Source organism: Peromyscus maniculatus, chromosome X, assembly GCF_049852395.1.
Source record: "Peromyscus maniculatus bairdii isolate BWxNUB_F1_BW_parent chromosome X, HU_Pman_BW_mat_3.1, whole genome shotgun sequence".
Classification (NCBI taxonomy): domain Eukaryota; kingdom Metazoa; phylum Chordata; class Mammalia; order Rodentia; family Cricetidae; genus Peromyscus; species Peromyscus maniculatus.
In genome coordinates, this window is record NC_134875.1 from 42,760,463 (window position 1) to 42,832,551 (window position 72,089).

Sequence of the window (72,089 nt, forward strand, 5' to 3'; positions counted from 1 at the left end):
CTCAAGGTTTTGGGGACCAGGGGCTGAGCGTCGCCCCCTAGCAGCCAAACCAGGGTATTCTCACAGCTGCATCCCTGCCCTAGAATGGCCCTCACCCCTAACACACACACACACACACACACACACACACACACACACACACACACACACAAACACACTGCAACTTTCAGAGATCCAGCAGCTGTCTAAAAGACTCCACCCAACTCAATGGCACCCTAGGCCCAGCACGGGCTTCCCACCTGGCAGAAGGCCGCTCTGGGATGGACACAAGGGAAAAGGGCAGGCAGCTGTGTGCACTGGTCAGGACTCCAGGGTCGGGGGCCTGAGTCCCATGTTCCATGGTCCCATGGTCTGATATTGAGATGGGAGAGGAGAAGGGCTTCCTTCCAAAACCTTGGCCTCCTTGGTGAACTGCATTCAGGTGGATGCTGCCCCACATCACCCAAAGCAGGGATCACTAGGGGCCGGGGACATCCACAACCTCCCCTCAACAGGCAGGCCGTCCAGGTCCCTGAGCTAGAGACAAGCACAGATCAAAAGAAGAAACATTGCACCTACCTGCCCTCTAGTCTACCAACACCTGGCCGCAGACCCCACCTTACCCGTCTCCTAGGCAACACCAGGCAATCATTCTGACCTACCTCCTGCTCTGTCATAATCCCTCCCCTCTGCAAAGTCCTCCATCTCCCACCCCTCATCTCCTCCTACCCGACCCTACCCTATACCAATTATCAGACACCATGGGAAACGTCTCTTTCCATTCTCTAACATCCTCAAGACCCTGTAAGGCATGGAACTCTCTGTATCCTCTGTGGACACCCACCTACCTGTGGCAGGGCTAGGCACACACAGGACTCACTCAGCTCTTCAAGAGATTCAAGTGGACCTAGGACAGGCAACATAGAAGCTGAGGGACTCTTAACACAAACACCAGGATTCCTGCAGCACACAACCACCCCTATTCCAGGCGTCCTCACACAAAATTCCCTCCAGGGGCACAGATCCATGGAAGAGAAACAAGTGTCCACAGACAGAATGGGTCTGGCCACCAGCCTGCATAGAAAAACACTAACAAACTCGAAAACACCCCACATCCCACATGCAGATTCTCAATTTCTCTGCTACCCTCTGGCTCTCTGTCCCCGCAACCATTTTTGTATTGTCCTCTACCTCCAATTCCACCTCTATCTCTGTCTTTCTCTATCCCTCCTTCATATGTACACTCTAATCCTGGTCTCCAGGGTAGCCAGGCCTTGTTCAGTCGGGAAATGCTTTGCAATCCCCAACAGGAAGCCTTGCTTCAATGAGCACTGAAAGCCTACAGAGGCCCACCTCCACACTGCTGACATCTTCCATGATGGAGCCTAGAAGAAAATCACTCTCCCTGCCACCTGGAGACAAGCCTGTCTATGCTCTTCCAAATCTTCCTCTCTACAAAGCTTCCTGGAGACATTTGCTGAGGCTAACAAGGGAGCTTCCTAGTGCTTGGGTTGGGGGTGGAGGCCGTGACCTCCTAGACTTGCCTGGCAGGCCACTTCAAAGGACAGTCCTGCCACCTTCCCGATGGTTCCTACACAATGCTCTCATCCACCATGGCCCGGCTCGGCCCTGAGCCCCAAAACACACACAGGTTGCAACACTCCAAAACTTGTGCTTACCTGAGCTGGAGCTGAACAATGGAGCACTGTAAGGCTTCCCCTACATGCCAACCTGTCCTTCCTTTTCAACCTGGACTCATGATCATAAACCCTTATATACTCTGCCTCTTAGGCACTGCTTATGGGCCCTCACAGGACTAAGACACAATAAACCTAGGCACACACAAACACATAACCAACACATACACACACACACACACACACACACACACACACACACACACAAGTGCACCTGCGTGCTCCACAGTTCTTGGACTCTAGATAGAGCCTTCTGTTAATTTCAGAGCCTTCTCTATGTAATCTTCCTGCTGAGATGATGTCTGGACAGGGGAGTGCAGGACAAGGGGGTCTTCTACTTTTGACCCTGGGAGTTCTCCCTGGATTTAAGGCAAGGTGAGCTAGGCAGGAGAACACAGCAGTATGCGGACTGCATGTGTGTCCTGAATCCTAGAGAAGACTTGTCAGGGGAGGCAGGGATCAGGAATCCTGGGCCCCATGGTACCAAAGTCCTGCCTGGTCTCTTTGTGAGCACCCCTGAGCCCAAACCCTGCTCTGGATGCTTCTACTGGGATTCACCTTCAGCCACCACACTGCCTTGTGCTTAGGGCCCACTGGGTACATACAACCAGATTGCTTAGGATGGTGATGGGGTGCTTCTCAGAGTCCTTGTAGGGTTCTTGGCATGTGGCTCTGGAGCGGGAACCTTTTCTGACAGACCCCAGTCTCTAAATTTCACCTGTAGTACAGCTCAAGGGGAAAGCCATTTGTAAAAGAAATAAAAGACAAGCCAGAGAGAAGGCCTGGCAGCCAGAGAGGAGAGGGAATGGCAGGGAGGGTGTTAAATGCATGATAGACTTCTGTCCTCACTTGCTACATGGCCCTGAGCAGCCTTGAACCTCTCCCACATACTTGGCAGTATGTGTGTGGTTTGCAGAAGTTTTTTCCTGTTTCTGGGACAGCTTCACCTATAATTCCTGGGTCAACATATGGACTTTTTCACATGGTGAGGTAGGCTAGAAGAAATTCCCTACATCAAACCAGATGCAGCCTAGAGGGTCTGGATTCTCCATGGTACAGCGACAGCAATTCTTCTGAGAGAATATTTCAGTTTACATACATGTTTTTTATATACAGCACTGATATATATCATATATTTTATTTTTAATGTATATATATATATATATATATATATATCATATGAGTTGGTTAATTATGCTATCCTGAACCATATATTGTCAAATGACATTTGAACCCTACTCCATATCTTTGCTTATAATGGATATAAACAAGGAGTAATTTCCTTGATTTAAAAATGTACTTAAAATAGTTGTCGACTTATAAAAAGTATAACATTCATGGAAGAAGAATTGTAAGATCACAGAGGTGTCTCAGGTAAAAGCATTTCCTTCAGTGAGCCTGAAAACCTGTGTCTAGATCCTCTGCAAACCATAGCGTCCTTGTCGGTCTACCTTTGTTTAGGTATATAGAAATTAAAGAAGCGAGCAGAATAAAGCCAAAAATTCTAGGTCCACTACTGTGTGCGTTGAGAACACAAAAATAAGGGAGTCCCTGTTTCAGACAAGGTTAAAAATGAAAACTAACTGTTAATATTTGTTCTGACCACCGTGTATACTGTGCCTCATGCACTACACATACAAACTTTTTATACACACACATACACAGTCATACACACAAATAAATTTAAAAGATAAAGTAAACTTCAAAAATAATTCTGCCGTGCTGAATGTGTTACAAGAGTCCTCTTATCTTAGCATTGGGTGATGATAGCAGGAGGAAGTCGTGGACAAGACAGTTTGAAAAATAGTAGAGGAAGAGATCCTAAATCTATTCCGGTATCAAATCACCTTGGAGTATGCACAAACTTGAGAAAGAGCGATGGCTACGTACAGGAAGTTCCTAGTTCCATGCCTGGTTCACCGAATAAACCTTGATAAACCTTGTAGGGATGCAGAAACTCAATGGAGCGGTAACTTCTTTTGTATTGTTTTGTGTATTTTGTCATTCATTATCATTCTAGACGATAGAGGAGGAAGCGGAAGTATACCTACATCTGAGTAAAAACACAGCAAAGAAAAAAATACGTATGGCTATATGTGAACAGCCTTGAACAGGGCGGCCACACTTTAGCGATTACTTAGCTCAAACCACCACAATACCCGCGCCTAACTGGCTGTGCACAGGCAGAGAGTGTGTGTGTGTGGAGGGGGGGCTGCTTAGTGCTAAGTCCCTGAGCCCTCTCTGGCCTCCCACAGCCTCCTCTACACCAGGGACGTGATTTCGGGTCCCCCACGAAGCCGTTCCACCAGGCTTTGCAGATGCTGCCCAGTGCACAAACTCAAGGGTCCCTAAACGCATGAAAAAGGCCATCCCACGTGGTGTCTCCTCCACCTGCCCCAGGATCCCAGCAAGCGCTAATTCCCAAAGCTCCCAGGTTCAGGGTCACACACTCAGTCAAGGGAGAGGCCCTGGCTTCAGAGAGATCGCTCAAGAGACCAGGAAGGTGGGAATAATGCAAGAATCTTACGTGATCTAGGCCGGGCCGTCCTGTGGTCGGATCTCAGCCATCTGTGGGGACTGCAACCTCCAGCAGCATGCACTGGGCGCCTCCTTCCCACTCTCCCAGCTCTTAGTTGAGGGTAAGTAGGAAAGGAAGAAAGAAACTCCTGTCCCTCTGAGTGCTGGCCCCGCCCAGCGGATAACTGCTCTCTCCTAGATTCGCCCCAGAGTCTCAGAGGGGCGGGAGCTGTGGACCTGGGAAAGCCTCCAGGGTTTCTTTTCTACTTCCTGAGAAAATGTTTAGCTCCATTATGTGAGTCAAAGGGTGACTGAAGGAACCATGTAATGGGAAATTAGCATTTACGGGAAAAACAAGCTTAAATAAGTTTTAATAAGGATTAAAGTGTTGTGGCACCTCACCCCTTTGGGTGTTTTTCCTGCATGTATGTGTGTGTACCACAAGCATTCCTTGTGCCCACAGAGGACAGAAGAGGAACTGAGAGGGCACTGGAGTCCTTGGAACTGGAGTTTTAGATACAGATGGCTGTGAACTGCCACAGAAGTGCTGGGAACTGTGCCTGGGTCCTTTGGAAGAGCAGTGGTTGCTTGCTCTTCTGGAGGGTCATGTCCTCAAGTTCTGGCAGGCAACCAGACCAATGGCAACAGCTTATATTGTCTGAGGAAATCTCTTGGACCATCAAACCACAAAACTCAAAGGAGGTTTCACACACCTGTCACCAGATTTTTTCTCCTAATGTCTGTGCTTCCAGGGGAGGGCATTGTTCCCCAGAATGGGATATTTCCAATTAACTACATGTACATATTTTGTATATGCATTTTTAAGAAAGCCTATGAGAAATAGATCTGCCTATGGATTCTTTCAAACACCAAAGAAGTCATTATCCATTCACTCTCCTGCTGGCTTTCCCACCCTATACATTACCACCCCACCCCATCATTGACCTCCCCACTTATGTTTCCCCCCATTTCCCCTTCCTGTCTTCATGGCACCTGTGCTCTACTACAGAGCCAAGAAACCAAAAGAAATAATTCTTTCTTATGTGTGCTCTGTGCTTGTTAAAGGTTTTTGTTGTTGTTATTGTTTTATTTTTTTAGAGACAGGGTTTCTCTGTGTACCCCTGGCTGTCCTGGACCTCGCTCTGTAGAATCAGACTGGCCTCAAACCCAGAGATCTACCTGCATCTGCCTAAGTATTGGAACTAAATATGTGTGCTACCACCTCCCAGTGTTAATTTTTTTAATTAGCAGACTAAATGTTGCCTTTCATTATTGATGAAATGACATTTTTACAGATGTGTCTCATTTTACTTTGTTTATTCCCCCTCCCCCCACTGTACCCTGTACCCCTGATTTCTTCTTTCTATCTGATCGTCCTGTACCTCCACTCAAATAGTCCTTCTCCTCTTTGGTTGAAAGCAGCCCATTCTACTAAAAATTCCTCCCATGAATGTTCCTGATTCCATTTTTCACATGACTTCCGTTTATCTGAGGATCAGAGGAAAAAGCCAGCCACTATAGTAAACATAGAAGTCAGGCAGTGGTAGCACAAGCCTTTAATTCTATCACTTGGAAGGCAGAGATCCGTCTGGATCTCTGTGAGTTCAAGGCCACATTGCAAACAGAGCCTGGCATGGTGGTGTATACCTTTAATCCCAGCACTAACCCTAAAGGTCTGCAGGTCTGTACAGACAGACAGGAAGTGACAGAGCTGGCCAGAGAATGTGATGTAGCCTGGCAGAGAACAGAATGACATGGCAGAACCTAAAGGCCTATAGGCATGGGTATAGAGGAAGTAGTATTCGTTGGCAGAGGATCTCCAAGTGATAAGAACATGGCTCGCTTCTTTCAGCTTTTCTGATCTTTCAGCATTTTACCCCAATATCTGTCTCCGGGTTTTTATTTATTTATTTATTTATTTATTTATTTATTTATTTATTTATTTATTTATTTTATTAATAAGACCATTTAGCAATTGGTCCTACATTAGGTGGCTCTTAATGGGGTAAAGACACCCAAGATAATCTGTCTCAGGTCTTGCATGCTTCCTATTCTTCCTAACTACCAGAAGTTCCAACAAGCTAATTAGAGTCATAGATTCTTTAACATAGGTTGGTGTGTGCGCACACACACACCCCCACAGAAATACACACACACACACACACACACACAAACACACACACACACACACACACACAAACACACACACACACACACACACACACACACACACACACACCCTGCCGAAAGCTTGGAACTTCAGTTAACCGGAAACTGCAATTTGTAGTCAGTCACAATAAAAGTGTTACAAAGTGCAACTACATGGAAGTGGAGAATCTTGCTTTGATACAAATGTTTCTGGCATATACCCACCCAATTAATGCATTTACAAATGGCCCAGTTCATGTCCAGAGAATCTCATATATGGCCCTTACACAGCTGTGACTGTGTTCCCACCCTCACCTATATTAACACCTTTGCTGCATGGTGAGAGCTCCTTGTCTTACCTCTGGCCCTGAAAGTGCTGTTGGTCTTTTCCCTATGGCCTGCTTGGCATTTTGTGTTGTTTGCACAAGGAGACCTTAGTTAGCTCAGTTACTCCAGTGGTGGTAGGTCTGAATCATCTGTGCATGCATTCCTATTCTGTTTATTTGTCAGTAAGTAGCTGTCTAGGGGCTTAGTTAAACTTTTAACTAATATCATTTCGATGAATGTGTGTGAGGTAGACCTGGTGACCCACATCCATGACCCCAACACTCAGAAGGCAGAGGCAGCAGAAGTCTGCCAATGCTATGTAGCCAGATCTTGTCTCAAAACCAAAGTAAAGACACTAAATCTTCTCAAGAGGCACATGGGTAACAGGTGTAGCTAGAGTACTATATTAGCATGCAGGAGGTCCTGGGTTCCATCCCAGCACTGCCAATAAAAGGTAAACAAACAACACCATTATTTGCCTACTAAGTCTGGATGCATGTTTTCATTCCTTGTACAGAAGTGAGTAACATTAAAAACTTTTTCGGACGATTCCCCCGGCCAGAAATACAGAAGGAATAGGATTTCCCTCTTGTCTTTTCATTTGCTTAATGATTTTACTGAACTAAAAATAGCCAGCCAAGTTTGGAAGAATGCTTAGCATGTGTAAGGACCTAGGTTTGGTCCAAGCCTCCCAGTCCCAGATAAAGCCACTTTTGTTTGTTTGTTTGTTTGTTTGTTTGTTTTGTCACCTGAGACAGGGTCTCCTGTAGTTCATGCTTGTCTGGAACTCTCTGTGGAAACTAAGGTGACTTCAAAATCCTGATCTTCCTGCTTCCAAATTTAAACTGCTGGAATTACAGACACACATACTGCATTAGGGTAGTCTTTTATTTAGGGGGTACAGTGAGCCTGATAGTTCAGGAGATGACAATACTTTTTTTAAATTTTCATTTGTTTTCATTTCATGTGCATTTGTGTTCTGCCTGCATGTATATCTGTGTGGGGGTGTCAGGTTCCCACTAGGGTGGGCAGGGTGGGGTTTGATATGAAGAAGGCATGGGTTACAGGGCTGTAGAAAAGCCCCTTTGTTGTGATGTCTATAGGTAAGAAGGGGTTAGGATAGGTGCTCAGGTTAATGACTGGCTAATTTGAGTGGTTTCAGTGGGCAAGGCCAGACTTACCTAGTAACTGGCCCCAGGGAGATTAGGGTAGGGAAATTCTCCTGAGGGCTTGGGATGGAGGGTAAATTAGCTTCTGGTTTTTTACATGTGAAAGGCAGTAGCCCAAGTAGTTGTTTACTATCTCTAGGCCTTGGGCAGGGCATTGTCTCCAGCACCAGCAAAAGCCTAGGAAGTCACACCATCAAAATCACAACAGAAAGGACCTCCTGTTTGCAACAGGCTTCTCTATAATATTTCCTTAATTTGGTTTCCTTAGGGATGTCTCAATCAGGAGTATCCTTTTGAAACCAGATCCTCGGTAGAAAGTAAAAGAGTAAAGGCACTGAAATCCCAAGGCAGGAGTGGTTAAAAATGGCTTATTTTATGAGGAGCTGGGGGTGGAACCCAGGTTCTCAGACATGCCAAGGCACACCAGCAGCCCCTCAACTGACATTTAAAAGCCTCCATCAGTGTGGAGTTTTCTGCCTCCATTCCCTACAATTCCAACCCCCAGTATGCTTTCCCAGCTGAGGCTCCCCTTATGACCAAGGGCCTGCTGAGGTGCCCAGCCTTGGCTCAAAGGACCTGACTTCACAGGCTTTGTTTATCTCTCACTCATTTCCTGGCTGTTTGGGTAGAAATAGATAAATCAGAGAGGAGGGGAAGGAGAACATTGGAGCCCATGAGGATCTTTTTCTTGGACAAAAAGGTGTCTTTCTTTGCTTTCCAGGGCAGCAAGAAAACTCACAATATCCCCATTGCCTTCTCCTGGAGAGGGATGCTTGGGGGAGGGGTAAAGACTCAGGCTGCCATTACATATGTTAGGAAGTGGGAAGTGGAGGTAGCTTGTGACTCCTCCTGATGATTTTGAGTGGCACTCTTACCCAGTTCGGAAAAGTCAGGAAACACAACAGAATCCACTAACAAGAGATTTAATAAGACGAGCAGAAAAGGATAGATGTGAGCAGGCATGCTGAAAGGAATCTTGTGTGAAGGGAGAGGGGAACATGGGGCCTGTCTTTTAAAAGCCAAGTCCCATCTGTGCACACAGGCCCATGCGGCTATTCCACACATGCTCATAGATCACGTGGCTGTGCCACGTGATTACACAACTAAAGGGTCATGGGTCACGCAGTATATATGACCCGGAAATGACTAGGTGGTAGAGTCATGGAGGATCAGAGGTTTCAAATGACCCCCAGTGATTCAGAGGCTAGCCTGGCACACACAAAAGCTTGTCTAGATAATTTATTTAAAATAATGTGTGGCTGGGAAGTGGTGCTGCATGCCTTTAATCCCAGCACTCAGGAGGCAGAGGCAGACAGATCTTTGTGTTCTAGGACAGCCTGGTCTGCAGAGTGAGTCCAGAACAGCCAAGACAACACAGAGAAACTCTGTCTAAATAAACAAAAATAAATACATACATAAATAAAAACAATTGTAACGTGGTGGATGGGTGCACTCTGGGAAGATGGCGTCATGGTTAAGAGCTCTGGCGGCTCATCCAAAAGGTTGAGGTTCTATGTCCAGCATCCACATAGTGACTCTTAGCTGTCTGTAACTCTAGTCCCTGGGGATCTGACAAGGTCTTCTGGTTACTGTGGGTATCAGGCACATACACAGTGCTCTAATAAACACTCAGGTAAACCAGTCATCATATAAACATATATGTGCTAATTATTTTTTAAGTTTTCTGTATGTTTAAAACTATCTGTTTTGTTTCATGTGTTTGAATGTTTCCCCTGCAGGCACCTAATTGTAACAGAGGCATGCAGTTCACAGAGAGGCCAGAAGAGGGCATCCTATCATCTGGACTTTAGGTTTAGGCCCTTAGGAGCTGCCATTTGTGTGCTGGTAAGGGAATGCTGCTTCTCTGCAAGAGTGGAAAGGGCTATTAAGTGCTGAACCATCTCCCCAGCTGATGAAACAGGCTGCCTCCATCTTAGGCTTGAAAGCCATCTTATAGCAAAGACAAAGTAGGTTCATTCCTGTTGATGATTCAATCTGTTTCTCAATGATTGGGCTATACCCCACCTGCAAATGCCAGCATACTTGGCTGCTCTTCTAGTTAATGTAGTTTTTCTATTCACCAGATTTTCAACTTATTTTATTCTTTGAGGCAGAATCTCTCACTGACCTTCACCCTTTCTGTTCAGATTCCTAACTAGTGAATTCCAGAAACAATAAAAAATAAATAAAAGAAAAAAAAAACCTTGTCACCCATAAAGGAGATTCATCAAATGTTTCACTCTTATATTTCTATGTCTTTAGAAATTGTGCTGTATTTAGAAAGTCCTTGTCAAACTTTCAGATAGAACGTATAACTAATTTTCTTTCTTTATCTTTTTTGAGACAGGGTCTCTGTGTGTAACCCTGGCTGTCTTGGAACTCGACTAGGCAAGCTTCAAACACACAGAGATCCATGTTCCTCTACCTTCTGATTACTGGGTGTTATGTAAGGCATGGATCACAGGTGCCAAGACCCTTTCTTCTTCCTTCCTTCCTTCCTTCCTTCCTTCCTTCCTTCCTTCCTTCCTTCCTTCCTTCCTTTCTTTCCTTTCTTTCATCCTTCCTTCCTTCCTGACATGGTTTCCCCAAGCTGCTGAGGCAGTCTTAGAATTGACCATGCTTCTGCCTCAGCCTCCCAAGTGTTGTAACAACAGGTGTATGTCATCATGTTTATCCAAACTAGTTTGTAATGTTGTCATGGAACTAGATTCTAAAAGGACTGGACTTCATGTTATTAATCACGCAAAACCTTAAAAGGGCATCCTAACCCTGTGCTTGTCAGCTGTTCATTTTTTATCCCAGGGCACAATAGGCCATGATTGAGATATTTTTGCTGGACACAACCAGGAGCTTGGTTGTGTAGACAGAGGCTACATGATGCTTCTATACTCCCTGTAGTGCTCAATTCCCATAACCTACCTAGTGGCTCACAACACCATTCTTTAACTCCAGTTCCAGAAGATCTGACACCTCTTCTGATCTCCGTGGGCATGACATGCATGTAGTGTGAACACACATGCAGGCAAACACATACCTTATCAGCAAGCCATGCAGTTCTTTGGCATGTTTCCACAGTTCTTGACATTCCTACTCCAGATACTTGTTTAGTCTTGTTCATTGCCACTCTGTTCACATAGACTAGGAAAAGGAAATAACCTGAGTAGTTTTCAACTAATGAATGGGTAATGAGAATGCAGTACATATACACTGTGGAATACTATTCATCAGTAAAGAAAATGATATCTAGAGGCAAAGAGATGGAGCTAGAAAATATATTAAGTGAATTAACCCAGGCACAGAAAGTCAAATGGCACATTTGTTCTCATTCTTCTGTGATTCCTACCTCCAAAACTTCAGATGTGAATATGAAACCTGGTTGTGGTGGTACATTCCCATAGGATTTGCTAACGGAGGCAGAGGCAGGAGAATCTGGAGTTTGAGGCCGGGCTAGGAGGCTCGCTAAGGAGAAGCTTTGGCTGGGGCCAAGACACAAAAGGTGGCTGAGGGACCATGGAGGCAGTATCTGCTGCTCCAAGTAGCTGGCTGCTTCTCATCGTGTTGGTGACTGCAGTGATGGCTGCTACCTGGGATGAAAGGTTTACTGCTGCTTGTTCAGAGAAGAATTGCCAGGACCATTGTGTTACAAGAAATCATCAACAAAGGTCAGTTTGGAAAAATTTGGCAAGTCAAATGGTGGGGAGAAATGGCTGTGAAGATATTGTCTTCTAGGGTAGAACATTCATGGTTCTGAGAGACAGAAAGATCGACATTGGACTACAAACTTCTCAGGACAATTTTGAGATGGCTAGCTGAGATGATCCAGCCTGACAGACTACTTGAACAAGGACTTGAAACAAGCCCTGCACTTTCTCATTATGCAGTAACTGGACAAATGATACAGGACTTGACAATTAACCACAAAATTTCTTTTCAGGATTCCCTAAAGATGTCTTCACCCCCCAGAAAGCAGGAAGTAATTTTAAGAAAATGATGCCCACATTCCCAAGAGGTGGGATGGGAGGTTTTTGGTTGTTTAATGAGTTATGGATATTGTCATTGCTTATGATGGTTGGTTACAAGTTGTTAATTGTTAATGGTCAGGAAAAAAGCTGAACAAGGAGATTAGATTCAGAGTTTTTTTTTTTAAAAAAAAAGAAAAAAAGAGAATATAGATATGCGGTAGATCATTTAATCTACGCTGAAGAAAAAAAATAAATAATAGGATAAATGGGTAGATCATTGAATCTACTCTAAAAAGTAAAAGAGAAGATAAAAAATGACAAAAGTAGATTATTGAATCTATTATGAAAAGAAAAAAGATAGAATATGGAAATGATAAGGTATAAAGGGCAGTTACTGAATCTACTTTTAAAAAGGAACTACTTGTTTTAAATAGGATAAGTAATGAATTTTTTTTGTCTGAATTTGTCAAATATTAATGGACTGGACATTGTTATATATTAATGGAGTTTTTCATTTGAATCTGTCAAATGTTAATGGACTAGACATCGTAAATGTAATTCTTGACTGTATATATTGTATAAACTTATTGTATATAGTTTTTCTTGTATTAGTTATAAGCTTTTTTAATTTTATACAAAAAAGGGGGAAATGTGGTGGTATTGTGTTCCCTAAAATATTGTGTACCCTAATAAACTTATCTGGAGTCAGAAAGAAGAAAAGCCACTAGATGTAGAGGCCAGAAAACAATGGCACACACGCCTTTAATCCTAGCATTCCAGAGGTAGAAATCCATCTGGATCTCTGTGAGTTCAAGGCCACACTGGAAACAGCCAGGCATGGTGACTCACACCTTAATCCCAGGAAGTAATGGCAGAAAGCAGCTAAGTATATAAGGCATAAAAACCAGGAACTAGAGCTGGTTAAGGTTTTAGGATTTTCAGCTGTGCAGTTCAGCTGAGATCCATTCGGATGAGGACTCAGCGACTTCCAGTTTGAGGAAACAGGATCAGCTGAGAATTGGCAAGCTGAGGTGACTGTGGCTTCTGTTTCTCTGATCTTTCAGCATTCACCCTAATACCTAGTCCCGGGTTTGTTTTTATTAATAAGAACTTTTAAGATTCCTGCTACAATATGGGATATGGACATTGCCGTTGTCTGTCTCACAGAAGTTGCAGATAAGTCTCTCTTGCTGATAATACCATATACTTCAGACATAGGACTGAAAGGATCCAAGCTTGATCTGATCTGAAAGTCTGCACCCTGAGGACTAGTTTTCATAGCCCTGGGTGCTGTGCAAGCAGCCAAGGGAAGGAAACAACAAATACACCTACCCAGCTGTGACACCAAAGTACCACAATGAAGAACTTAGCAAAATACTGCTAAGCATGTATTGTGGAATAATTATTTTGGACACTGTAAAGATGTGTCTTTGCCAAGGCACCTTCTGATTGCTTTAATAAAGAGCCAAATGGCCAATAGCTAGGCAGAAAGAGGTTAGACAGGACTTCCAGGAAGAAAGAGAGCAAGAGAGATGAATCTAGGCGTGTGACAGACACCAGGGGACGTGGAGAGGAAACAGGAGGTGCAAGATGGAAGAGAGGTAAAAAGCCATGAGGCACAACATTGATTGATATAAATGGGTTAATTTAAGTTATAAGAGCTAGTGGGACAAGCATAAGCGATAGGCTGAGCCTATAATTAATAATATGTTCCCATGTCATTTTTAATTGTAACCTGGAGGACCAAAGGAAAAAGTGTATGCAACAGCAGCACTTACATCTTGGCTATAACCAACAGAATACTGAAGATGCTGGCACATATTTTTAATCTCAGAATAAAGGAAGCAGAGGCAGGGGGATCTCTGTGAGTTTGAGGCCAGACTACACATGGTTTTCAGTCTAGCTAGGTCTAGATGGTAAAACCCTGACTCAAATAAGAAGATAATGAAATTGGGCAGTAATTAAAACCGTGATTTTTAATGTACCTATTGTTACAAATTGTGTATTGTGGCTCAGTGCTATGCTGGGAAGGATCAAGAAGTGAGTGGAATATCCTAATTGTCTCTTCACTTGTTCACTGACTCACATACAAGGTGAGGGGAACTCAGCTGGCCTTGCTGTCTTCTGCCAGGTTTCTTTTATTATTTAAATTTTTATTTATGTTTTTTTCATTTTACATACCAATCACTGTTCTCCCTCCCTCCCCTTCTCCTGCTTCCCCCCAAGCTCCCCTCATCCTCTCCCCTGGCAATGGGACCAGAACTTATGCCATGTACATGAACTGGCTTTATTTTCTAATTTTTTAATTCATTTTACATACCAACCACAGATCACCCTCACATCCCTCCTCCATCTCCTCGCTCCTTCCCCCCAAGACTCCCCCCATCCCCTCCTCCAAAAGGGTTAGTACTTCCATTGGGGAACAGCAAACCCTCCCCCCATCCCCTCCTCCAAAAGGGTTAGTACTTCCATTCAGTTGAGGCAGGACCAAGCTTCACCCCCATGCATCAAGGGTGAGCAAACAATCCAAAGGTAAGAAATCTAGAAGCTTTTACATAATTTTTTGAACCGAGCGCTAATTCTTCTAAAAAGGGTCTCCAAAATCTGTAGTAGAATTATCATACTCCATAATGAAATGCTTGAGTTCTTCAACATGTTGCTCACCTATTTCATGCAAACTCTGCTTCATTGCAAACTGTATAGATTTTTTTAACGAACGATCCTTTTCAACCAGCCTTTCCACCACCATCCCGAAAGTTTCACAGACTTGTTGGTAAACCTTCTCAATCTCAGTGATTTTTGATGCAATCGCTTTTGAGCGAATGCTAAGCTGGCTGTCTTCACACAATTCTGGGCCAGCTGTTGTGTTTGACTTGGGTTCTTCTGTCTGGTTGATACGTAATGGTGCCTTGGATCCCATCTCAAACTCGGAAATTTCAGCCAAGTTATTTTCTTCTGACTGCTTGGGATTTTCATTAGCCCTCTTGCTTGCAGCATCAGCCTGTTCCTTCTCAGTCAGCCGGCTGGGGCTTTTTAAAACCTTGGATGAAGAACTTGAGGCCACAGTATCTCTTGATGTTTTCAAAAAACTGGATGGCACTCTCTTTACATCTATGTCGAGACTGATGGAAGGCGCGCATCCTGCTTCTACTGCTGAGACTGGATCCAAATCTGCTGTGTAGGGAGTCCTTCCCGCCCACACGTGATTCTCTCAAAAAAGGAGCGCCCCGTTTTATGGGGAGAGCGTTGTCTAGAATAATGGGAAGAATAGAAACGTTTTCTTCTAAAGCCGTTTCTCATGGCCCTGTATTGAGGCTGTTGGCTTGTGGAATACTCATCTCTTGACCATCGGTAGCCATAATGGCCTCTTTTGTAGGGTGGGGCTCTTCTTGGATCCTGAGTAAAACAGCGGCCCTTGCCCCATTCTTGGTAATCAACATGACAGTAGTATCTACTGTAGCCTCCTTCCTTGGGTTTGGCTAGCAGAGAAGATCTCTTGTCTCCCAGAGGCGGTCTCTTTGGCACAACATTAATTAATCTATGGTTGCCATCACTGGGATGGTTCCAAGGAGGCACTTGTTTTCCTCGAAGTCGCTTGTAGTCACACCATCCCTCAGACCACATTTCATCTGTTTTGGAAGCCACTGGACTTCTGCGAACAGAAATTCATACTTCCCTTCCGGTTCACTGTCAATTTCCAACCACACTCATGGCTCAGCTCAAGAATCTGTTATTGTCTAAAAATTCGTCATCGGAACTCCCCAATAGGTACGTTCCACCGATGCTGCTGAAACTGCACCAACAGCTCTCTAATTAAACTTAGGCCTACTCAACAGCACGGAAATCATGCCAGGTACTTGTAAGCTAGGAAATTACCTGGGGCTAGTGAGGACATGTGTCATACAGGAGAATGCAGTACCACCACTTGACTAAATCAGTACAATTCCTAAGTGAATTCCACTTCCTACAAAAAAGTGTAGCTCTCACACCTCACCAAAAAAAGCTTCTCTTTGCAACAGAGAGAGACCATTGCAGAAAACCACAACCACTCAACGTCAGAGAACAAGTGATTGTGGGGATTCTAGCCCCAAGATACACACTCAAAACTCCTGCGCCTAAGGCTCAGGGAGCATCCTTAAGAGGAAGAGGAAAGATTGTAGGAACCAGAAATGAAAGGGAAGCTTCACCCATGATATTTCAACAATATGACTGCCTAAACAAGACCTGAAGAAGGACAATCCAATCAATATGCTAACTTGAAGGGGGAAATCTCATAGGGTTCCAACTCTAAACAAAGAACTTCAGACTGCTAAAGAATTAGTCTTCCCCAGGGATCACCCTTTTAACTGGTTATCAATATCAAGTGGTCAGCTCTGAAATCAAATACATATACAAGCAACACAAAATAGACTGGAAACATTGTATTTATATATTTGTGTGTGTGTGTGTGTGTGTGTGTGTGTGTGTGTGTGTATGTGTGTGTGTGTGTGTGTGCATGTGATGATCAAGGAAAAGACAACATAAATTTGAGAGGCATCCAGGAGGAAAGGATATGGAAGGGAAAGAAATAGAGAAGGAAAGGATGTGATTTTTTTTCATTTCTAAAACTTTAAAAATTAAATAAAATGTAGATAAACATTTGAAACATATAAGGCAAAAAATTGAAGCACATAAAATATTTATTTAGCAGTGAACAAATTTAAAATGAATCAAAATTAATTTACACAATAGCAAAAAATCATAATATTCTAATAAATTTCACTAGTGAAAAATTAAAGTACATTAAACTACAAGCTTATAATATATTTATTTAACATATTGAAGAAATGCAAAATTTATTAAAATTAATTTATATAACAGGAAAAATCATAATGTCATAACATTTGGCCTTTTATTTTCATAAACCCTACTGTTGAAGTTACCCATACTTGAGTCATAGAACATGGCAGAACCAAGTTGGTAATGATCTAAATGTTTAATTCCTACTGGCTTCTTTTCATGTGCTGTAAGATGCTATGCAGGCTACCAAAGGAGAAAAGTCATCATCAGTCACACCTATCTATGAAACCTTTGAGCTACAACAATGATCAGCCTAACACATGGCCATTGGTGTATTAGCAGCTCAAATAGTATTGGTGTAACCAACCATTTTTGATTGGATTTAAGTTCCTCTCCACAAGAGGAAACCCATACTAGCACCATTATCAGACCAAGAACATACAGCTAGCAGTCATAGGCCCTAGGGTAGAACTTATTACTGTTATGTTATACTGTAAATGCACATAGTATTAAACTAACTTATCATTACAGCCGTAGATCAATGTATCTCTTAATCCTCATCTAAGGAGCTTTGAAATGGAGTAAATGGTGGTTAGCATAGTGGCCCACAACTGGCCAAGGTGTAGAGAATAAGAGACAGAAGTATGCTCAGCCTTAAAGGGAACCTCATCCTCCCCTCACAGGCTTCAGAGATCATTGAAGAAGAGGACAAAGAAAGAGTATAATAATCTGAGGTGGTGGAGGAATACAAGGAACTTCTGGACACAGTAGGGCAGTAGCACATATGAACTCACTCATAATGCAACACCATGAAAAAGAAAACAAACCTGTGCAAGCCCAAGGCAGACCAAATCCCAGCATGGAAGTGGGAGCTGGGCACACAATCCCCCTCTATGCCTAGGAGCTATTGACAAGTGTTATCTGCTGGGAAAGTAAGGGCAATTTCCTTTTAAGAATGTAGGTCTGGGAAGTTGACATTGCTCCAGCTGAAGAACAAACACCCAAGGATATCTGGCACTACACTTTGGTCTTAAAGAAACGTTTTGTTGTTGTTGTTTTAAGAAGACACAAAATTAAGTGGGTAGGAATGTGGGGGAATGAGATGAGAAATAGTTGGCAGGGATAAATATGATCAAACACATAGAAAGAATATCTCAAAAAACAACTAATAAAAAACAATTAAAGAAAAATCAATAAGACACTTTCTCCAGTGTTGTTAGATTATTTGTTTCAACGAGACCTGAGGTAATTACAGTTCAGAATGAATGGACTGCATCACTACAGGCTTTTCTTAGACCTCCAGTGCCCCCAACCCCAACAGGATGAGTGAAAGAAGCCTATGCAATACTACTTGAGCTAAGGCATCCCAAGTACATCAAGCCATTATCCATACTCTTGTAGTAACATGTGGCCAATATTAATGTACGTCAAACATACTTCAAGAAACATGAAACTGGTTGGATATTTGCATGTATCAATTAGTAGGAAAGAGTAATGATCATGGATGAAAGGCTCCATAGTAGCACAGTAGGACTTTGGCAGTTCAAATACCACAGCAGTTTGTGAAGTGTGGAGCCTTCTCTTCTGCACTTGGTTTCTCTGAATCCCTGGGGAGAAATGCCATTACAAACCTGTGTTTCCAGACCCCCCACCCCTTACTGAGGAACTACTGTATTTCATGGCTGTTTTCAAAAGCTCCAGAAGCAGTTAAGAAGCTAAGAATGGTGGATGCCAGAACCAGCACGAGGTATCTGCAGCTGAGATTTGTGGAAAATCAACACAACACAGACACACACAGACACAGACACACACACACACACAAAAATATATATATATAAATAAATAAACACATAAATAAAGTAATAAATAAATAAATAAAGCAATCAATTAATTAATAAACTGAGCTAACAAGAAAAACGGTGCAGTTTAAAATATTATTTCTGATGCCAGTAGGGATTGAGAGCCCAAGACGGCCAACCTTGACAAACATTAATGTAAGCCTAGGAACTGTAGCCATGTGGTTGGTCTCTTCAGAAGGGAATGTATGGTAACTGCTTTTTCAAGAATGTTTGAGAACATGTCACTCAGGCACCTTGGAGATTAAAGGGCAACCCTGACATTTGGTAGTATGGTCACTGACCTCCATTTGTTAACAGTACCATGCCAGCAGAGCTTTTTCATGTTTGCCATCCTCTTCACGCTGATGTAGCACCTACCTTTTCAGGAATGGCTTTGTACAACATTTATGGCCCCCTGGAATTCATCGAGCCCCCTTTGAAAGATACCTTAAAATTTGTGAGCTTTAAATATAACAGTAACGAGACCGTTACTTCTGCTTCTTGTATGCTGTCTCTGTCATTCTTTGTGGTTCTTAGGTGTTCGTTTGCAGAGCTACCAGCTTAAGTCACGCTGGGATGAAGGAAAATGGGCCTTGGTGGTTCATGTTCCTGGAGTTGGGTCCATGCCAGTGGACCATGGCTGTAGACACAGATGGTGCTCACATGCTCCAAAATACAACTTGACTTCACTGCAGCTGTTGCTGCTACTACAGCGATAGCAGCCACTGCTGCTACTGTTTCTGAGATTGCTATTTCACACTTAGTTTCTACAGCTCGTAAAGTGGAGACGCTGGCAGCAAAAGTAGCTACTACATAATTACTCCTTCATTCTACTAGGTATGATAAATTTAATTCAGCAGTAATATGCATTTTGATTGGCTTTAAAAGTTATAAAATTAATAAAACTTGAGTCCACTTCCTTTTGGGATACCATCTTACAAGGGCTCCAATTTGCAGTAAGGCTCCTTAAGGAAGGGAATGGCTCAGTTGCCCTAATGCACTGGCTATGGGCGGGTTAGGACTTTGGTCTTTCCTGTGTCAAACGTACAGATTGGAAGCCCAGCGCCACTGTTATATATATGGCAGCAGTTAACCCTACAGCTCACACACAGCTGAGCTCCATTACCAATGGCTCCATTACCAATGGCTCCATTACCAATGGGTCCATTACCAATGAAAACTAGAGAATCAGATATTGGGTCAAAACCTTATAGATCAAAGAAGTGTAGCATGAATCATAAGAGTCTTATTAATAAAATCAAACCTGAGGCCAGTTATTGGGGTGAATGCTGGTAGATCAGATGCAGAACAAGCCACAGCAATCTCACCTTGCCCATCCCTCAGCTGGTCCTGTTTCCTCAGAATGGAAGCCTCTGAGTCCTCATCTAGAATGGATCTCAGCGGAAATGTGCTGCTCCAAAGCCTGAAAGCTTCACCAGCCAAATGCTTCTAGTTTCTGGTCCTCATGCCTTATATATCTTTCCTTTCTACCAACACTCCCTGGGATGAAAGGCTCATTTCTTGGGATTAAAGGTATGTGTCATCATGCCTGGCTCTTTCCAATGTGGCCTTGAACTCACAGAGATCCAGAGGGATTTCTACCTCTGGAGTGCTAGGATTAAAGGTGTGTGTGCCACCATCTTCCAGCCTTTGTATCTAGTGGCTGTTCTGTCTCTGACCCCAGATAAGTTTATTAGGGTGCACAATATTTTGGGGAACACAATATTACCACAAAGAAGCACAGGAGGAGTGACCAGCTGACCTTCCCTTTCTTACCGGATAGGCAGCCAGCACACCTTCTATCCACATGTCCCAGGTCAAAAGAGAGTTCTTGATTAACAAGTCCCTCCCTCCTCCTTCCTGTCCAACTTCCCTATCTGTATTCCTGGCTTCTCGATGGCTAATTACAGTCAGTTAGCCCCTGGTTCCAAGCCCTCATTCAATGGTACCATTATTGTTTTGTAAATTTTTTTATTTATTTATTTTTTTAAGTTACACTCATCACTCATGATATTCATTACTTACACTCATGATATTAATCACATTTGTGGTATTCATAGATTACATTTGCAGTATTCAATCAATTTTTTATATATATTATTATTATTATTAATATATATTAATTTTAAATGTTGAATGTCATTTCTTGAAGGAGGTAGGAGTTTAAATACAGGCTTACAGCACAATGGGAGGACCCCAGAGGGTAGAAATTCGCTACTGATGTTTTACGATCTTGCACCTAAGCTGTTAACGTCCTTTATTTAGAATACACGCACAAGGAACTTCCCTTAAGCAGTCAAGATGGTGGAATCCGGCAGGGAATTATCACTGGGAGGATATCAAGGTCACGGTCTGCAAGCAAGGCAACAGTTACCCAAAACGGGGGCCAGGACCCTGCAGGTCCCCCTTTTATTAAAAAATGAGCTGACTTGGGTTGTGTGGCACATCAGCAGGTCACCTTACGCATCATGGAGTCGCCTGCCCAGGCCACACAGGTGCTCTGTCTTAGGATGTTGAGTGCCCCCCAGGTATTACCTGTCTGTGTGTATTTCTGTGTCTGTGTGTGTGTGTCTGTCTATCTCTGTCTAGAATTCATAACTGCCATATCCCTATTAGGGTAGCCGGTTTAGGTAGAACATCTGCATGATAGCTGACAGAGTGAATGAGTACAGCCACTGCTCTTGGCCCAACTTGTGGTACTTTAACTGGCATGCCAGAAATGAAGATATTCTAAAGAGACACTGTGTCTGAAATCTATCAAAGTATTGAAAAATGGACCCCAAAGACATGGGAATTTCCCTAGGAAGCTCGTGCTGAGAGGAGGAAGGCACCAGTCAGAGGTGCGACTGCTCTCCCTGAACGAGATTGCCCTGGGTACTAACAACTTTTCAAGCCACATTACAGGATGGACTGAGGCCATCAGAGGAAACATCAAATGGTGGGCAGTACTGAACCTTTACTGAACTGCTAATATGTGTCTAAACTGACTCTCTGTTTAAAAGTATATCTTACATCAAGGACTTGAGGGCTTTGTGGAACCTTTTTGCCCCTATTCCCAATGTGGCTATATGGAATAGAGCTCCTTTCTCTGGTTTTGACTATTAAATTGCTTTTTTAAAATTGGCTTATTAAGGATAAGTGGCTGAATCTGACTTGGACCACCAGTTATGTCCCCAAATATCTATGTTTTCTTGATCCAGCTAGGATCTCCCGCTCTCTTTCCCTCAACCATTGCCCTTCATTGCTCTCACTCATGACCAGGCTGTTCATGTAGATCTCATTCATTTCTCCGTGTCTTTTTTTGGGGTCCCGTTTTCCAGGTAGCCTCACTGGTGATGTGAGTGGCAGTCCAGTCATACTTGTTCCACATCTAGCATCTTCCTATGAGTGAGTACATACCATATTCGTCTTTCTGAGTCTGGGTTACCTCACTCAGGATGATTTTTTCTAGATCCATCCATTTGCCTGCAAACCGTATGATGTCATTGTTTTTCTCTGCTGAGTAGTATTCCATTGTGTATATGTGCCACAATTTATTTATCCATTCTTCAGTTGAAGGGCATCTAGGTTGTTTCCAGGTTTTGGCTATTACAAACAATGCTGATATGAACATAGCTGAGCAAGTGCTCTTGTGGTATGATTGAGCATTTCTTGGGTATATGCCCAGGAGTGGTATAGCTGGATCTTGGGGGAGATTGATTCCCAATTTTCTAAGAAAGCGCCATATTGATTTCCAAAGTGGTTGTACAAGCTTGCATTCCCACCAGCAGTGGAGGAGAGTTCCCCGAGTTCCACATCCTCTCCAGCATAAAGTGTCTTCAGTGTTTTTGATCTTAGCCACTCTGACAGGCGTAAGGTGGTATCTCAGTGTTGTTTTGATTTGCATTTCCCTGATGATTAGGGATGTTGAGCAATTCCTTAAATGTCTTTCAGCCATTTGGGTTTCCTCTGTTGAGAATTCTCTGTTGGTCGTTTTGATGTCTAATTTCTTGAGTTCCTTATATATTCTGGATATCAGTCCTCTGTCAAATGTGGGGTTGGTGAAGATCTTTTCCCATTCTGTAGGCTGTCGCTTTGCCTTGTTGACCATATCCTTTGCTCTACAAAAGCTTCTCAGTTTCAAGAGGTCCCATTGATTGATTGTTTGTCTCAGTGTCTGCGCTACTGGTGTTATATTTAGGAAGTGATTTCCTATGCCAATACGTTCAAGACTATTTCCTACTTTCTCTTCTAGCAGGTTCAGAGTAGATGGATTTATGTTGAGGTCTTTGATCCACTTGCACTTAAGTTTTGTGCACGGTGACAGATATGGATCTATTTACAGCCTTCTACACGTTGATATCCAGTTATGCCAGCATCATTTGTTGAAGATGCTTTCTTTTTTCCATTGTACACTTTTGGCTTCTTTGTCAAAAATTATATGTTCATAGGTGTGCGGGTTAATGTCAGAGTCTTCAATTCGATTCCATTGGTCCACATGTCGGTTTTTATGCCAATATCAAGCTGTTTTTATTACTGTAGCTCTATAGTAGAGCTTGAAGTCAGGGATTGTGATGCCTCCAGAAGTTGTTTTATTGTACAGGTTTCTTTTAGCTATCCTGGGTTTTTTGTTTTTCCATATGAAGTTGAGTATTATTCTTTCCAGGTCTGTGAAGAATTGTGTTGGTATTTTGATGGGGATTGCATTGAATCTGTAGAATCCTTTTGGTAAAATTGCCATTTTTACTATGTTGGTCCTGCCTAGCCATGAGCATGGGAGATCTTTCCATTTTCTGAGGTCTTCTTCAATTTCTTTTTTCAGGGACTTAAAGTTCTTTTCATATAGGTCCTTCACTTTCTTGGTTAGTGTAACCCCAAGGTATTTTATGTCATTTTTGGCTATTGTAAAGGGTGATGTATCTCTAATTGCCTTCTCAGCTTCTTTGTCCATTGTATATAGGAGGGCTACTGATTTTTTTTGAGTTGATCTTGTATCCTGCTATGTTGCTGAAGGTGTTTATAAGCTTTATCAGTTCCTGGGTGGAATCTTTGGGGTCACTCAAGTATACTATCATGTCATCTGCAAATAGGGAATGCTTGACTTCTTCCTTTCCAATTTGAATCCCATTAATCTCCTTATGTTGTCTTATTGCTCTGGCTAGAACTTCAAGTACTATGTTGAATAAGTATGGGGAGAGTGGACAGCCTTGTCTCGTTCCTGATTTTAGTGGAATTGCTTTGAGTTTCTCTCCATTTAATTTGATGTTGGCTGTTGGTTTGCTATATATTGCCTTTATTATGTTTAGGTATGTTCGCTGTATTCCTGATCACTCCAAGACTTTTATCATGAAGGGGTGTTGGATTTGTCAAATGCCTTTTCTTCATCTAGTGAGATGATCATGTGTTTTTTTTCTTTGAGTTTGTTTATATGGTGTATTACATTGATGGACTTTCATATGTTGAACCACCCTTGCATCCCTGGGATGAAGCCTACTTGATCATGGTGGATAATTGTTCTGATGTGTTCTTGGAGTCTGTTTGCCAGTATTTTATTGAGTATTTTTGCATCAATGTTCATGAGGGAGATCGGTCTGTAGTTCTCTTTCTTTGTTGCATCCTTGTTTGGTTTAGGAATCAGGGTAATTGTAGCCTCATAGAAGGAGTTTGGTAATGTCCCTTCTGTTCCTATTATGTGGAACAATTTAGAGAGTATTGGTATTAACTCTTCTTTGAAGATCTGGTAGAATTCTGCACTGAAACCATCTGGTCCTGGGCTTTTTTTGGTTGGAAGTCTTTTAATGACTGTTTCTATTTCCTTAGGGGTTATTGGACTATTTAAATAGTTTATCTGGTCTTGATTTAACTTAGGTATGTGGTATCTATCCAGAAAAATGTCCATTTCCTTCAGGTTTTCCAGTTTTGTGGAGTAGAGGGTTTTGAAATATGACCTTATAATTCTCTGGATTTCCTCAATGTCTGTTGTTATGTCCCCCTTTTCATTTCTGATTTTGTTGATTTGGATTCTCTCTCTGTCTTTTGGTTAGTTTGGATAAGGGCTTGTCTATCTTGTTGATTTTCTCAAACAACCAACTCTTTGTTTCATTAATTTTTTGTACTATTCTCTTAGTTTCTAATTTATTAATTTCACCTCTCACTTTGCTAATTTACTGGTGTCTATTCTTCCTGGGAGACTTTGCTTCTTCTTGTTCTAGAGCTTTCAGATGTGCTGTTAAGTCACTAGTGTTAGATTTCTCCAACTTCTTTATGTGGGCATTTAGTGCTATGAATTTCCCTCTTAACATTGCTTTCATAGTGTACCATAAGTTTGGGTATGTGGTATCTTCATTTTCATTGATCTCTAGGAAGTCTTTAATTTCTTTCTTTATTTCTTCCTTAACCCATTGGTGATTCAGTTGAGCATTATTCAGTTTCCATGAGATTGTAGGTTTTCTGTAGTTTTTGTTGTTGTTGAAATCTAGCTTTAAACCATGGTGGTCTGATAGAACACAGGAGGTTATTCTGATTGTTTTGTATCTGTTGAGATTTGCTTTGTGGCCAAGAATGTGGTCGATTTTAGAGAAAGTTCCATGGGGTGCTGAGAAGAAGGTATATTCTTTCTTGTTAGGATGGAATGTTCTGTAGATATCTATTAGGTCCAATTGGGTCATGACATCAGTTAAGTCCTTTATTTCTCTGTTAAGTTTCGATTTGGGAGATCTGTCCAGTGGTGAAAGTGGGGTGTTGAGATCTCCCACTATTAATGTGTGGGGTTTTATATGTGGTTTAAGCTTTAGTAATGTTTCTTTTACATATGTGGGTGCCCTTGTGTTTGGGGCATATATGTTCAGAATTGAAACTTCATCATGGTCGATCTTTCCTGTGACGAGGATGTAATGTCCTTCTTGATCTCTTTTGATTGATTTTAGTTTGAAGTCTACTTTGTTGGATATCAGGATGGCTACCCCTGCTTGTTTCTTAAGACCATTTGATTGAAAAGTCTTTTACCAGCCTTTTATTCTTAGGTAGTGTCTGTCTTTGAATTTGAGATGTGTTTCTTGTATGCAGCAGAAAGATTGGTCCTGCTTTCATATCCATTCTGTAAGTCTATGTCTTTTTATAGGTGAATTAAGTCCGTTGATATTAAGGGATATTAATGACCAGTTCTTCATCCTTGTTATTTTTGGTGGCAGTGTGTGTGTACTTCTCTTCTTTGAGGTTTACTGTTGTGGCTTTATCTATTGCCTGTGTTTTCGAGTGTGTATCTGACTTCCCTCGGTTGGAATTTTCCTTCTAGTGCTTTCTGTAGGGCTGGGTTTGTGGATAGGTATTGTTTAAATCTGGCTTTGTCTTCGAATGTCTTGTTCCTTCCGTCTATGATGATTGAAAATTTTGCTGGGTATATTAGTCTGGGCTGACATCCATGGTCTCTTAGTGTCTGCATTACATCTGTCCAGGTCCTTCTGGCTTTCAAAGTCTCCATTGAGAAGTCGGGTGTTATTCTGATGGGTTTACCTTTATAGGTCACTTGGCCTTTTTCCTTGGCTGCTCTTAATATTCTTTCTTTATTCTGTACATTTAGTTGTTTAATTATTATGTGTCGAGGGGACTTTTTTGGGGGGTCTAGTCTGTTTGGTGTTCTATAGGTTTCTTGTATCTTCATAGGCATTTCCTTCTTTAAGTTTGGAAAGTTTTCTTCTATAAGTTTGTTGAATATATTTTCTGTGCCTTTGAGTTGGTATTCTTCACCTTCTTCTATCCCTATAATTCGTAGGTTTGGTCTTTTCATGGTGTCCCAAATTTCTTGGACATTTTGGTTCATGACTTTGTTGGCTTTAGTGTTTCCTTCGACTGATGAAACTATTTCTTCTATTGTGTCTTCAATGCCAGAGATCCTCTCTTCCATCTCTTGCATTCTGTTGGTTATACTTGCATCTGAAGTTCCCGATCTTTTACTCAGGTTTTCTATTTCCAGCATTCCCTCTGTTTGTGTCTTCTTTATTTTTTCAATTTCCCTTTTCAGTTCTTGGACTGTTTCCTTTGTTTGTTTCATTACTTTTTCATGATTTTCTTTCAGTGCTTTATTGTTTTCTTGGAGGGCTTTATTGTTTTCTTCTAATTTGCTTGCCCTTTCCTCTAGTTGTTTACAGCGTTCTTCTGTAGCAGGAAACTTAAAAGTTCTTATTAATAAAATCAAACCCGAGGCCAGTTATTGGGGTCAATGCTGGTATATCAGATAGACAGAACAAGCCACAGCTATCTCACCTTGCTGGATCCTCAGCTGGTCTTGTCTCCTCAGACTGGAGGCCTCTGAGTCCTCATCCGGAATGGGACTCAGCTGAATTACTGCTCAAAAGCCTGAATGCTTAACCAGCCAAAATCTTCTAGTTTCTGGTCCTCACGCCTTATATATCTTTTGCTTTCTACCACCACTCCCTGGGATTAAAGGCTGGCTTTCTGGGATTAAAGGCGTGTGTCACCATGCTTGGCTATTTCCAATGTGGCCTTGAACTCACAGAGATCCAGAGGGATTTCTATCTCTGGAATGCTAGGATTAAAGGTGTGAGTGCCACCATTTTCTAGCCTTTGTATGTAGTGGCTGTCTGTTCTCTGACCCCAGATAAATTTATTAGAGTACACAATATTTTGGGGAACATAATACCACCACATTTCCTCTCTTTTTGTCTAAAATTAAAAAAGCTTATAACTAATACAAGAAAAACTATCTTCAATAAGTATATGCAATATACAGTCAAGATTACATTAACAATGTCTAGTCCATTAACATTTGATAAACTCAGACCAAAAAATTTTCATTACTTATCGTATTTAAAACAAGTAGTTCCTTTTTAAAAGTAGATTCCATAATCTCCCTTTTTATCTTATCATATCCATATTTTTTTCTTTCATAATACATTCAGTACTCTACCTTTTGTCATTTTTATATCTTCCCCTTTTCTTCAGTGTAGATTCAATGATCTACCTATTTATCCTATTTCTTTATCTTTTTTCTCAGAGTAGATTCGATGATCTATCTCATATCTATATTCTCTTTTTCTTTTTGCTTTCTAGGGGTGAAGATATCTTTAGGGAATCTTGAAAAGAAAATTTTTGGGTTAATCATCAAGTCCTGTATCATTTGTCCAGTCTCTGCATAATAGGAAAGTTCAGAGCTTGTTTCAAGTCCTTGTTTGAGTAGTCTGTCAGGCTGGATCATCTCAACTAGTCCTCTCGAAATTGTCCTGACCAGTTTGTAGTCCAAAGTCCATTTTTCCATGGTGTTAATAGGCTTAATAGCTTTATCATAGTCCATGTGGAATCATCGTTGTAGGATCCTGTCATCTTTTTGAAGATTTCTAAGTCACTGTTAGGCATGGTCATGGGGTCATGGTTTCCTGCAGACTTTTTTTTTTTTTTGCCTCCTCTGTGGTTTGGAGCAATCACAGTCTGATAAATGTCTCTCTCTCGGAACCATGAACATTCTTCCCTAGTACAGGAAATCTTCACAGCAATTTCTCCCCACCATTTGTCTTGCCAAACTTTTCCAAACTGACCTTTGCCAATGCTTTCTTGTAACACCATGGTCCTGGCAATTCTTCTCTGAACCAGCAGCGGTAAACCCTTCATCCCAGGTAGCAGCATCACCGCAGTCACCAACATAATGAGAAGGAGCTGGCAACATGGAGCAGTAGCCACTGCTTCCATGGTCCCACCACTGTTTGTGGCTCAATCTGGGCCAAAGCTTCTCCCAAACCTCCTAGGCCGGCCTCAAACTCGGGATCCTCCTGCCTCTGTCTCCTTCAGCAAATCCAACAGGCGTGCACCAAAACAACCGGCTGAGTGTAGCTTGGGCCTGAGCTCGGGCTCACAAGGCCACAGGCAAACAGCTTTTTCATGAATTTGTAACACGAACGTTGGGCGCCAGTTATAGCAGGAAACTTAAAAGTTCTTATTAATAAAATCAAACCCGAGGCCAGTTATTGGGGTCAATGCTGGTAGATCAGATAGACAGAACAAGCCACAGCTATCTCACCTTGCTGGATCCTCAGCTGGTCTTGTCTCCTCAGACTGGAGGCCTCTGAGTCCTCATCCGGAATGGGACTCAGCTGAATTACTGCTCAAAAGCCTGAATGCTTAACCAGCCAAAATCTTCTAGTTTCTGGTCCTCACGCCTTATATATCTTTTGCTTTCTACCACCACTCCCTGGGATTAAAGGCTGGCTTTCTAGGATTAAAGGCGTGTGTCACCATGCTTGGCTATTTCCAATGTGGCCTTGAACTCACAGAGATCCAGAGGGATTTCTATCTCTGGAATGCTAGGATTAAAGGTGTGAGTGCCACCATTTTCTAGCCTTTGTATCTAGTGGCTGTCTGTTCTCTGACCCCAGATAAATTTATTAGAGTACACAATATTTTGGGGAACATAATACCACCACATTCTTCCAATTTTCTTGTCTTTTCCTCTACACAAGCCTCTACCTTCTTCATGAAGTTACTCATAAGGCTACTTTCTTCTGCTTCTTCCAATTTTTGGTGTTCAGGTCTAGATGTTGGAGGGGGGCTAGGTTCTGGTGATGCTGTATTGCTCTTCATTTTGTTGTATGTACTTCTGCCTTGACGTCTGCCCATCTCCTCGTGGTTCCTTCTTGGTCTTATCAGTGTACTTGTTTCAGAAAGAGCTGACAGATTCAGGAAGTCTCTCTCTCTTGTCCAAAAGGGAGTTCTCTTGTCCAACTCTCTCTGGTCCAGAAGGGAAGTCTGGGCAAAGCTGACTTTTTTATTAAGAAATTTTTTATTCATTTTACATACCAATCACAGATCCCCCCCCCCTCTTCCCTCCTCCCACCACTCCAGGTTTCCCACTCAACCCATCCACCATTCCCAAAAGAGCCTGATATATTCAGTAGAGGCAGGTCCAAGCCCTTCCCCCTGCCTCAAGACTATGCTAGGTGTCCGACCAGCAGGGTCCTAGAGAAATTTCCAGGAATCCACAAGGATGATCCCAGCTTACTCAACTAACAATAGTGGACAGTGTGCCTGAGATGGCCTACCCTGATAATCAGAGTGGTGAATATCCTGTTACCATAGAGCTTCATCCAGTAAGTGAATGGAAGAAGATGCAGGGATCCACAGTCAAGCACCAGGCTGAGCTCCAAAAGTCCAGTTGAAGAGAGAAAAGAGGGATTTTATGAGCTAGGGGGTTCAAGATCATGATGGGGAACCTGAATTTTTTCCATGTTTATTGGCCATTTATACATATTGTTTAAAAAAAGGTCAATTTAAGTTCTTTGCCTAATTTTTATTTGATTTTGTTTTTAGCTTTGCCTATTTTTTCCTTTTATTTTATTTTACAATACCATTCAGTTCTACATATCAGCCGTGGATTCCCTTGTTCTCCCCCTTCCTGGCCCCCTCCCCTTCCCCCCAGCCCACCCCCCATTCCCACCTCCTCCAGATCAAGGTCTCCCCAAGGACTGAGATCGACCTGATAGACTCAGTCCAGGCAGGTCCAGTCCCCTCCTCCCAGATTGAGCCAAGCATCCCTGCATAAGCCCCAGGTTTCAAACAGCCAACTCATGCAACGAGCCCAGGACCTGGTACCCCTGCCTAGATGCCTCCCAAACAGATCAAGCCAATCGACTGTCTCACCTATTCAGAGGGCCTGATCCAGTTGGGGGCCCCTCAGCCTTTGGTTCATAGTTTATGTGTTTCCATTCATTTAGCTATTTGTCCTTGTGCTTTATCCAACCTTGGTTTCAACAATTCTCACTCATATAAACCCTTCTCTTTCTTGCTAATTAGACTCCCGGAGCTCCACCAGGGGCCTAGCCGTGGATGTCTGCATCCAGATTCCTCAGTCCTTGAATGGGGTTTCTGGCACGACTATTAGGGTGGAACAAGGATGACTGGACTGCTACTCACATAAGGCTGGAGATAGCTCAATCTGAAAGGGATTTGCTTTGCAAAGCCTGAGACTCTAAGTTTGATCCTGAGAACTTACATAAAAAATACGGGTTATATGGCTTGTGCTTGTAATCTAGGGTTGACTGTTCAGCCAGTCTACCCTATTCCGTGGATTGTAGGCAAGTAAGAGACCCTGTCTCAGAAAAATTGCTTGATATCTGGGATATATATGCATGATCACACATAGGGACTGGCAGACACACACACACACACACACACAAACATTTGCAAATAAATTTTAAAAATCAAGTATCTAATAACAAAACAAAAATCAATATAACCAAAGAATATTATTGAAAAAAATCATTTATAAATCAAAAAGAAGTAGAACGAATAAAGCAATGAATGAGATAAAGGGAGGGGCAAAGAAAGAGACAGAAAGGAGAGGGAGAGAGAGAAAAAAATGGATTATTAGAGTTTTTAAAAGAGAAATATCATACTGTTAAAAAAAAGAAAGATCTGTCATCAACTTTAAAAGGCAGTTTAGTATGTGGTGATACCAACCATATAGTCTCTCAATTGATTTTGGTTGTTGGTTATAGTTCAATACGTATCACAATGATAATGATTGGTTGGTAGAACTTAGGAAGGCAATAGAGGTCTATGTAAGCAGCAATAAGAGACATTGTGCTCTAGTCACAATGGCCAGTTACACATGTAGACATGTTTGGCTTTAGATAGATAAAGAGAGAAGAAATGGTTACTAGTGTAGTTCAAAGAGACTATGTAAATAAGGTAGAGACTAAATAGGTAGGGTTTAGAACTTTACTGGAATTCGGTAGAGCAGTATCGGTTGTAGCCTATAGTAAGCAATTTGAATCATTATGCATAAGCCTCTTACAATTTACCACTTTGGTTCTTGGCCATACTAAGGTGAACCTGGTTTCCTCCATTACGTATCTTCAACACGATTTATTCTGTCACCACAGGCCCAAATCAACTGGGCCAAAATCATGGACTGAAACCACAAGTCAAAATCAACCCTCAATCTTTATTAAATATTTATCTGGAGTTTTTTTATCACAGGAATACAAAGCTGACAGTCACACTCACATACCCCTTGTGAGAGAGACCTGTGGACCACAGGAAGTTTGCAAAATGATGAGAAATCAATGCTTTTGGTTTCTGGGCTCCAGTACCCCAGCATGGTTAATCACCCTATGGTATAATTCAGTGTTGGGGCAAAAGCAAATGTTTGACATGTTCCTGAATTTGTCATTCTTACCTGCTCTCTAAGGGAATTCATATGCATCTCCTGATGCCTGAATAGCCTTGGAGTAGGTCATGCTGGTGGTATGTTCTAGATCTACATAGAAACAGTGCCTATGGAGATTACCAAACCAGTGTAGAACTGACCCAACCAAATGTCATAAATAATTTCAAGTTAAAGTACCCTGGCATTGTGTTATATACTTGCATATGTTGTGGAGTTGGACACAGACGGGCTTTACATTGTCAATTGGAATGGCGTCTGCAATAAACATCATTTATTTTCACTGTTGATAACATCGTAGCTTGAAGCCTTTCTTGAACCACTAAGAAAACTGTCTTCTTCAGGATGATACAGTGACTTTTGTGTCTATACAACAATGTGATTACTATTCCCTAGGTCCACTGTTTTTCACCCTAGAGACAATGTGCATGAACCCTAATTTACTTTCTTCACTATGGATATTATGGCATAAGCAGTAGAACAGTGGTTCTCAACCTGTGGGTTGTGACCATCAGAAAACACCTATTTCTGATGGGCTTAGGATCGGATACATGGTTAAGTAGCAACTTATACTTATGAAGTAGGACAGAAATAATTTGATGGTTGAAGGGGGGAGGGCGCCAATACATGAGGCACTGTATTAAAGGATCATAGCATTAGGATGGTTCAGATGCACTGCACAAGGAGGTCAGTGACTCTATATTAACTGCTTTTCCAGTTTTAATGGAAAGTAGTCTGGTCTTAGAGGATAACCAAGTTGAATAAGGTATGTTTGTGGTTGTTAGTGACTCCATCACATTTGACTTGATTCCATTCATCAAATGGAACAAGATAACTAAAACAGCAGTTTATGTTTAACATTGTATAGCTGTGGCTCTGTACTCCTGTCCCAAACCTGAAACTGATATTTGGTGCTGTACCTTCAAAATCCAGTGTGTAGCAAAACCCTATGTGGGGGTGGGGGTGGAGAGGAGTGGACCAAACTGGCTATGCTCACACAGTGTTGCCATCTATGACATTTTAGAATCTTTCTCATTCCTATGGGGAAGTCTTTTAAGGCACAAACTTTGAATTGGAAGTTCCAGCTACCACCTGGCTTTTTTGGTGCCTTCGTGGAAGTGGAACAGTAGGCAAAGGAAAGGGTTACACTACTGAAGGGACAAAAGGAGCTTATGGAAATGCACAATTAGAGTTCCTGCCACACAATCAGAAAGGAGAAGAAACCAAGAGATTTTAGAGAGTTTTTAGCCCTTAGTTTCTAGTGATAATGATAATTAGGAAGTTATGACACTACACATTATCAAGGGGGAAAGAAAGAGAAATTCAATTCACTGAGTATATTGAGTAAATATCATGAATTTCATGGGGCTGTCTATTAACCCTCATGCATAGTCGTTGCAATGAACATGATTTCGAGTGATTGGCACCAGAACACCGAGCAGTTCATTGTTTTGCCTAATATTTTAGTTATTTCTTTTGTCATTCTGTTTCCTGGTCCATGTTGCACAAACCCTACAGAAATAAAAATTAGGTCATAAAGCAGAGTAAGGAGTATGAGCACTTAAGGCTGTGGTTCTCAACCTGTGGGTCATGACCACTTTGGTTGAATGACCCTTTCACAGGGTTCACCTAAGATCATCAGAAAACACAGATATTCATATTGAGATTCATAACAGCAGCACAATTAATGTTACAGAGGAGAAACGAAAATAATTTTGTGATTCAGGGATGGCCACAATTTGAGAAACTATATTAAAGGCCCACAGAATTAAGAAGGTTGAGAACCACTGATTTGAGATCAATGGGATAGTGGCAGAAGATAATTCTAGGAATGGAAAAGTAAAAGAGAACAATGAAAGAGAAATTCTTCATTTTGTTAGGTAATTCTAAGAAGACTGTCCTTTGCATTTAACATGCTTGTCCTCTTTTTTTTTATGCATTTATGGAGGATCGATGTGATTTGGACACTGAGAATTAAACACTTTCCAGGTCCTGTTTAATTGTTTTTCACTTTCAACCCTTTTGTCTGACTGTAACCATTTCAACTTTTTACTATCTGTTTTTTACTGTCTCTTGTATTTTACCACTGCTGAACCCTGAACTATACAACCATTGGGTATTAAAGTTTTTTAGATCTTCATTTTATATGTGCATAGGTGCTATTTCTTGCGTGTATGATTGTACATCATGTGTGTACAATGTCCAAGGACACCTGAAGACACCAGATACCCTGGAACTGGAGTTAGAAATGTTGCTAACCACCATGTCGGCGTTGGGAATCCAAACTCGATCCTCTGGCAGAGCAATAAGTGCTCTCCTGAGCCATCCAACTCTCCTGCCCCTCTATACCTGTTTTATAACTCTGTCTATATTGGCATAACCATGTCAAATAGAAGTCAGTGCAGGCAAGCTCATTCATATTGATACACTATCATTTTACTGACAATGTGATATTTAGAAGACAGGGTTCCTATCGCCTTAAAAGGTATCCCAAGACAATAAGGCCTCAGGGGAAAAGGTGTGATTCTGAGCAGTCCCCAGAATTTAAGGACCTTTATGGCTCATTGGACACAAAACACATCAATCACTATGTCTCAGCCAATGAGCTTACAGCTGTGGTGACGTGTGAGAGGGGACATTATGACTCCTCAAGGCTCCGCCCCCTTATACCTGGTTCTCAGCCTTCTTGGGGCTGGCCTCAGCAGAAGGCTCCTACCTGGTGCTGTCTAGCCCTTCTTTTATAGGTACTCTACAAGTACCAACTCCATCTGCTGACTAGTGGAAAACTTTCCTACTGCTCTCACTACCTCCAAGGAGGTCCTTGAGGCCAAAAGCCTCTCTCTACTTCGTGATAGTCACCTTAACAACGCCTCATCCCCACCAACACCTTCAAAGCTCGAAGCTTCAGTAAGATCTTCATTGGCAGGAAATTGACAGGAAATTCATACCATGTCTGCTGTTGCAGAGCAGGACCTTGGATTTCCTGACCAAGAGCAAGAAGGTGGTAGGATGGATCACGACGCTGGACAAAGTGTCTTGAATGTGCTGACAATCCGTGAGGCTGCTGATGACATCGATGGAACCACAGGATGTCTGGGTTCACAGGCAGTCTCGAGAGCCATTCTGGGGGAAGAGCCAGGGCAGGAGGAGATATGGCCCGATACTGAGGAGATCTGCACTCATGTGGAAGAAGTCTGGCCTGATATCAAGGACATCTGGCCTGATGTCGAGGACATCTGGCATAAAGTCAAGGACATCTGGCCTGATGAGGAGGAGACCTGGCCTGATGTTGAGGATATCTGGCCTCATGCCGAGGAAGTCTGGCCTTGTATCAAGGATATCTGGCCTGTTGTAGAGGACCTCTGGCCTGAAATCGAGGACATCTGGCCTGATGTCGAGGAACCCAGGCATTCTATCAAGGACATCTGGCCTGCTATGGAGGAAATCTGGCCTGATGTGGAAGAACCCTGGTATTCTATCGAGGACATCTGGCCTGCTATGGTGGACATCTGGCCTGATGTGGAAGAACCCTGGTATTCTATCGAGGACATCTGGCCTGCTATGGTGGACATCTGGCCTGATGTGGAAGAACCCTGGCATTCTATCGAGGACATCTGGCCTGCTATCGAGGAAATCTGGCCTGTTCTCGAGGAAGCCTGGCCTGATATTGAAGAGGACTTGTATGTCTGGAATAGTGACCAGGAGAAGGAAGTAGTTCAGGAGGAAGCTGAAGAAGACCAGGATGGCAAATATGAAGAAAAGGAGGAGGAAAAGGAGGAGGAGGAGCTGGAGGTGGAGGAGAAGGAGGAGGAGGAGGAGGAGGAGGAGGAGGAGGAGGAGGAGGAGGAGGAGGAGCTGGAGGTGGAGGAGAAGGAGGAGGAGGAGGAGGAGGAGGAGGAGGAGGACAGTAAAGATGACAACTATGAATATGAGAAGAAAGGAGAAGATGAGGTTGAGGATCAGGGGATGAAGATCATCCTGCATGCTGTGAGTTTACCTATGGGGCTTTAGGTCCCGCTAGAGAAATTTAATTTTTTCTAATACATCATGCCCCTAAATTGTGTATGCATGCTATTAATGACCACATTCTGCTTCACCCAAGCTATGACAAGTTCAGTAATTGGAGCCCCACCTATTCAGGAGAGGGAAAGACCCTCCAAGAGGTCCAGACCCTGCCAAAGGAAACATAGAATTGGGAGAGTGAGTGCCTAATAGAAGGAGCTACCTCTAGGCTGGCTGTCTTTTACAATACCTGGAACGGGACTCCAAGGTATATTACACAGCTCAGATGACCCTGAGCAGGACATGTTCTAGCACAGTGAGTCCTTGACTAACACTTCTGCTGTAGTCCATCAGCTGCTGATCTTTGCAACAAAGGGACCAAGGCCACCAAGCATTAGCAAAGTTGCTTATTATTCAGTGTCTGTTGGCATTGGAAGCTCACTTGCAGGCCATACACAAAGGTTTGAGTTTCAAGAAGAAAATATGTTCAATTTTTTGTTAAGAATACAGAAAGATATAAGGTAGACTATTTTGTTAAGATTTAAAAAAGTGGTTCATATCAGTGTTTTACAATTGTTAATTATCTCTTATTTCTCCTACAGATTGAGGGCAATGGAAGCCATGGATGAAGATAGGATCAATTAATCAGTTCTTTGTGGATTTGAGATCATCTAACATTCTTTATCATGTGGAAAGTTATCATCAGTGATCCTATTCTAATATTCTTGATCCAAATATATTTACTTAAAACTTCCCCTACTGTTTATGCATCCTTTAAATTACACTTAACAATTATTTGAAATGAATAAATGGAGAGTCTTTTATCAAAAATACAAACAAGTTGATTAATATGGTGGTATTCTATTTGTACTGAAATGTGATTTTAATTGTATGTTAATAAATAAAGTTTCTGGGGGTCAGAGCTATTAGAGCCATAGAAAGAGCATGGCAGTGGTGGACCACGACTTTACTCCCATACATCTCTGTGTGTTCAGGGATATAGCCAGCATTGGAGACATATGCCTTTAAGACCTAGAGGGCTGTACTTACAGGCAATGACGAGGCAGTCATGTGTTTGGGTTTACAACCAATGAGAAGGCAGAACAGAAAGACTATTTAAAGACATACACACAGGAAATAGGTCTCTTTCGGGGAGCTAGGAGCACCGCAGGAGGAAGTTTAATATTTTAGCTCTGAGCTCTGACCTCTCAGCTTTCTCTTTTACAATGGTTCTGTGTTTCTGATTTAATAAGACGGTTGGTTACATCTACAGATTGATGTCTATTTCTTTTTGTCTTAGCCTAGCAGTCATTGAAGCAGATTACTTTTAACTGTTTTCAGTCTTCTTATTACACTGTCAATAAATTTCATTAGTATGTTTAATCCACTTATGAAAAAGAAAACAGACATGGAGGTCTAGAATAGGCAGAACTTTATTCACAGAAACTGAGAAGTGACCCAGTTTGTCTGCAAGCAAGTTGGGGCACTTGAACACATAGGACAACAGTTACAGGTGAGCAATGCCAACTCCTTAGCTCCATTCAAAATGTATTAGATAGTAAATTCTCAGAATTGATCTGGCACAGGTTTTGAAGACCTTTAGGTTATCCTTCATATCAACATAGTGTGAGAACTACTGATTTAGTGTAATGCTTCCCTGTGATTGGACTAAGGTTATGTCATTGAATTGAGACCCTTTAAAATAAATTTAATAAAATAAAAAATACTAGATCCTGAATGAGGTTTTGTATAGGAAAATACTATAATTCAGAAAGGTCTAAGACACAGAGAAAACCTGAAAAGGCAAATATTGGATAGTGTAGTAGAGAAAAATTATTAAAGGAAAAAGCTAACTTCTGGATACATTATGATGTGCATATAAAGAGTAAATATGCAAAGCAATAACTATAAGTATGTATAGACATATAGTAAAGTGAATATGTGTGATGCATGCTTATGTAGCACAGAGAGCTTACTAGGTATATTTTTAAGAAAAAGGAAGTATTTAATTGGATAGAATTACATGCTGGACTTCAATGGCATCATTGTTCATCACTTAGGTTAGCTCAAGAGTGTATACTTCAAGTTCTCACTGCACCTTTGTTTACATTAACAGTGTATCTTGAAGAAAAAAACAGTAATAGGAAGTATAAATTTAAAAAAAATCAACAACTGGAATCTGCTTAAGGAAACAAGTGTAGTTGAATGTGACTAGATTAGGGATCAGAGGAGAAAGGACAGGATTTTGAGGGTGTAAAGCTATGTTCTACAGGTATTTTAAGCTTCATAAGCACTCATTTGCCTTAATACCTTCTGTTATATTCTATGGGAACACATATCATCTTACAACATTCAGTAGCACTATTCATGTGTGTACCTATATCATTCTCTAGTGATCAACTTTCTAAATTATTAGGACCTTTTAAAAGTTTGACTTGTGCTTCTTTCCTTTTTTATTTTATAATTTAATTTAATTTTACAAATCAGCCACGGATTCCTCTGCCCCCCATTCTCCTGCCCCCTCTCTCCCCCTACCCCAATTCCTATTCCCATCTCCTCCAGGGCAAGGAATCACCAGGGGATTCAGCTCAACCTGGTAGATTCAGTAGAGGCAGGTCCAGTCCCCTCTTCCCTTCACCCAAGCTGAGCAAAGTGTCCCTGCATAGGCCCCAGGTTCCAGACAGCCAGCTCATGCACTAAGGACAGGTCCTAGTCCCACTGCCTGTGGGCCTCCCAAACAGATCAAGCTACTCAACTGTCTCACTCATCCAGAGGGCCTGATCCAGTTAGTGTCTCCTCAGCTATTGGTTCATAATTCATGTGTTTCCAATAGTTTGGCTATTTGTCCCTGTGCTTTTTCCAATCATGGACTCAACAATTCTCCCTCATAAAATCCCTCCTCTTTCTTGACAATTGGAATCCCAGAGCTCCACCTGGGGTCTGGCCATGGATCTCTGTACCCACTTCCATCAGTCACTGGATGAGAGTTTTGCCATGACAGTTAGGGTGTTCGGCCATCCAAAAACCAGAGTAGGTCAGTTCGGGCTTTCTCTCGATCATTGCCAGTACTCTATTTTGGAGGTATCTTTGTGGATTTCTGGGGACCTCTCTAGCACTTTGCTTTTTCCTATTCCCATGGGGTATTCATTTATCATGGTCTCTTTTTCCTTGTTCTCCCTCTCTGTTCTTGATCCAGCTGGGATATCCTGCTCCCCTAAGCTTCTTTCCCTCGACATTGGCCTTTCATTACCCCAGCTCACATCCAGTTTGCTCATGTAGATCTCATCCATTTCTCTGCTGTTAGGCGATTCCTGTGTCTTTTTTAGGGTCCTCTTTTCTAGGTAGCCTCCCTAGAGTTGTGAGTGGCAGTCTAGTCATCCTATGTTTTACATCTAGTATCCTCCTATGAGTGAGTACATACCCTGTTTGCCTTTCTGAATCTGGGTTACCTCACTCAAGATGTTTTTTTATTTTATTTTATTTTATTTTACAATACTATTCAGTTCTACAGATTCCCTTGTTCTCTCCCTTCCTGCCCCCCTCCCCTTCCCCCCAGCCCAACCCCCATTCCCACCTCCTCCAGATCAAGGTCTCCCCCGAGGACTGAGTTCGACCTGATAGACTCAGTTCAGGCAGGTCCAGTCCCCTCCTCCCAGATTGAGCCAAGCATCCCTGCAAAAGTCCCAGGTTTCAAACAGCTAACTTATGCACTGAGCACAGGACCTGGTACCACTGCCTAGATGCCTCCCAAACAGATCAAGCCAATCGATTGTCTCACCTATTCAGAGGGCCTGATCCAGTTGGGGGCCCCTCAGCCTTTGGTTCATAGTTCATGTGTTTCCATTCCTTTGGTTATTTGTCCCTGTGATTTATCCAACCTTGGTTTCAAAATTCTCGATCATATAAACCCTTCTCTTTCTCGCTAATTGGACTCCTGGCGCTCCACCTGGGGCCTAGCCATGGATGTCTGCATCCAGATTCCTTAGTACTTGGATGGGGTTTCTGGCACAACTCTTAGCGTGTTTGGCCATCCCATCACCAGAGTAGGTCAGTCCCAGCTGTCTCTCGACCAATGCCAGCAGTCTTTTGTGGGGGTATCTTTTTGGATTTCTGTGGGCCTCTGTAGCTCTTTGTTTCTTCCTTTTCTCATATGATCTTCATTTACAATAGTCTCCTATTCCTTGTTCGCCCTCTCTGTTCTTGATCCAGCTGGGATATCCCGCACTCTTTCCCTCGACCCTCGCCCTTCATTGCTCCCACTAATGTCCAGGCTGTTCATATAGATCTCATCCATTTCTCTGTGTCTTTCTTGGGGTCCTGTTTTCTAGGTAGCCTCACTGGTGATATGAGTAGCTGTCCAGTCATCCTTGTTCCACATCTAGTATCCTCCTATGAGTGAGTACATACCATATTTGTTTTTCTGAGTCTGGGTTACCTCACTCAGGATGATTTTTTCTAGATCCATCCATTTGCCTGCAAACCTCATGATGTCATTGTTTTTCTCTGCTGAGTAGTATTCCATTGTGTATATATGCCACAATTTATTTATCCATTCTTCAGTTCAAGTGTATCTAGGTTGTTTCCAGGTTTTGGCTATTACAAACAATGCTTATATGAACATAGCTGAGCAAGTGCTCTTGTGGTATGATTGAGCATTTCTTGGGTATATGCCCAGGAGTGGTATAGCTGGATCTTGTGGGAGGTTGACTCCCAGTTTTCTAAGAAAGCGCCATATTGATTTCCAAAGTGGTTGTACAAGCTTGCATTCCCACCAGCAGTGGAAGAGAGTTCCCCTAGTTCCACATCCTCTCCAGCATAAAGTGTCTTCAGTGTTTTTGATCTCAGCCATTCTGACAGGCGTAAGGTGGTATCTCAGAGTTGTTTTGATTTGCATTTCCCTGATGATTAGGGATGTTGAGCAATTCCTTAAATGTCTTTCAGCCATTAGAGTTTCCTCTGTTAAGAATTCTCTGTTTAGTTCTAAAGCCCATTTCTCAATTGGACTGTTGGTCGTTTTGATGTCTAATTTCTTGAGTTCCTTATATATTCTGGATATCAGTCCTTTGTCAGATGTGGGGTTGGTGAAGATCTTTTCCCATTCTGCAGGCTGTCGCTTTGCCTTGTTGACCATGTCCTTTATTCTACAAAAGCTTCTCAGTTTCAAGAGGTCCCATTGATTGATTGTTTCTCTAGGTGTCTGTGCTACTGGTGTTATATGTAGGAAGTGATCTCCTATGCCAATGCATTCAATACTACTTCCTACATTCTCTGCTAGCAGGTTCAGAGTATCTGGATTCATGTTTCGGTCCTTGATCCACTTGGACTTAAGTTTTGTGCAAGGTGACAGATATGGATCTATTTGCAGCCTTCTACACGTTGATATCCAGTTATGCCAGCACCATTTGTTGAAGATACTTTCTTTTTTCCATTGTACACTTTTGGCTTCTTTGTCCAAAATTATATGTTCATAGGTGTGCGGGTTAATGTCAGGGTCTTCAATTCGATTCCATTGGTCCACATGTCGGTTTTTATGCCAGTACCAAGCTGTTTTTATTACTGGAGCTCTATAGTAGAGCTTGAAGTCAGGGATTGTGATGCCTCCAGAAGTTGTTTTATTGTACAGGTTTCTTTTAGCTATCCTGGGTTTTTTGTTTTTCCATATGAAGTTGAGTATTATTCTTTCCAGGTCTGTGAAGAATTGTGTTGGTATTTTGATGGGGATTGCATTGAATCTGTAGAATCCTTTTGGTAAAATTGCCATTTTTACTATGTTGGTCCTGCCTATCCATGAGCATGGGAGATCTTTCCATTTTCTGAGATCTTCTTCAATTTCTTTTTTCAGGAACTTAAAGTTCTTGTCATATAGGTCCTTCACTTGCTTGGTTAGTGTTACCCCAAGGTATTTTATGTCATTTGTGGCTATTGTAAAGGGTGATGTATCTCTGATTTCCTTCTCAGCTTCTTTGTCCATTGTATATAGGAGGGCTACTGATTTTTTTTTGAGTTGATCTTGTACCCTGCTATGTTGCTGAAGGTGTTTATAAGCTTTATCAGTTCCTGGGTGGAATCTTTGGGGTCACTCAAGTATACTATCATGTCATCTGCAAATAGGGAATGCTTGACTACTTCCTTTCCAATTTGTATCCCCTTAATCTCCTTATGTTGTCTTATTGCTCTGGCTAGAACTTCAAGTACTTTATTGAATAAGTATGGGGAGAGTGGACAGCCTTGTCTTTTTCCTGATTTTAGTGGAATTGCTTTGAGTTTCTCTCCATTTAATTTGATGTTGGCTGTTGGCTTGCTGTAAATTGCCTTTATTATGTTTAGGTATGTTCGCTGTATTCCTGATCGCTCCAAGACTTTTATCATGAAGGGGTGTTGGATTTGTCAAATGCCTTTTCTTCATCTAGTGAGATGATCATGTGTTTTTTTTCTTTGAGTTTGTTTATATGGTGTATTACACTGATGGACTTTCATATGTTGAACCACCCTTGCATCCCTGGGATGAAGCCTACTTGATCATGGTGGATAATTGTTCTGATGTGTTCTTGGAGTCTGTTTGCCAGTATTTTATTGAGTATTTTTGCATCAATGTTCATGAGGGAGATTGGTCTGTAGTTCTTTTTCTTTGTTGCATCCTTGTTTGGTTTAGGGATCAGGGTAATTGTTGCCTCATAGAAGGAGTTTGGTAATGTTCCTTCTGTTTCTATTATGTGGAACAATTTAAAGAGTATTGGTATTAACTCTTCTTTGAAAATCTGGTAGAATTCTGCACTGAAACCATCTGGTCCTGGGCTTTTTTGGTTGGGAGACCTTTAATGACTGTTTCTATTTCCTTAGGGGTTATTGGACTATTTAAATAGTTTATCTGGTCTTGATTTTACTTAGTTGTGTGATACCTATCCAGAAAATTGTCTATTTCTTTTAGGTTTTCCAGTTTTGTGGAGTCGAGGTTTTTGAAATATTACCTTATCATTCTCTGGATTTCCTCAATGTCTGTTGTTATGTCCCCCTTTTCATTTCTGATTTTGTTAATTTGAATTCTCTCTCTGTGTCTTTTGGTTAGTTTGGATAAGGGCTTGTCTATCTTGTTGATTTTCTCAAAGAACCAACTCTTTGTTTCACTAATTTTTTGTACTATTCTCTTAGTTTCTAATTTATTAATTTCACCTCTCACTTTGATAATTTCCTGGCGTCTATTCTTCCTGGGAGACTTTGCTTCTTCTTGTTCTAGAGTTTTCAGGTGTGCTGTTGAGTCACTAGTGTTAGATTTCTCCAACTTCTTTATGTGGGCATTTAGTGCTATGAATTTCCCTCTTAGCACTGCTTTCATAGTGTCCTATAAGTTTGGGTATGTGGTGTCTTTATTTTCGTTGATCTCTAGGAAGTCTTTAATTTCTTTCTTTATTTCTTCCTTAACCCATTGGTGAATCAGTTGAGCATTATTCAGTTTCCATGAGATTGTAGGTTTTCTGTAGTTTTTGTTGTTGTTGAAATCTAACTTTAAACCATGGTGGTCTGATAGAACACAGTAGGTTATTCCAATTGTTTTGTATCTGTTGAGATTTGCTTTGTGGCCAAGTATGTGGTCGATTTTAGAGAAAGTTCCATGGGGTCCTGAGAAGAAGGTATATTCTTTTTTGTTAGGATGGAATGTTCTGTAGATATCTATTAGGTCTAATTGGGTCATGACATTAGTTAAGTCCTTTATTTCTCTGTTAAGTTTCGATTTGGGAGATCTGTCCAGTGGTGAAAGTGGGGTGTTGAGATCTCCCACTATTAATGTGTGGGGTTTTATATGTGGTTTAAGCTTTAGTAATGTTTCTTTTACATATGTGGGTGCCCTTGTGTTTGGGGCATAAAAGTTCAGAATTGAAACTTCATCTTGATGGATCTTTCCTGTGATGAGTATGTAATGCCCTTCTTGATCTCTTTTGATTGATTTTAGTTTGAAGTCTATTTTGTTGGATATCAGGATGGCTACACCTGCTTGTTTCTTAAGACCATTTGATTGGAAAGTCTTTTCCCAGCCTTTTATTCTTAGGTAGTGTCTGTCTTTGAATTTGAGATGTGTTTCTAGTATGCAGCAGAAAGATGGGTCCTGCTTTCTTATCCATTCTGTAAGCCTATGTCTTTTTATCGGTGAATTAAGTCCCTTGATATTAAGGGATATTAACGACCAGTGATTGTTCATCCCTGTTATTCTTGGTGGTAGTGTGTGTGTACTTCTCTTCTTTGGGGTTTACTGCTGTGGCTTTATCTATTGCCTGTGTTTTCGAGTGTGTATCTGACTTCCTTCGGTTGGAATTTTCCTTCTAGTGCTTTCTGTAGGGCTGGGTTTGTGAATAGGTATTGTTTAAATCTGGCTTTGTCTTGGAATGTCTTGTTCATTCAGTCTATGATGATTGAAAGTTTTGCTGGGTATATTAGTCTGGGCTGACATCCATGGTCTCTTAGGGTCTGCAATACATCTGTCCAGGTCCTTCTGGCTTTCAAAGTCTCAGTTGAGAAATCGGGTGTTATTCTGATGTGTTTGCCTTTATAGGTCACTTGGCCTTTTTCCTTTGCTATACTTAATATTCTTTCTTTTTTCTGTACATTTAGTTGTTTAGTTATTATGTGTTGAGGGGATTTTTTTGGGGGGGTCTAGTCTGTTTGGTGTTCTATAGGCTTCTTATATCTTCATAGGCATTTCTTTCTTTAAGTTGGGAAAGTTTTCTTCTATGATTTTGTTGAATATATTTTCTGTGCCTTTGAGTTGGTATTTTTCACCTTCTATCCCTATAATTCGTAGGTTTGGTCTCTTCATGGTGTCCCAAATTTCTTGGACATTTTGGTTCATGACTTTGTTGGCTTTAGTGTTTTCTTCGACTGATGAAACTATTTCTTCTACTGTATCTTCAATGCCAGAGATCCTCTCTTCCATCTCTTGCATTCTGTTGGTTATACTTGCATCTGAAGTTCCCGATCTTTTGCTCAGATTTTCTATTTCCAGCATTCTCTCTGTTTGTGTCTTCTTTATTTTTTCTATTTCCCTTTTCAGGTCTTGGACTGTTTCCTTTATTTTTTCATTGCTTTTTCATGATTTTCTTTCAGTATTTTATTGTTTTCTTCCAGTACTTTATTGTTTTCTTCCAAGACTTTATTGTTTTCTTCCAGGACATTATTGTTTTCTTCCAGGACTTTATTGTTTTCCTCTAATTTGTTTGCCCTTTCCTCTAGTTGTTTACAGTGTTCTTCCCATTTTTTTTGTCTTTTCTTCTACACAAGCCTCTACCTTCTTCATGATGTTATTCATAAGGCTGTTTTCTTCTGCTTCTTCCAATTTTTGATGTTCAGGACTAGATGTTGGAGGCAGGCTAGGTTCTGGTGATGCTGTATTGCTCTTCATTTTGTTGTATGTACTTCTGCCTTGATGTCTGCCCATCTTCTTGTGGTTCATTCTTGGTCTTATCGGTGCACTTGGTTCAGACAGAGCTGACAGATTCAGGAAGTCTCTCTCTTGTCCAGATGGAAGCTCTCTTGTCCAAATGGGAACTCCGGGTCAGGATGGAAGCTCTTATCTGGATGAGAAGTCTGGGGCAGGATTGGAGCTTTTGTCCAGACAGGACATCCAGGGTAGGATGTGTGTTCTTGTCCAGAAGGGCAGTCCAGGTCAGGATGTGAGCTCTTGTCCAGAAGGGCAGTCCAGGTCAGGATGTGAGCTCTTGTCCAGAAGGGAAGTCCAGGGCAAGATGGGAGCCCTCTCTGGTCCAGAAGGGAAGTCCAGGGCAGGATGGGAGCTGGGGGTTGGTCTCTAAGTCCCAGGAAGTAGCTGGGGTCTCCAGCAGATGTCCGTGGGGACAGGGCATGGAGATTTCAGGGGCTGCTGGGGGCTTGGAGAAGGGGATCCTTCCCAGTGGAGCTAGAAGGGGACCTGCCTGGTGACCAGAACCTGGGGCCAAGTTGGGCAGGTCTTCCCTGAGTGGCTGGTGCCCAGGGATGGGGTCCGGGCTGGGCCTGGATACTCACCTCTGGTCCAGAAGGGGAGTCAGGGGTAGGATGGGGGCTAGGGGCCGGCCTCTAAGTCTCAGGAAGTGGCTGGGATCTTGGGCATATGTGTGTGGGCGCAGGGCGTGGAGATGAGGGTCTGCTGGGGGCCTTGGAGAAGGGAATCCTTCCCAGTGGGGCTAGAAGGGGACCTACCCAGGGGCCAGAACCTGGGGCCAAGTTGGGCAGGTCTTCCCGGAGTGGCTGGTGCTCAGGGATGGGGTCCGGGTTGGGCCCGGATACTCACCTCTGGTCTAGTGGTTTTGTTTTGTTTTGTTTTTGAAGCATCCATTTGCCTGCAAACCTCATGATGTCATTGTTTTTTTCTCTGCTTACTAGTATTCCATTGTGTATATGTACCACATTTTATTTATCCATTCTTTGGTGGAAGGGCATCTAGGTTGTTTCCAGGTTCTAGCTGTTACAAATAAAGCTGCTATGAACATAGCTGAGCATGTGCCCTTGTGGTATGATTGAACATTCCTTGGAAACATGCCCTAGAGTGGTAAAACTAGGTCTTGGAGAAGATTGATTCCAAATTTTATGAGAAAGGGCCATATTGATTTCCAAAGTGGCGGTACAATCTTACATTCCCACCAACAGTGGAGGAGAGTTCCCCTTGCTCCACATCCTCTCCAGCATAAGCTGTCTTCAGTGTTTTTGATCTTAGCCCTTCTGACGCCTGTAAGCTGGTATCTCAGAGTCATTTTGATTTGCATTTCTCTGATGATTAGGGATGTTGAGCAATTTGTTAAATGTCTTTCGGCCATTTGAGCTTCCTCTGTTGAGAATTCTGTTTAGCTCTATAGCAATTTTCTTAATTGAACTGTTGGGCATTTTGATGTATAATTTCTTGAGTTCTTTATATATTCTTGATATCAGCCCTCGCATCTTTCTTAAAGCACCCACCATTGTATTTTTCCACTTGGTAAATGATTGATAAATATTTCTTACAAAAAATAGCTTACATAATGCACACAGAATTCCATTTTGGATCACCGATATTGACATTTAAAAACACATTATCATTGATGGGATAATAAGGACTAAGACACAACAGAGAAAGGAATTCATTATAGTGTTATAGAGCAAAAAAGTATAACTATAGTCTAAAATAAATTCTATATATTTAAAAAAACAAGAGAAGGAAAAATTTAAGGTTCGCAGCACAGAAATGCAAAGGTTTGGTAAGAGAGTGTGAATTACCTTGATTTCATAATGAAACATGATATTTAAATACCTGTGCCAAAATATCACACTAAACTCTATAAATAAATGCAACTAAACAATCATTAGAACTAAACAAAAGATAAAATAATCTGCATAGTACATATTATCAGGAATTTGACATATTTAGAGCAGGCACATAGAACAGAGACACATTGTAAGCCCTTTGTCACATTCATATTGAGTGGAGAGTCCAAATAGGCATTTATCTTAATGTCACTGAGGAGATTTCATTGAATATAATTGGTTAATTTTGGAATTTCTACTAATATAACTTAAGACTAACTTACAAATCTTCTGTGAATTATACTGACGTTCTTTCCACTCTACAGGAAGTATAGCCACAAATCCGTGGTGATATTGTATTTGTGCTCTAACAAATAAAGCTTGACTGGAGATCAGAGGATAAAGTCAGCCACTATATTAAATATAGCGGTCAGGCAGTGGTAGCACAAACCTATAATCCTAGCATTTGGAAGGCAGAGATTCATCTGGATCTCTGTGAGTTGAAGGTCACACTGGGAACAGAGACAGACATGGTGGCACACAACTTTAATTCCAAAACTACTTAACCATAAAGGTATGGAGGTCTCTACAGACAGAGAAGAAGTGATAGAGCTGCAGAAATATGAAGTGATGTAGTTAGATGGAGAAAGGAACTAAGATGGCAGGGCACAGAAGGGTATATAGGCATGAGTATTCAGGAAGTAGATCTCTATTGGGATGAGGATTTCCTAGTGATAAGAAGTGGCTAGCTTGTTCTATACCTCTGATCTCTCAGCTTTCATCCCAATATCTGACTCTGTTTTTTTTTTAATTAAAAGTCCATTTAGCAATTCATGTTAAACAAATCTCTGGGCCTCTTCTGAGATTACTTAGGGAACAGAACTTCAGACTAGACAATCAACTATTTTTTTCAAGTTTATCTGTTGGTAATTTCATTCATGTATACAATATCTTTCAATTATATCTACACTCCACTCTTCAGGTCCACTTTCTCTCAGGATCCCCAACATGCCTCTCCTAACCTCATGTCCTCTATATTTTTGATCAGCAGAGTCATGATTGTGGGGACATCTACTGGAGCTTGGGAAACCTATCAGAAGCCACACCCTAAAGAAACCAACCTCTCTTCCCCTAAAAGTCATCAAGTGACAATAGTTCTTAAGCTAGAAGTGGGGAACTGATGAGGCCTTTCACAATCCCTGCAGGAATGTACACTGTCTTAATTCTGTGCATGTCTTAGGTAGGCAACCACAGCTGCTGTGGGTTGATGAATGCAATGGCTTTGTAATGTATAAAAGACACTATTTTGCAGCAGTCCTCCTAAACTCTAGCTCTTACAATCTTTCTACCCCCTCGTACATAATATCCTCTGGGCCTTGGGTGGGGAGAGAATGGGATATCATTCTCCTATTTAGGGATGACCACACAATAATCACTGCTTCTCTCAACCTTGTCCTCTTATAGGTCTCTGAGTTATTTTCCATCAGCCACACAAGGGAGTTCCTCTGATGCATGGTACGAATTATACCGATATGTGGGTGTAATGATAAGTATTTAGAAGGTGATTTGATACTATGCCTATTTTAGAAAAGTAGGTTTTCCCCTAGCGCATGTGACCTCCCCAGCCATGGATACTAGGCCAGGCATAAGTCCTTCTGTGAAATGGGTTTTAATTCCAATTACAAAGCCATGGTTTACAACCATAACATTCCTGGAACTTTTCACCAATGAACTTATCTAGTTAGGTCAGTCATTATGGTGGCCCACAGACTTCACAGTTCAGTAAGATTGCTGATAACTCCCCCCCCCCACTAGCCTGCATAGTACCTTCTAGCACTATGTAAGCTAGACAGTTGGGAGGAATCTTCCAGGTAACCATCACATGGGTTTGTTTTGATTTGTTTTTATGTCCTGCTCTAAATTGTGTGATGTCTTCAATGGTAGGGACTGACTGTTAAGTTCTGATGGATGACTAGAAGCAATGACAATAGCCTGAATTGACCCAGGAGTCTCTGTGATGCCTATGACCACACTTTGTAGGGTTTCTCTCACACTTGGCACTAGGCTATTTGTTTGATACCCTATGGATTCTCAGAGCTGCATTATTCCCTTACATAGGGCAACTTCAATTTAAACTCCTTTGAGCATACATTCTTTAGGAAGCTTTTAAAATAACAGGTTTCTATGTGGCTTTTCAAGCATTCTTGGTGATAGCTCTACCTCCTGATATGCCACCATGTACCCTAGACTTCCATCCATCCTCTCCCAACTTAAACCTTCCTCATTATTCTCTTTTCTCCCTTCATATGGACTGTACTCTATCACCCCCTGCTTTAATCTCTTTCTCATCCCGTCCCATGGCCTCCCTTTATAGGTTCATAGTCTCTACATGTACTCCAAGTTAAACACACCAATCTGAATCTTTCTGCTAGTGTAGTGGGTAGCCATTCCAGCTTGGTTCTGGAAGTTCCAACCCCCATTGAGACTCTGGCAACTGTCACGCCTACGAGGCAGGGCGAGGGGAGGCGCCTGGGGACCCGAGAGCTAGATGGGCCAGCTCTCGCTCTGGGCGTTCTCTCGGTGCCGGAACGCTGACCGGTGCAGATTGACTGTGCAGAGCTCCGGAGAACACCGCTGGATTGCGATACACCTTCCCCAGACCCTGCGACCTACCCATTACTTAATTTGTGAGTTATGCCATTTAATAAATATCCTTTTAACTACGTGGAGTGGCCAAAATAATTTCTCCAATATCTGGCGCTCACGTGGGCCAAACTCCAAAGGCCTGGGCGGCTCCCGCCGTCTCCTCTCTAGCTGGCGGGTACCTAAACCCGCCTGCAAAGTTCCATACAACCAGGGAACACCTACACAGTTCCATTCCCGAAAAAGGGAGCAGCTAGTCCGATCTCAATTCCCTAGCCTAGCCCCAGACCAGCGAAAGAGGCAGGAGAGTGCTAGCTCCGATTTCCGCCATCTCCCTCGGACTCCAGCCAAGATCGCCAGCAGGCCCTGTTTTGGAGCTGTACCAACGCCACCTGCTGGCTGAAAAGTGCTACTACACGAAAGGTAAGCATATTGTTTCAAGTAAAGGTACTTGATAATTTTACACCTTAAAATTGACTAACAAATTTTGAGTAATTCGTGTAATATGGCCGACAACATTACCTCACAAGAGTTTAAAAACCTTTTTGCCTGTATGATGAATGACATCTTCCTGGAAATATACGACATTCCTAAGGCATATCTGGGCTATACCATTTTGGCATTCATCATAATAATTCACACAGTGTTCAAACACTGGTTTAAGAACAAAGATGAGTCATTATTGGGACTGATACAGGCTTTAAAAGATAGCAATGAAGGCTTAGAGAAAAAAGATTCTCTCTCTGGAATCTGCTTTCAAAGATAGCAATGAAGGCTTAGAGAAAAAGATACTTTCTTTTTTCCATTGTATAGTTTTGGCTCCTTCATAAAAGACCAGGTGTTCATATGTGCATGGATTAATGTCAGGGTCTTCAATTCGATTCCCTTGGTCCGTATGTCAGTTTTTATACCAGTACCAAACTGTTTTTATTACTATACCTCTATAGTAGAGTTTGAGGTCAGGGATGGTGATGCCTCCAAAGGTTGCTTTATCGTATAGGATTCTTTTAGCTATCCTGGGTCTTTTGTTTTTCCATATGAAGCTGAGTATTTTTCTTTCCAAGTCTGTGAAGAATTGTGTTGGGATTTTGATGGGGATTGCATTGAATCTGTAGATTGCTTTTGGTAAGATTGCCATTTTTACTATGTTAATCCTATCTATCCAAGAGCATGGGAGATCCTTCCATTTTCTGATTTCTTCTTCAATTTCCTTCTTTAGAGATTTAAAGTTCTTATTAAAAAGGTCCTTCACTTGTTTAGTTAGTGTTACCCCAAGGTATTTTATATTATTTGTGGCTATTGTAAAGGGTGATGTTCCACTGACTTCTTTCTCAGCCCTTTTATCATTTGTGTATAGGAGGGCTACTGATTTTTTTTGAGTTGATCTTGTATCCTGCAACTTTACTGAAGGAGTTTCTCAGCTGTAGGAGTTGCCTGGTAGAGTTTTTCGGGTCACTTATGTATACTATCATATCATCTGCAAATAGTGAAAGTTTGACTTCTTCCTTGTCAATTTGTATCCCTTTGATCTCCTTTTGTTGTCTTATTGCTCTAGCTAGAACTTCTAGTACTACATTGAATAAATATGGGGAGAGTGGACAGCCTTGTCTTGTTCCTGAATTTAGTGGTATCGCTTTGAGTTTCTCTCCATTTAATTTGATGTTTGCTGCTGGCTTGCTATAAATTGCCTTTATTATATTTAGGAATGTTCCTTGTATTCCTGATCTTTCCAAGACCTTTATCATGAAGGGGTGTTGGATTTTGTCAAAGGCTTTTTCAGCATCTAATGAGATGATCATGTGGTTTTTTTCTTTCAGTTTGTTCATATGATGTATTACATTGACACATTTTCATATGATGAACCATCCTTGCATCCCTGAGATGAATCCTACTTGGAAGTGATGGATAATTGTTTTGATGTATTCTTGGATTCGGTTTGTCAATATTTTGTTGAGTATTTTTCCATCAATGTTCATGAGGGAGATTGGTCTGTAGTTCTCATTCTTTGTTGCATCTTTGTGTGGTTTGGGTATCAGGGTCATTGTAGCCTCATAAAAAGAGTTTGGTAGTGTTCCTTCTGTTTCTATTGTGTGGAACACTTTGAAGAGTATTGGTATTAGTTCTTCTTTGAGTGTCTGGTAGAATTCTGCACTGAAACCATCAGGTCGTGGGCTATTTTTTTGCTTGGGAGACTTTTGATGACTGTTTCTATTTCTTTAGTGGTTATTGGTCTATTTAAATGGTTTATCTGGTCTTGATTTAATTTTGGTATGTGGTATTTATCCAGAAAATTGTCCATTTCTCCCTGGTTTTCCATTTTTGTGGAGTACAGGTTTTTGAAGTATGATCTGATGATTCTCTGGACTTCCTCCTTGTCTGTTGTTATGTCTCCTTTTTCATTTCTGATTTTGTTAATTTGGGTGCTCTCTCTTTGCCTTTTGGTTAATTTGGCTAGGGATTTGTCTATCTTGTTGATTTTTTCAAGAACCAACTCTTGTTTCATTGATTTTTTGTATTGTTCTCTTGTTTTCTATTTCATTGATTTCAGCCCTGAATTTGATTGTTTCCTGGTGTCTATTTCTCCCAGGTGAGTTTGTTTCTTTTTGTTCTAGAGCTTTCAGTTGTGCTGTTAATTCATTGGTATGGGATTGCTCCATCTTCTTTAGGTGTTCATTTAGAGCTATGAATTTTCCTCTTAGCACTACTTTCATAGTGTCTCATAAGTTTGGGTATGTTGTACTTTCATTTTCATTAAATTCTAGGGAATCTTTAATTTCTTTCTTTATTTCTTCCTTGACCCATTGATGTTTCATGTGGGCATTATTCAGTTTTCATGAGTTTGTGGGTTTTCTATAATTTTTGTTGTTGTTGAGGTCTACCTTTAAGGCCTGGTGGTCTGATAAGATACAGGAGATTATTCCAATTTTTTTGTGTCTTTTGAGATTTGTTTTGTGGCCAAGCATGTGGTCAATTTTTGAGAAGGTTCCATGGGGTGCTGAGAAGAAGGTATATTCTCTTGTGTTAGGATGGAATGTTCTGTAGATACCTATTAAGTCCATTTGAGTCATAACATGCGTTGGGTCCTTTATTTCTTTGTTAAGTTTCAGTCTGGTAGATCTGTCTTTTGGTGAGAGTGGTGTGTTAAAATCTCCCACTACTAATGTGTGGGGTTTGATGTGCATTTTAAACTGTAGTAGTGTTTCTTTTATGAATGTGTGTGCTTTTGTATTTGGAGCATAACTGTTTGGAATCGAGACTTCATCTTGGTGGATTTTTCCTGTGATCAATATGTAATGTCCATCCTGATCTCTTTTGATTGATTTTAGTTTGAAATCTATTTTATTAGATATTAGGATAGCTACACCAGCTTGTTTCTTAGGTCCATTTGCTTGGAAAGCTTTTCCCGAGCCCTTTACTTGGAGGTAGTGTCTGTCTTTGAAGTTAAAGTGTGTTTCTTGTATGCAGCAGATGGATGGGTCCTGTATTCTTATCCATTCTGTTAGCCTGTGTCTTTTTATAGGTGAGGTGAGACCATGGATATTGATGGATATTAATGACCAGTGATTGTTAATTCCTGTTATTTTTTTGTGGTTGTTTTGTGTTGTCCTTCTTTGGTGTATGTTGGTGTGGGATTATCTATTGCTTGGTTTTTCATGGAGGTGTTTAGCTTCTTTGGGTTGGATTTTTCCCATCTACTGCTTTCTGTAGGGCTGGGTTTCTGAACAGGTATTGATTAAATCTGGTTTTATCCTGGAATATTTTGTTTACTCCGCCTATGGTGATTGAGAGTTTTGCTGGGTATAATAGTCTGGGTTGGCATCTCTGGTCTCTTAGTGTCTGCATAAGATTTGTCCATGACCTTCTAGCTTTCATAGTCTCTATTGAGAAGTCTGGTGTTATTTTGATGGGTTTGCCTTTATATGTTACTTGGTCTTTTTCCTTTGTGGCTCTTAATATTTTTTCTTTGTTCTGTGTGTGTTTAGTGTTTTGATCATTATGTGGCGAGGGGACTTTTTCTTTGGATCCAGTCTATTTGGTGTTCTGTAAGCTTCTTCTATCTTCATAGGTATTTCTTTCTTTAGGTTACGAAAGTTTTCTTCTATGATTTTGTTGAATATATTTTCTGGGCCTTTGACTTGGTATTCTTCTCCTTCTTCTATCCCTATTATTCTTAGTTTTGGTCTATTCACAGTGTCCTAAATTTCTTGGACGTTTTGTGTTACGACTTTTTTGTCTTTAGTGTTTTCTTTGCCTATGAATCTATTTTCTCTATTGTGTCTTCAGGGTCAGAGATTCTCTGTTCCATCTCTTGCAATCGGTTGGTTATGCTTATCTCTGTAGTTCCTGTTTGTATATTCAGGATGTCTATTTCCAGCATTCCCTCAGCATGTGTTTTCTTTACTGTCTCAAATTCATTTTTCAGATCTTGGAATGTTTCTTTCATTGGTTTAATTGCTTTTCCTTGGCTTTCTTTATTTCTTCTCATTTTTTGTTCGTTTTTTCTTCCATGTCTTTAAGGGAGTTTTTTTATTTCTTCTTTAATGGAGTTTTTCATTTCCTCTTTAAGGGAAGTTTTTATTTCCTCTTTAATGGAGTTTATTTCCTCTTTAAGAGAAATTTTTATTTCCCCTTTAAGGGAATTTTTTTATTTCTTCTTTAAGGGCCTCTATCATCTTCTTAAAGTCATTTTTAAGATTGAATTCTTCTGTTTCTTCTGTCTTGGTATGTTCAGGTCTTGCAGGTATAGAATGACTAGGTTCTGATGTTGCCATATAGGTCTTTATGTTGTTGCCTGTATTTTTGCACTGGCGTCTACTCATCTCTTCCTCTGCTCTGTGCAGGTGGTGTCTGTGTCTGAGAGTGCCTCTCTTGTTCTAATTTTTAGTCTTGGTTCACTAGGAGTTCTTGGTTAAATTGGTGCTATTGGGCTGTTTCTTCAAGAGCAGCTGATCTCAGTCAGTGAAGTATATACTTATGATTCTGGTGATCTGGTTTGGTTGCTGGGCAGCACCTTCTTCTTTGTTCCCAGGTCACATTTTGTTCATTCTTCAACTCCTCAGTTGATCATGTTTCTTCAGACTTCAAACTGTAGGGATCGGAATCCTCTCCCGGATGGAGTTCAGCTGAGCAGAGTAGTCTCACCAACATCTCCAAGTTGTTGGGTTTTGCAGGATCAGCAGCTGGGCCCTGAGTTGGCCTCAGAAGGAACGTTCAGAATCATTCTGGTTCTGTCCCTCGGAGATAGCTTCTTCCCAGGGTGTTGGGATTAAAGGCACCCCTGTTCCAAGCTCTTGATTAAGAGCTTGTTTTCACCAGCTCTTCAGTGGGTAATAGCTCAGTATCTGGTCTTTATTGCATCTGTGTTTCAGCTGCCGTCTTCTGGGCCTGCCTGATTGCATTGAATACATAGATTACTTTTAGTAGGATAGACATTTTCACCCTATTAATCTTACTAGACTATGAGCATGAGAGGTCTTTCCAGATTTTGGTTTTGTCTTTCATTTCTTTCTTCAGTGTGTAAAGTTTTCATTGTACAAGTCTTTATCTTCCTTGATTAGATTTATTCCAAGTTATTTTTGATCCTATTGTGAATGGATTGTTTTTATGGTTTCTTGGTATGATTTTCATCTATATACAGGAAAACTAGAGATGTTGTTTTTTTTAAATTTTGTATCCTAAAACATTGCTGGATATATTTTTCAGCTCTATTTTTCCTGTGGAGTCTTTGGGATCTTTTATGTGTAGAATCATATCTTCAAATAGGTGTATTAGATTCTATCTTTCCTATATGTATCCCTTGTATAGTCTTGTTTCATTGCTACACCAAGGACTTCAAGAATTTATTGAAAAAGAGTAGAAAGAGTGGCCATTCTTGTCTTGTTTTTGATTTTAGCAGAAATGATTTCAGTTTTTCTCCATTTATCATGATGTTTCTTGTGGGCTTATAGTGTGTGTGTGTGTGTGTGTGTGTGTGTGTGTGTGTGTGTGTGTGTGTGTTTGTGCGTGTGTCTGTGTGTGTGTGTGTGTGTTGGTGGGTGTGGGTGTATGCTGCATATGTGAGTGTATTCTTACAAAGTATATTAACAAATAATTTTCCCTTAACCCAGTTGCAACATCTGTAGGATTACCACCCTGCCTATAATGCCAGTGTAATTCTGTAGCTATCAAAGAGGAAAGGCAGTAGTCTTGTACAAAAACCATGACTTTACAAATATAAACTTACCATTCACATAATCTTTGTTTTAATTACAATTGTGACCTCAGACCAGTTGACAGGAGACTTATATATTGCCATTATTAGGTTGAAATATTAACCCTCTATCCCTAGATTCTCGAGGACTTCTGTCATGAAGAGATGTTGGATTTTCTTAAAGGCATTTTCAGCATCTAATGAGCTGCTCGTGAGGCTTCTCTTCTTGAGTCTCTGTGGTGCATTAAATCTACTGGTTTACATGTATCAAACCATCCCTGCTTCTCTGGGATGAAATCAAATTATCTTTTGGATGTGGTCTTGAATTTGGCTTGCAAATATTTTAATGGAAATTTTTGTGTTTATGTTCATCAGAGAGATTGGCCTATATACTTCTCTTTTTTGTTGGGTTTTTGACTGGTTTTGGTATCAGGGAAATGCTGGCTTAGTCAAACAAATTTGGAAGTGTTACTACTTTTTCTATTTTATAGAACAACTTGAGGAGTATTAGTGTTAATTCTCCTTTGAAAGTCTGGCAGAATTCTGTGTTGAATCTCCCTGGCCTGGGTGTTTTTAGTTGGGAGAGTCTTCCTAATTTTGTTTTTTACTTTTTATGATATGATGTTGTAGAAATTCTTTTAAAAATCTTTAAGTACCATGTGAGATCACAGCAGAAAACGACAGTATGACATGATTACTGACCCTAAGACATTCTATTGCCACTGCTTGTTATTTGCCTGGAGTTTCCCAGCAGAGGGAATTTTCTGCTGAGGTCCTGGCACACAGAACATGTTTTTTGAGCTCTTTTATCCTTTCTTTAATTTTTTCATTCATTTTTATTTTCTTTCAGATTTAATTTTTAATGTTAATATTTCCTGATTTTTATTAATTCTTTGGAAATTGCATGCAATGATTTCTAAGTTTTAATTTTTTTAATTTAAAGATTTTTTTCCATTTTCCATACCAACCACCGTTCCTCCTCCCTCCCCTCCTCTCTTTCACCCCCCCAACTTCCCCCCACTCCATCCCTTATCCATTCCTCAGAGAGGGTAAGGCTTCCCATGGGGAGTTAACAAAGTAAGGCATGTTGAGTTGAGGCAGGACTAATCCCGCTCCCCCTGTATCAATGTATCCCAAGGCATAGGGAATGGACTCCAAATAGCCAGTTCATGCACCATGGATAAATCCTTGTTCTACTGCCAGTAGTCCCACAAACTGACCAAGCCACACATCTGTAACCCACATTAAGAGGGCCTAGTTCAGCAACCCCAGAGAAACTAGGTAACAAGGAGGACCCTAACAGAGACATGCATGGATCATTGTTGGAAGGGGGCATAGATAAGATCTCCTGTGTAAATAGCGAGCATGGGGAGAGGTAAGGGAAGGTGGCAAGAGAACATCAGGGAACTAGGTAGTTGAGCTGGGGGTGGGGGAAAAGAGAGGGTGAGCAAGGAAAGAGATACCTTTTTCTATTTATTTAAAATTTTAATAATTTTACCTAGAACCACAGATGTCCCTCTCGTTACTGTTCCTGCTCCCCTCAGCATCTCTCCCCCTACTTCCCATCTCCTCCTCCAAAATTGTAAGGCCTCCCATGAGGAGTCAGTCAGCAAAGCCTGGTACATTCAGTAGAGGCAGATTTCAGCCCCTCGCCCTTGCATCAAGAGTAAGCAAGACAGATGATGGGTCAAGAAAGCCAGCTCATGCACCAGGGATAGATCCTGATGCCACTGCCAGGGGCCCCCCAAACAGACCAAACTACACAATTGCCCCCCTATGCAGAGGGCCTAGTCCAGTCCCATGCAGGTTCCACAGCTGTTGGTCCATAGTTTGTGACTTCCTACTATCTTGTTTCAGTTGTTTCTGTAGATTTTTCCCATCATGATCTTGACCCCCCTTGCTCATATAATCCCTCTTCCTTCTCTTCATCTGGACTCCCAGAGCTCGACCTGGTGCTTGGTTGTGGATCTCTGCATCTGCTTCCATCAGTTACTGGATGAAGGATCTATGATGACAATTAGGGTCTTCACCAATCTGATTACCAGGGTAGGCCAATTCAGGCACCCTCTCCACTATCATTAGTAGTCTAAGCTGGGGTCGTCCTTGTGGATTCCTGGGAATTTCCCTAGCACCAGGTTTCTCCCTGACCCCATAATGGCTCCCTCTATCAAGATGAACCCAGCTAAGACTCTAAAAGTCCAGTCAAAGACAGGGAGGAGGGACTATATGAGCAAAGGGGTCACCATCATGGTGGGAAAACCTGCAGAGACAGCTGACCCAAGCTAGTTGGAGCTCACTGACTCTAGATTGACAGCTGGGGAACCTGCATGGGACCGAACTAGGCAATACTGTTTTAATATCTCTTTCCAATTCTCATTATATTGGTTAGGAGATTTCAGTTATTTTGATTAGTTTAGCTTATCATTTGTCTGTTTATCTTTTCAAGGAACCAACTCTTCATTTCATTGATTCTTTGCATATTTTGTTTCTAGTTCATTGATTTCAGCCCTGATTGATAGAGACCTTTAAAGAGGAAATGAAATTTTCCCTAACTAACTAATTAACTAACTGTTAATATTTGTTCTGACCACCGTGTATACTGTGCCTCATGCACTGCACATACATACTTTGTATACACACACATACACAGTCATACACACACATAAATTTAAAAGACAAAGTAAACTTCAAAAATAATTCTGCCGTGCTGAATGTGTTACAAGAGTCCTCTTATCTTATCATTGGGTGATGATAGCAGGAGGATGTCGTGGACAAGACAGTTTGAAAAATAATAGAGGAAGAGTTCCTAAATCTATTCCGGTATCAAATCACCTTGGAGTATACACAAACTTGAGAAAGAGTGATGGCTACGTACAGGAAGTTCCTAGTTCCATGCCTGGTTCACCGAATAAACCTTGATAAACCTTGTAGGGATGCAGAAACTCAATGGAGTGGTAACTTCTTTTGTATTATTTTGTGTGTTATGTCATTCATTATCATTCTAGACGATAGAGGAGGAAGCGTAAGTATACCTACATTTGAGTAAAAACACAGCAAAGAAAAAAATACCTATGGTTATATGTGAACATAATATTCATCGTGGTAAATAAGTAGGAACTATGATATCAATCTCTTCAGAAACTTTAAGTTTTAAATAATGCTGCATTGGAGGCTTGTGCTTCAGTATGAGTAAAAACAAATACAAGGATACAGAGGAACACCCACAAATACAGACAATGCTCTCATTTGTAAATAATTTGCATTTTGAACTGTATTTTAGATAGGACTTGCTCTTCTTAGGCATATTATGTATTATTATACACTTTGTTATCTGAAAGAATTTCTTATTAAAAATTTTAAATTTTAAGTTTCATTATTGCTTTAATATCCCAGGGAGCAAGTGGTTGTTGGCAGAGTGCTTTTCCTCACGTGTTCAAGGTCCTGGTATCCGAATCAGTGCTGTAAAGTATTCATAACCTTGATTTCATATCTACTCCAGTTCACAAAACTCTTGAGTCTAGACCAGTGAAAATGTGACTGGCCGGTGGTGGATGGCTTTAATCCCAGCACTTGGGAGACTTAGGAAGAGGGATCTCTAAGTTGGAGGACAGCCGGGTCTACAGAGTGAGTTCCAGGGGCTGCCAGGGCTACACAAAGAAACCTAGTCTTGCTATTAAAAAAAAAAAAAAAAAAAAAAGTCCCTGAAATTTTGTGAGAACTTGCCAATGCACACTCAGAAATGCAGCTGCTTTTAGTAATTTTTTTCCCTCTGAAACATCCACGAAAGCAAACGTTCTTGCCCTAAGTTTGGGGAACCCCCTCAGCCTTGCAGAGGGCGGCCACACTTTAGCGATTACTTAGCTCAAACCACCACAATACCCGCGCCTAACTGGCTGTGCACAGGCAGAGAGTGTGTGTGTGTGGAGGTGGGGGGGCTGCTTAGTGCTAAGTCCCTGAGCCCTCTCTGGCCTCCCACAGCCTCCTCTACACCAGGGACCTGATTCCGGGTCCACGAAGCCCTTCCACCAGGCTTTGCAGATGCTGCCCAGTGCACAAACTCAAGGGTCCCTAAACGCATGAAAAAGGCCATCCCACTTGGTGTCTCCTCCACCTGCCCCAGGGTCCCAGCAAGCGCCAATTCCCAAAGCTCCCAGGTTCAGGGTCCCACACTCAGTCAAGGGAGAGGCCCTGGCTTCAGAGAGATCGCTCAAGTTACCAGGAAGGTGGGGATAATGCAGGAATCTTATGTGATCTAGGCCTGGCCATCCTGTGGTCGGATCTCAGCCCTCTGTGGGGGTCTCCTTCCCACTCTTCCAGCTCTTAGTTGAGGGTAAGTAGGAAAGGAAGAAAGAAACTCCTGTCCCTCTGAGTGCTGGCACCGCCCAGCGGATAACTGATCTCTCCTAGATTAGCCCCAGAGTCTCAGAGGGGCGGGAGCTGTGGACCTGGGAAAGCCTCCAGGGTTTCTTTTCTACTTCCTGAGAAAATCTTTAGTTCCATTAAGTGAGACAAAGGGTGACTGAAGGAACCATGTAACGGGAAATTAGCATTTACGGGAAAAACAAGCTTAAATAAGTTTTAATAAGGATTAAAGTGTTGTGCTACCTCACCCCTTTGGGTGTTTTTCCTGCATGTATGTGTGTGTACCACAAGCATTCCTTGTGCCCACAGAGGACAGAAGAGGAACTGAGAGCACAATGGAGTCCTTGGAACTGGAGTTGCAGACACAGATGGCTGTGAGCTGCCACAGAAGTGCTGGGAACTGTGCCTGGGTCCTTTGGAAGAGCAGTGGTTATTGCTCTTCAGGAGGGTCATGTCCTCAAGTTCTGGCTGGCAACCAGACCAATGGCAACAGCTTATATTGTCTGAGGAAATCTCTTGGACCATCAAACCACAAAACTCAAAGGAGGTTTCACACACCTGTCACCAGATTTTTTCTCCTAATGTCTGTGCTTCCAGGGGAGGGCATTGTTCCCCAGGATGGGATATTTCCAATTAACTACATGTACATATTTTGTATATGCATTTTTAAGAAAGCCTATGAGAAATAGATCTGCCTATGGATTCTTTCAAACACCAAAGAATTCATTATCCATTCACTCTCCTGCAGGCTTTCCCACCCTATACATTACCCCCACACACACCATCATTGCCCTCCCCACTTATGTTTCCCTCCATTTCCTCTTCCTGTCTTCATGGTACCTGTGCTCTACTACAGAGCCAAGAAGCCAAAAGAAACAATTCTTATGTGTGCCCTGTGCTTGTTAAAGGTTTTTGTTGTTGTTGTTGTTGTTATTGTTTTATTTTTTTAGGGACAGGGTTTCTCTGTGTACCCCTGGCTGTCTATAGAATCAGACTGGCCTCAAACCCAGAGATCTACCTGCATCTGCCTAAGTACTGGAACTAAATATGTGTGCTACCACCTCCCAGTGTTAATTTTTTTAATTAGCCGACTAAATGTTGCCCTTCATTATTGATGAAATGACATTTTTACAGATGTGTCTCATTTTAATTTGTTTATTCCCCCTCCCCCCACTCTACCCTGTACCCCTGATTTCTTCTTTCTATCTGATCGTCCTGTACCTCCACTCAAATAGTCCTTCTCCTATTTGGTTGAAAGCAGCCTATCCTACTAAAAATTCCTCCCATGAATGTTCCTGATACCATTTTTCACATGACCTCCCGTTTATCCGAGGATGCGAGGAAAAAGCCAGCCACTATAGTAAACATAGAAGTCAGGCAGTGGTAGCACAACCTTTAATTCTATCACTTGGAAGGATCTCTGTGAGTTCAAGGCCACACTGCAAACAGAGCCAGGCATGGTGTTGTATACCTTTAATCCCAGCACTAACCATAAAGGTCTGCAGGTCTGTACAGACAGACAGGAAGTGACAGAGCTGGGCAGAGAAAGTGATGTAGCTGGGCAGAGAAAGGAAATGACATGTCAGAACAGAAAGGCCTGTAGGCATGGGTATACAGGAAGTAGTTTTCTTTGGCATAGGATCTCCAAGTGATAAGAACATGGCTTGCTTCTTTCAGCTTTTCTGATCTCTCAGCATTTTACCCCAATATCTGTCTCTGGGTTTTATTTTTATTTTTTTATTAATAAGACCATTTAGTAATTGGTCCTACAGAGGTGAACATTAGGTGGCTCTTAATGGGGTAAAGATAGCCCAAGATAATCTGTCTCAGGACTTTCATGCTTCCTATTCTTCCTAACTACCAGAAGTTCCACCAAACTAATTAGATTCATAGATTCTTTAACATAGGTTTGTGTTTGCACTCACCCACCCACCCACCCCCAGAGAAATACACACACACACACACACACACACACACACACACACACACACACACACACACACACACACACCCTGCCCAAAGCTTGGAACTTCAGTTAACCGGAAAGTGCCATTTGTAGTCAGTTATAATAAAAGTGTTATATAGTGCAACTACATGGAAGTGAGGAATCTTGCTTTGATACAAATGTTTCTGGCATATACCCACCCAATTAATGCATTTATAAATGGCCCAGTTCATGTCCAGAGAATCTCATATATGGCCCTTACACAGCTGTGACTGTGTTCCCACCCTCACCTATATTAACACCTTTGCTGCATGGTGAGAGCTCCTTGTCTTCCCTCTGGCCCTGAAAGTGCTGTTGGTCTTTTCCCTATGGCCTGCTTGGCGTTTTGTGTTATTTGATCAAGTAGACCTTAGTTAGCTCAGTTACTCCAGTGGTGGTAGGTCTGAATCATCTGTGCATGCATTCCTATTCTGTTTATTTGTCAGTAAGTAGCTGTCTAGGTGCTTAGTTAAAATTTTAACTAATATCATTTCGATGAATGTATGTGAAGTAGACCTGGTGACCCACATCCATGACCCCAACACTCAGAAGGCAGAGGCAGCAGAAGTCTGCCAATGCTATGTAGCCAGATCTTGTCTCAAAACCAAAGTAAAGACACTAAATCTTCTCAAGAGGCACATGGGTAACAGGTGTAGCTAGAGTACTAGCTTAGCATGCAGGAGGTCTTGGGTTCCATCCCAGCACTGCCAGTGAAAGGGAAACAAACAACACCATTATTTCCCTACTAGGTCTGGATGCATGTTTTCATTCCTTGTACAGAAGTGAGTAACATTAAAAACTTTTTCGGACGATTCCCCCGGCAAGAAATACAGAAGGAATAGGACTTCCCTCTTGTCTTTTCATTTGCTTCATGATTTTACTGAACTAAAAATAGCCAGCCAAGTTTGGAAGAATGCTTAGCATGTGTAAGGTCCTAGGTTTGGTCCAAGCCTCCCAGTCCCAGATAAAGCCACTTTTGTTTGTTTGTTTGCTTTTTTGTTTGTTTTGTCACCTGAGACAGGGTCTCCTGTAGTTCATCCTTGTCTGGAACTCTCTGTGGAAACTAAGGTGACTTCAAAATCCTGATCTTCCTGCCTCCAACTTTAAACTGTTGGAATTACAGACACACATCCTGCATTAGGGTAGTCTTTTATTTTGGGGGTACAGTGAGACTGATAGTTCAGGAGATGACAATACTTTTTAAATTTTCATTTATTTTGTTTTATTTTTTTTTAATTTTTATTGTGTATACTGTGTTCAGCCTGCAGGTATCCCTTCAGGCCAGAAGAGGGCACCAGATCTCATTACAGATGGCTGTGAGGCACCAAGTGGTTGCTGGAAATTGAACCCAGGACCTCTGGAAGAACAGCCAGTGCTCTTAACCTCTGAGCCATCTCTCAGGCCCTAAATTTTCATTTATTTTCATTTCATGTACATTTGTGTTTTTCCTGCATGTATATCTGTGTGGGGGTGTCAGATTCCCACTAGGGTGGGCAGGGTGGGGGCTGATATGAAGAAGGCATGGGTTACAGGGTTGTAGAAAAGCCCCTTTGTTGTGATGTCTATAGGTAAGAAGGGGTTAGGATAGGTGCTCAGGTTAATGACTGGCTAATTTGAATGGCTTCATTGGGCAAAACCAGACTTACCTAGTAACTGGCCCCAGGGAGATTAGGGTAGGGAAATACTCCTGAGGGGTTGGGATGGAGGGTGAGTTAGCTTCTGTTTTTTTACATGTGAAAGGCAGTAGCCCATGCAGCTGTTTACTATCTAAAGGTCCTGGGCAGGGCATTGTCTTCAGCACCAGCAAAAGCCTAGGAGGTCATACCATCAAAATCAGAACAGAAAGGACCTCCTGTTTGCAACAGGCTTCTCTATAATATTTCCTTAATTTGGTTTCCTTAGGGATGTCTCAATCAGGAGTATCCTTTTGAAACCAGATCCTCGGTAGAAAGTAAAAGAGTAAAGGCACTGAAATCCCAAGGCAGGAGTGGTTAAAAATGGCTTATTTTATGAGGAGCTGGGGTGGAACCCAGGTTCTCAGACATGCCAAGGCACACCAGCCGCCCCTCAACTGACATTTAAAAGCCTCCATCAGTGTGGAGTTTTCTGCCTCCATTCCCTACAATCCCAACCCCCAGTATTCTTTCCCAGCTGAGGCTCCCCTTATGACCAAGGGCCTGCTGAGGTGCCCAGCCTTGGCTCAAAGGCCCTGACTTCACAGGCTTTGTTTATCTCTCACTCATTTCCTGGCTGTTAGGGTAGAAATAGATAAATCAGAGAGGAGGGGAAGGAGAACATTGGAGCCCATGAGGTTTTTTCTCCTGAACAAGGAGGTGTCTTTCTTTGCTTTCACAGTCAGGGAGAAATCTCACAATATCCCCACTGCCTTCTCCTGGAGAGGGATGCTTGGGGGAGGTGCAAAGACTCAGGCTGCCATTACATCTGTTAGGAAGTGGGAAGGGAAGGAGCTTGAGACTCCTCCTTATGGTTTTTAGTGCCCTCTTACCCAGTGAGGAAAAGTCAGGACACACAACAGAATCCACTAACAAGAGTTTTATTAAGATGAGGAGAAAAGGATAGATGTGAGCAGGCCTGCTGAAAGGACTCGTGTGTGAAGGGGGCAGAGAACATGGGGCCTGTCTTTTAAAGGCCAAGTACCATCTGTGCACACAGGCCCATGTGGCTATTCCACACATGCTCATAGATCACGTGTCTGTGCCACGTGCTTACACAACCACAGGGTCATGGGTCATGCAGTACATATGACCCGGAAATGACTAGGTGGAAATGCCTGAGTGTCCTGCCAGGCATGTAGGACCGTGGGGGCCTGGTTGGAATTCCTATCACCTCTCAAGTGAAATTTCCCCAGAGACCCCTGGGCTTGTATAAGAGGTCTTCACTGGTCTGCAGAAGCCCTTCTTGATTTGCTTCGTTTTTCTTCTCTTTTTTTCTTAGGGAGTAATGGCCATTCACAAGTCAAAAGCCATTTACCCTGTGGATTGCCTGGACAGGCACAGACCTAAATGGCTTTGCGAGAGTCTCCAGTGGCAGAAATCCTTTGCTCTCTCCTTGCTAGAAAAGAATGCTTAGGAGAGCTAGAAAGATGGCTCAGCAATTAAGAGTAAGGACTGCTCTTCCAGAGGACCAAGGTTCAATTCCCAGCAATCACAAGGTGGTTCACAACCATTTGTAACTCCTGCCCAGGGGCTCTGACACCCTATTTGGCCTCTGTAAGTACCAGGTACACAGTCATATGCAGGCAAAACACCCATACACAGAAGCAGAGTATGGAGAATGCTTAGGGCTGAGAATGTAGTGCATTTGGTACAATGCAGGAGCACAGAGCCTTGGTGTTAGATTCCCAGTAGCAAGTAAACAAAACATGCTGGCACAGGCTAATAAATCCAGCACTTAAAGGGTAGAGTCATGGAGGATCAGAGGTTTCAAACGACCCTCAGTGAGTCAGAGGCTAGCCTGGCACACACAAATGCTTGTCTAAATAATTAATTTAAAATAATGTGTGGCTGGGCAGTGGTGCTGCATGCCTTTTATCCCAGCACTCAGGAGTCAGAGGCAGACAGACCTCTGTGTTCTAGGACAGCCTGGTCTGCAGAGTGAGTCCAGAACAGCCAGGATTACACAGAGGAACTCTGTCTAAACAAGCAAAAATAAATACATAAATAAACAAAACAATAGTAATGTGGTGGATGGGTGCACTCTTGGAAGATGGCTTAGTGGTTAAGAGCTCTGGCTGCTCATCCAAAGGGTTGAGGTTCTATTTCCAGCATCCACATTGTGACTCACAGGTGTCTGTAACTCTAGTCCCTGGGGATATGACAAGATCTTCTGGTTACTGTGGGTATCAGGCACATACACCGTGCTCTAATATACACTCAGGTAAAACAGTCATCATATGAACATATATGTGCTAATCATTTTTTAAGTTTTCTGTATGTTTAAAACTATCTGTTTTGTTTCATGAGTTTGAATGTTTTCCCCTGCAGGCACCTAATTGTAACAGAGGCATGCAGTTCACACAGCGGCCAGAAGAGGGCATCCTATCACCTGGACTGGAGGTTTAGGCCCTTAGGAGCTGCCTGCCATTTGTGTGCAGGTAAGGGAATGCTGCTTCTCTGCAAGAGTGGCAAGGGCTATTAAGTGCTGAACCATCTCCCCAGCTAATGAACCAGGCTGCCTCCATCTTAGGCTTGAAAGCCATCTTATAGCAAAGACAAAGTAGGTTCATTCCCGTTGATGATTCAATCTGTTTCTCAATGATTGGGCTATACCCCACCTGCAAATGCCAGCATACCTGGCTGTTCTTCTGCTTAATGTAGTTTTTCTATTTACCAGATTTTCAACTTATTTTATTTTTTTGAGGCAGAATCTCTCACTGACCTTCACTCATTCTGTTAAGTATCCTAACTAGAAAATTCCAGAAACAATAAAAAATAAATAAAAGAAAAAAAACCTTGTCACCCCTAAAGGAGATTTATCAAATGTTTCACTCTTATATTTCTATGTCTTTAGAAATTGTGCTGTATTTAGAAAGTCCTTGTCAAACTTTCAAATAGAACGTATAACTAAGTTTCTTTTTTTATCTTTTTTGAGACAGGGTCTCTGTGTATAACCCTGGCTGTCTTTGAACTCCTCTGTAGACTAGGCATGCTTCAAATACACAGAGATCCATGTTCCTCTACCTTCTGATTACTGGGTGTAATGTAAGTCATGGATCACCGGTGCCAACCCCTTTCTTCTTCCTTCCTTCCTTCCTTCCTTCCTTCCTTCCTTCCTTCCTTCCTTCCTTCCTTTCTTCCTTCCTTTCTGACATGGTTTCCCCAAGCTGCTGAGGCTGTCTTAGAATTGACCATGCTTCTGCCTCAGCCTCCCAAGTGTTGTAACAACAGGTGTATGTCATCATGTTTATCCAAACTAGTTTGTAATGTTGTCATGGAACTAGATTCTAAAAGGACTGGACTTCATGTTATTAATCACGCAAAACCATAAAAGGGCATCCTAACCCTGTCCTTGTCAGCTGAGGTTCATTTTTTATCCCAGGGGACAATAGGCCATGATTGAGATATTTTTGGTGGACACAACCATGAGCTTGGTTGTGTAGACAGAGGCTACATGATGCATCTATACTCCCTGCAGTGCTCAATTCCCATAACCTACCTAGAGGCTCACACCATTCTTTTACTCCAGTTCCAGAAGATCTGATACCTCTTCTGATCTCCGTGGGCATGACATGCATGTAGTGTGAACACACATGCAGGCAAACACATACCTTATGAGCAAGCCATACAGTTCTTTGGCATGTTTCCACAGTTCTTGACATCCTACTCCAGACACTTGTTTAGTCTTGTTCATTGCCACTCTGTTCACATAGACTAGGAAAAGGAAATAACCTAAGTAGTTTTCAACTAATGAATGAGTAGTGAGAATGCAGTACATATACATTGTGGAATAATATTCATCAGTAAAGAAAATGAAATCTAGAGGCAAAGAGATGGAGCTAGAAAATATATTAAGTGAATTAATCCAGGCACAGAAAGTCAAATGGCACATTTGTTCTCATTCTTCTGTGATTCCTACCTCCAAAACTTCAGATGTGAATATGAAACCTGGTTGTGGTGGTACATTCCCATAGGATTTGCTAACGGAGGCAGAGGCAGGAGGATCTGGAGTTTGAGGCCGGCCTAGGAGGCTTGCTAAGGAGAATCTTTGGCCGGGGCCCATCACAAACAGTGGCAGAGGGACCATGGAGGCAGCATCTGCTGCTCCGAGTTGCTGGCTGCTTCTCATCGTGTTGGTGACTGCAGTGATGGCTGCTACCTGGGATGAATGGTTTACTGCTGCTTGTTCAGAGAAGAATTGCCAGGACCATTGTGTTACAAGAATGCATCAGCAAAGGTCAGTTTGGAAAAATTTGGCAAGTCAAATGGTGGGTAGAAATGGCTATGAAGATATTGTCTTCTAGGGTAGAACATTCATGGTTCCGAGAGACAGACATTTATCAGACTGTGATTACTCCAAACCACAGAGATGGCACACACACACACACACAAATTCTGCAGAGAACCATGACCATACCTAAAAGCAACTTTGAAATCTTCAAAACAATGATGGCACCCCACAACAGTGATTCCATATGGACTATGGTAAAGCCATTAAGCTGAATAATACCACAGAAAGATCGACTTTGGACTACAAACTGCTCAGGACAATTTTGAGATGGCTAGCTGAGATGATCCAGTCTGACAGACTACTTGAACAAGGACTTGAAACAAGCCCTGCACTTTCTCATTATGCAGTAACTGGACAAATAATACAGGACTTGACAATTAACCACAAAATTTCTTTTCAGGATTCCCTAAAGATGTCTTCACCCCCCAGAAAGCAGGAAGTAATTTTAAGAAAATGATTCCCACATTCCCAAGAGTTGGGATGGGAGGTTTTTGGTTGTTTAATGAGTTATGGATATTGTCATTGCTTATGATGGTTGGTTACAAGTTGTTAATTGTTAATGGTCAGGAAAAAAGCTGAACAAGGAGAATAGAGTCAGATTTTTTGTTTAAAAATAAGAAAAAAAAGAGAATATAGATATGCGGTAGATCATTTAATCTACTCTGAAGAAAAAAATAAATAATAGGATAAATGGGTACATCATTGAATCTACTCTAAAAAGAAAAAGAGAAGATATAAAAATGACAAATGTAGATTATTGAATCTATTATGAAAAGAAAAAAGATAGAATATGGAGATGATAAGATATAAAGTTCAGTTACTGAATCTACTTTTAAAAAGGAACTACTTGTTTTAAATAGGATAAGTAATGAATTTTTTGTCTGAATTTGTCAAATGTTAATGGACTGGACATTGTTATATATTAATGGAGTTTTTCATTTGAATCTGTCAAATGTTAATGGACTAGACATCGTTAATGTAATTCTTGACTGTATATATTGTATATATTTATTGGATATAGTTTTTCTTGTATTAGTTATAAGCTTTTTTAATTTTATACAAAAAAGGGGGAAATGTGGTGGTATTGTGTTCCCTAAAATATTGTGTACCCTAATAAACTTATCTGGAGTCAGAAAGCAGAAAAGCCACTAGATATAGAGGCCAGAAAACAATGGCACACGCCTTTAATCCTAGCATTCCAGAGGTAGAAATCCATCTGGATCTCTGTGAGTTCAAGGCCACACTGGAAACAGCCAGGCATGGTGACTCACACCTTAATCCCAGGAAGTAATGGCAGAAAGCAGCTAAGTATATAAGGCATAAAAACCAGGAACTAGAGCTGGTTAAGGTTTTAGGATTTTGAGCTGTGCAGTTCAGCTGAGATCCATTTTGATGAGGACTCCGCGAATTCCAGTTTGAGGAAACAGGATCAGCTGAGATTTGGCAAGCTGAGGTGACTGTGGCTTCTGTTCCTCTGATCTTTCAGCATTCAGCTTAATACCTAGTCCCGGGTTTGTTTTTATTAATAAGAACTTTTAAGATTTCTGCTACAATATGGGATATGGACATTGCCCTTGGCTGTCTCACAGAAGTTGGAGGTAAGTCTCTCTTGCTGAAAATACCATGTACTTCAGACACAGGACTGAAAGGATCCAAGCTGGATCTGATCTGAAAGTCTGCACCCCGAGGACTAGTTTTCATAGTCCTGAGTGCTGTGCAAGCAGCCAAGGGAAGGAAACAACAAATACACCTACCCAGCTGTGACACCAAAGTACCACAATGAAGGACTTAGCAAAATACTGCTAAGCATGTATTGTGGAATAATTATTTTGTACACTGTAAAGATGTGTCTTTGCCAAGGCACCTTCTGATTGCTTTAATAAAGAGCCAAATGGCCAATAGCTAGGCAGAAAGAGGTTAGACAGGACTTCCAGGAAGAAAGAGAGCAAGAGAGATGAATCTAGGCGTGTGGCAGACACCAGGGTACGTGGAGAGGAAACAGGAGGTGCAAGATGGAAGAGAGGTAAAAAGCCATGAGGCACAACATTGATTGATATAAATGGGTTAATTTAAGTTATAAGAGCTAGTGGGACAAGCATAAGCGATAGGCTGAGCCTATGATTAATAATATGTCTCCATGTCATTTTTTAATTGTAAGCTGGAGGACCAAAGGAAAAAGTGTATGCAACAGCAGCCCTTACATGTTGGCTATAACCAACAGAATACTGAAGATGCTGGCACATATTTTTAATCTCAGAATAAAGGAAGCAGAGGCAGGGGGGTCTCTGTGAGTTTGAGGCCAGACTACACGTGGTTTTCAGTCTAGGTAGGTCTAGATGGGAAAACCCAGACTCAAAAAAGGAGATAATGAAATTGGGCAGTAATTAAAACCGTGATTTTTAATGTACCTATTGTTACAAATTTTGAATTGTGGCCCAGTGCTATGCTGGGAAGGATCAAGAAGTGAGTGGGATGTCCTAATTGTCTCTTCACTTGTACACTGACTCACTTACAAGGTGAGGGGAGCTCAGCTGGCCTTGCTGTCTTCTGCCACGTTTCTTTTATTATTTAAATTTTTATTTATGTTTTTTTCATTTTACATACCAATCACTGTTCTTCCTCACTCCCCTTCTGCTTCCCCCCAAGCTCCCCTCATCCTCTTCCCTGGCAATGGGACCAGAACTTATGCCGTGTACATGAACTGGCTTTATTTTTTAATTTTTTAATTCATTTTACATACCAACCACAGATCACCCTCACATCCCTCCTCCATCTCCTCGCTCCTTCCCCCCAAGACTCCCCCCATCCCCTCCTCCAAAAGGGTTAGTACTTCCATTGGGGAACAGCAAACCCTCCCCCCATCCGCTCCTCCAAAAGTTTTAGTACTTCCATTCAGTTGAGGCAGGACCAAGCTTCACCCCCATGCATCAAGGGTGAGCAAACAATCCAAAGGTAAGAAATCTAGAAGCTTTTACACAATTTTTTGAACCGAGCCCTAATTCTTCTAAAAAGGGTCTCCAAAATCTGGAGTAGAATTATCATACTCCATAATGAAATGCTTGAGTTCTTCAACATGTTGCTCACCTATTTCATGCAAACTCTGCTTCATTGCAAACTGTAGAGATTTCTCTAACGAACGATCCTTTTCAACCAGCCTTTCCACCACCATCGTAAAAGTTTCACAGACTTTTCTGTAAACCTTCTTAATCTCTGTAATTTTTGATGCAATCGCTTCTGGTAGAATGCTAGGCTGGCTGTCTTCACACAATTCTGGGCCAGCTGTTGTGTTCGACTCGGGTTCTTCTGTCTGGTTGATACATAATGGTGTCTTGGATCCCATCTCAAACTCAGAAATTTCAGCCAAGTTATTTTCTTCTGACTTCTTGGGGTTTTCATTAGCCCTCTTGCTTGCAGCATCAGCCTGTTCCTTCTCAGTCAGCCGGCTGGGGCTTTTTAACACCTTGGATGAAGAACTTGAGGGCACAGTATCTCTTGATGTTTTCAAAAACTGGATGGCTCTATCTTTACATCTATGTCGAGACTGATGGAAGGCGCGCATCCTGCTTCTACTGATGAGACTGGATCCAAATCTGCTGTGTAGGGAGTCCTTCCCGCCCACACGTGATTCTCTCAAAAAAGGAGCGTCCCGTTTATGGGGAGAGCGTTGTCTTGAATAATGGGAAGAATAGAAACGTTTTCTTCTGAAGCCATTTCTCATGGCCCTGTATTCATTCTGTTGGCTTGTGGAATACTCATCTCTTGACCATCGGTAGAGATAATGGCCTCTTTTGTAGGGTGGGCCTCTTCTTGGATCCTGAGTAAAACAGCGGCCCTTGTCCCATTTTTGGTAATCAACATGACAGTAGTATCTACTGTAGCCTGCTTCGTTGGGTCTGGATAGCATAGATGATCTCTTGTCTCCTAGAGGCGGTCTCTTTGGCACAACATTGATTAATCTTTGGTTGCCATCACTGGGATGGTTCCAAGGAGGCGCTTGTTTTCCTGGAAGTCGCTTGTAGTCACACCATCCCTCAGACCACATTTCATCTGTTTTGGAAGCCACTGGACTTCTGCGAACAGAAATGCCTACTTCCCTTCTTGTTCCCTTTC

The 72,089-nt window shown here is 41.7% G+C and overlaps 1 protein-coding gene and 2 pseudogenes across 1 annotated transcript; 1 reads left to right on the top strand and 2 right to left on the bottom strand.

Annotated features, from left to right (window-relative positions):
* Positions 1-14,383: 14,383 nt before the first annotated feature.
* Positions 14,384-33,834, bottom strand: LOC143271057 (periphilin-1-like; annotated as a pseudogene).
* A 419-nt stretch (positions 33,835-34,253) lies between these two features.
* On the top strand, positions 34,254-36,200 carry LOC143271058 (uncharacterized). Its single transcript, XM_076562930.1, has 2 exons — positions 34,254-35,361; positions 36,174-36,200. Exons 1-2 carry the CDS (start codon positions 34,519-34,521, stop codon positions 36,198-36,200), a joined length of 870 nt encoding a protein of 289 aa, XP_076419045.1. The 5' UTR covers positions 34,254-34,518.
* Positions 36,201-70,983: 34,783 nt separating this feature from the next.
* LOC143270972 (periphilin-1 pseudogene) lies at positions 70,984-72,021 on the bottom strand (annotated as a pseudogene).
* Positions 72,022-72,089: the final 68 nt, after the last annotated feature.

Excerpts from the sequence above, each read along its gene's own strand:
- LOC143271058 (XM_076562930.1), top strand. The coding sequence starts at position 34,519 with ATGTCTGCTGTTGCAGAGCAGGACCTTGGATTTCCTGACCAAGAGCAA. Across the intron at positions 35,362-36,173 it reads AGGAGGAGGAGGAGCTGGAG|ATTGAGGGCAATGGAAGCCA; the intron begins GTGGAGGAGAAG and ends TTTCTCCTACAG.